This window comes from Cebidichthys violaceus, unplaced genomic scaffold (assembly GCF_023349555.1).
Source record: "Cebidichthys violaceus isolate CVI_PGR_0920_01 unplaced genomic scaffold, fCebVio1.0.p SCAF_34, whole genome shotgun sequence".
In the NCBI taxonomy this organism is placed as follows: Eukaryota; Metazoa; Chordata; class Actinopteri; order Perciformes; family Stichaeidae; genus Cebidichthys; species Cebidichthys violaceus.
The window spans coordinates 2,780,425-2,852,513 of NW_027176528.1; the positions used below are offsets into that span (position 1 = coordinate 2,780,425).

A 72,089-nucleotide genomic window follows, 5' to 3' on the forward strand; every position below is an offset into this window, starting at 1 on the left:
TATACTTCTCCCACACGCTGCATCCAACGTAGTCTGCCAAAGCCTCCCTCCACCGTTTGTTTGGGTGATTTGCTGGCATCAACGGTGTGTATTGCATTTAAGTGATACTTTAGACATGAAGTATACTCCGGTGATAATAAAAAAAAAAAATACAATATGCGAGATAAAATAATTGTCGGCGTTAATTAATTAATGCGTTAACGCAATACTAACGCGTTAACTTGCCCAGCCCTAATAAAAACATCACATTACAAAGGCGTAAGATGCTCTAGCTGGCCTTTAAAGGTAGCACTTATCTATTGCAAAGACTGAGGAGGAAGAGTAAGAGTTTGACACATGCATACCCAGGACACTGCTGTTCGTGTTCTGTGGGAAACTAAAAGTCAATGTTAACAGATTTTGTCACATCAGTCACACATCTAACATACTCTTTTCCTAACCATATGTGTTTATGTTGCCTAAATCTAACTTCCTGTGGACACAGGGTTATTTTGAAAATGCACTGGGTACTGCACATGGCACCTGTCTTCCAGATTGTAATCGTGTATTTTAAACACAAGTAAAAAAAACATGCACTTCTAAAGCTATTTGAATTAGTGTGTACACTTTTACATAAGAAACTGTAATATGGTTGGCATGGTGATGGTGAGGTATGGTATCCCCAATTAGCTCCTGCTAGCAGACAGCCCATCCCCCTGTCTCTGGTCCCATCCTCCTTGCTATCGTCCCTGGCTCGGCTTGCCTGGCTCTTCAGACCCAACAGCGTTCTTCCTTGGCCGCAATGCCGACGCGCTACATTAGCTCAACACCAAAGAGCAGGGACGCGCTAATGAGACACGGGCGTGGGCTCTGTAGCTCGTTCATCATCCTGCTCCCTCCAATCCCAGGGCCCTTTTATCAGGCCCCGGCAAGACCCTATGTCTTCTCCTACGACATTAATCAGCTGTCCAGCCAGGCAGGGGCCACATAATGCCCTATTAGCCGCAGAGCCCCAGAATCATTACAGGCCAATGAAAAGGCCAAGGATTACGCTCCCACCAACCCCTTTACCACCACCCCACCCCTCCAGAGAGAGAGAGAGAAGAGAGAGAGAGAGAGAGAGAGAGAGAGAGAGAGAGAGAGAGAGAGAGAGAGAGAGTCTCCTGGAATCAACAACGCCTGACCAGGAGGCGGAAATTAGCAAGCTGGCACAAAGGCTTAGCCTCAGGGGTTTGTTTGGCTTGTTTACACTCCCTTCTTCCACCTTTCTCTCAGTGCTGGATGAATACATTTTAGCTATTCTAGAGGCTTTTGTTTTCAGTCGGAAGGCTTATTGTCTCCAGAAGACGGCAGAGGAACTTCTGTATATGAGTTTCGGGCAGTTTAGCACAAATTAGCCCTGACCTCTGCAATGCATTTTCTGAGCCAGGTTTTCCCAGAACACTGAGATGGCATGCCTGTATCTCTTGGTTTACAGGGGGATTAAGATGATCTTTGGGGAAACCTGTGCTCCCACAACAACCACAGTTAAACCATATTTCTTTTAATTTCCATATCCAGTCAGACACATCCCATCTATCTTTCAACCCTTTGCCATAACTCATTTATTGTCACCACCAGGATCTCCACAGTGATCAATGATTATGAATGTCATCAGAGAACGAGTTGCAGAGTGCCAAAACCCCTCGGTAGTAATTTGTCGGTATGGATCATAATCGTAATGATGAGATATGCTTTCCTTTCCCTTTCTGCATGCACGAGCGAGCTGGCATTAGAGGTAGCAAAACATCCATCATGTGCAGACACAGGCAGATTAGTAGGGTTAGCCTGGTGATAGATAGCCACTGAAAGGGTGATGATTAGCTTCTTTAGTGTCCGTGGAGCCGGGCCTGCTGGTGTCACACACTGCCCTCCACCAGCCATGCAAAGTGGAGCAGATGAGGGTCCATTTGTATTCATTAGAGCATGGAGTTAGCTCGTAAAAAGGTACCCCTCTTAGTCTCCTCCGTGTCTGTTGTTATCTCTCTCTGTCTGTCTCACACACAAAATGTGCACAGCCTGAGCAAGAAAGAAATCAATTCCAAATCAAAACATTTGTACAAGGTGACACAGAACACGGAGTGACAAAAAATACCCAGGCGAGGTGCATGTGCTCTCTTTCTGCAGACTTGCCAACTGTGTTGAAATGCAGCCTGTAAGTCTCCACCTGGATGAGGCCGTATCACCGGCTCTGGCCATGAATCTTATGTCTGCTTGTCCTGCCAGCTGATAGCATCTTCCTGCCTGCTCACACCCTGAAGGGAGTGTGCCATTTGTTTTGTGGTCATGACCACAAAACAAATTGTCAGACACACATATCCAAAAAACCCAAACCAGAAGCAATTCAGATTCAGGACGTTAGTCGCACTGTGAACTGGCAGAAAAAGACAAAAACTGTTCACAGAGGAAAAAGATGAACATAGCATTTAAAGCACAGTAAAACAGGAATTAGGAAGCACAACATAATGCCTTATCACAACTTATGTGGTCTACTGTGACTGTGTTTACATGTACATGAATAACCCATTAATCAGGATTATCACAGTTATGATAATATTCAGGTTTGCATGTTCTCATTGTGGCAGCGTGGGTTCTCTCCAGGTTCTCTGGCTTCCACCGACAGTCCAAAGACATGCAGCTTAGGTTAACTGATGACTCTAAATTGCCCGTGGATGTGAGCGTGAATAGTCTCTAAGTGTCAGGCCTATGATAGTTTGGCAATCTGTCCAGGGTAAACCCTGCCTTCACCCACTGTCAGCTGGGATTGGCTCCAGCCCGATGGATGGATGGATGGATGGCTGTTTACATGAGCACAGAGGAATTGGGTTATTCATATCCCTATATGCATGATGAATACTAGTAACCCAATTACTGAATACTGTGTTCTATTTGTGCAGCTGCTGTGATGTTTACAAAAAAAAGCGCGAAATGGTAGCAACAGGAAATATTAAACTCTACACTGTACATTTACTACCACTTAACAACTTAACTTCTAGTTTCTTCTCCACTCCATTCTCCCAAAGAGTATACAATAGCATCTCATTGTCATTGTAACCTTTTTGGATTGCCACCAGCTGTCTGCTCTCAGCACATCAACCGTCTCCCTCTCTCTGTAGAAATAGTCATCAGCGCTCAATATCCGGGTTACGGTTTAGCTATGCAACAGTATTCCAGTTTCTTTCTGAGTACTCCAGCTGGCGTTTTTGCAATAATGATCAGAATCACTGGGATAAGGGCTTATCCCTGAAAACGTGATTCTCCAAAACCCAATCATAAACAGGTTATTCATGTGACACAGCCATCTTTGGGTTTTTATTACTGCTACTATTGCTGTGATTATCATTCTATTATATCCACTGCTGCTATTATTTTTAGTTATAGTCATATTTCTTTTTTTTTCATTTCTGCGATTATTATTTTATAATTTTTTTGTATCCACCACTGCTATTATTATTGCTATTAGTCATTTTTCTATTATTATAGCTCTTTTTTCTATTATTGTTGTTTCTGTACATCTCTGTCTCTCTCTAGCTCTCTCTTTTTCTCTCTCAACCCAAGGCAGATGGCCACCCACCTGGAGTTCAGTTGTTCCTAAGGTTTCTACCTGAGTTTTTTCTTGCCACTGTTGCCTCTGTGTTTTCTTATGAGGGAATGTTGGGTTTCTGTAAATTATAGAGGTCTAGAGTACCGTCTCGTCAAGAACCTGCTGTGTTCTTCTACCCTTTAAACGAATGAACAGTGTGGGTGCAACGTAACCAGTTAGAATCTAAATGGGAAACCTTGTTGCACGTCAGCCACTCTCTCCATGGCGGCTGATAACAGCACAGGCTATCAGAAGAGACACATTCATTTACAAGAAAAGCACTAAAAATGAACTGAGATCTAAGTCAGATTAAATGTCTTTAATCAAGGCAAATTATACTTCAATTGTTTCAAGCTCTTTTGCCTTTGATTATCATATTAAGATAGAATAACTTGCTACTGAGATTGAATTACTGGTTCTGAGATAATTAACCCTTGAAACTAGAATTACCAGTGTTATAAAGCTATTCGAGCAACACTGACAAGCAGAAAACTGCTTTGTCAAAGTAAGAATTTATTATTTCTAGCATCTTATCCTTTTCATCTCTTTTCATATTGAGAACGGATATTGACCAAATTCACTGTTGTATTGTCAATCTTACACCACAAAGAAACCATATACTCATATTGACAAAATTCAATACAACAAAGACAGTACACTTTTTATATCTGGGGACAAACTATGAGTCACTTGAACTGCTGTGCAATTCTATTACATACATATCATTTGCTACAAATATGACAAAAATACACTCATCAACATTGGAAAAGAAAGTAGAATGATTGGATTAAGTGCAGCAGATCTTGACACGATCACCGGTTACAAAACCAAATGCCATCGAAAGCAGTGTGACCGCTCCAAGAAGAGGTCAAAAGCTAAGCAGCTAGGACTTAAAGTAATTCCACTACCCAGCCTGCTCCTAGCTAATGTCCGGTCGCTGGAAATTAAGATGGATGAATAAGACTCAGGCTGACTCAGCAACGAGAAATCAGAGACTGTTGTGCACACATCTTTACAGAAACCTGGCTTCATCATAACATCACGCATCAAGCTATTGCACTTTACGGTGTACCAACTGAACATAATACTCCAATAGGAAGAGGGGAGCCAGACTGTGGCTTTTCATGTTTGATGCTTGGTGCTCAACTATAGTTAAAGCTGATGGACAATGTTTACCTGCTGTCAACATTTTAATGTTAAAATGTTGGCCATATTATCTCCCCAGAGAGTTTTTTTTTATGCTGTTTACATTCCTCCGTATACAAATTGAAAAAAATGCACTACAGGAATTATATGAGGTTATCAGAAGAGACATGACAAAATGATGCCATTTTATTTTATTTTAAGCAAAATAAAGCTCAGATCTGTTTTACCTATAGATTCCATCATATTCACTGATATTTTCAACATATCACTGTCACATGAGAGTTTTCCCACCTGCTTCAAGACAGACACAATCATTCCTGTACCTAACAACTATCCCCCTGTAGCACTCACCCACATTCTGATGAAGTGCTTTGAGAAACTGGTTCTCCAGCACATCAAAAACAACATCCCAGTGTAGAAGAAAATGTTATATCTTCAAGTTGTATTAACTGTATTCTTTCATATTGCCTGTGTATTCCGGCCAGTTCTGTCTTTCTCATCATCCTCTGTGTAGACAGAGACTATTTTACATTAATTAACAAACCTCTGTTAGTGAAACCTTTTGGTGTAGTGTGAAGAGAGCCCAGATCAGAGGTCACACCTCAATTTATCAAAGGCCTTTCCATTTCTAAAACAGACCTGTATTGAGCCAATGCAAATCCACTTCTACAGACTTGCGAGTTGAGTTCTCAGACCCAACTCGCTCCCTGCACTGAAAATGAATGCACATCTTGGGTACAGAAACTTTCAATCTCCTTGTCCTTCCTGAGAAGCTTAGCCCAACCCACACCTTTTGTTTAACTGTTATTTCCTGTTACCCTGTATATAATCATGGACAGATCTCTCTCTGGGCAGAGAGAATTCTACAGCTTTGTTGTGAACTTCTGTCTCCACTGTGCAGTGAATAAAACTCATCTGAACCAGCCACAGAATTGGACCTGAAAGAAACTTTTCTTCAACACCAGCCAGCCTGGACCTTCACCAGTTTGCATACAGAGAGAACAGATCCACAGAGATTGCCGTCTCCACTGCTCTCCACTCAGTCCTCACTCATCTGGAAAATAACAACACCTACATCACAATGTTGTTTGTTGATTTTAGCTCAGCCATGAAACTGACTTAAATTTAGCGCTCTGGCTGGGTTAGAAAAACGGCTGTATTTTCATAAGGATACAATTAAGAAGGCCAAAATTCCTGTGCCAAGTTCTACAAACTGGCATGGGATGTGCACATCAGAGGATTGGCAGTTCGATCTCCGGCTCCGCTGGTCCATGTTGATGTGTCCTTGGGCAAACACTTAACCCCAAATTGCTCTGCGCCGTATGAATGGTGTATGAATAGTATGAATGATTAAATTGTCCTGATGTGCAGGAGGCACCTTGCATGGTAGTGTGGTGAATGAATGGGTAAATGACGTTCGGAAGACTAGAAAAGTGCTAGACAAGTACAAGTCCATTTACCATTTACAGCGTGCAATTAAAACTGCCAAGAACATCATTGGTACCCCACAGCAATGTTGGTGAGAAGAGGAGCCTGCAAAGAGCCCAAATAATATTAAAAGACAAAACCCACCCAGCTAGTTCTAAGCCAGTTCTAAGTCCTGTTCACCTGCTGCTGTCTGGAAAGAGATACAGAAGTATCAGCTGCCGTACCACCAGACTTCAGAGCAGCTTCTTTCCTCTGGCTGTGGGACACCTTAACTCATCCTTCACCCTCCTTGTATATTATAGTTCTTATAATCCATGTTTTTTAAATTACATTTAGACTATAATGCATGCTACGTGTGACTTACTACAGTCAGTAATACATGAGATACAGTATACCTTGCATCTTACCTTACATAACTTTTTAATGAACAAGTAATGTTCAACACAAGATATTTATGTTACCCTGCAGTATGTTAATAAAAGATGTGTTCCTAATAACAGTCTGTGTGTGTTGTTCAGTCTACACACATTCATTTGACATTTTTCTGTTTCTCAGTGTACTGTACATGTTGTTGTTGAGATGAGATGAGACAACACATCGCCAATTAAAACCACTGTGTTGACGGGATGGAGGGTAGATGACTCATTTGATGTTCTAATTAATCCAGCGGGGTATTTTACAAGATGCTGGTTCCGTACAGTTACCTCTGATGGCATGCAACCAATACAAACAAGCTCCTGGTTTAAAGGAGTCCCTCAACGTTTTAATAAGCCTAATTGTAACACAGCACGGCCACTGTGAATGTGTTAGCAGACAATAAATACAGACTAGAGGAGTAGTTCATCGATTTAAGCAGCCAGATTGAGAATTAAATTCAAGGTTAAAGTGGAAGTGTTATTATTTATATTAGTTCATAAATATTGATACAAAGGTATTCCAAACAGTGTAAGCAATCAACTGTGACATTTTGATATAACTACTATCTATTTTATTGATTTTTCTCAGTGATATTTTTAACAAATTGTTTTACATTTTATCTTCTCTTTATTGGTCTAAAACACTTGGATGGATGCAGGACAGTGTATGTGTTTGTCATTTCCCCTGTTTTGAAAAACTGGGTAGGGGGCCATGAGCAATGATAGCAACAGTGGCTGCGCAGACAAAGATAAGAAAGAAAAACAAAAACGAAACAACAGTGTTACATACTTTCGATAACTTTGCTCCTCCACAAGGATGTGTGCTTTTCACCCTTATTATTTCTGTCCCGATAAATACTTCCTCACATTTTCTTTTAAATGTGTATTTATGTGTAATATTTATAACAAACGGCTTACATTATAGATTAAGGTGGTCTTCTCTATCACACAAACCCAGAATGATTCACATTAAAAATACTTTTGGTAAATTTGCTTGATTTTAAAATACCCCTAGTGTGTGTGTGTGTGTGTGTGTGTGTGTGTGTGTGTGTGTGTGTGTGCGCGCGCGCGTGTGTGTGATTGTATATGCACACACACATATATACACTGTATATATAGACATTCACTCATCTCTTTGCCTTTTTTTCATGTGTGATCATCATGTAAATGTCTTTATCACACATTTGATGTAGTTATATATGTTCTGTTTATGTGAAGAAGGTTAGCTAGCTAAATCTGGATCACTCACTGAGCTATGACTGTGAGGTCAATAGACCAATACAAAACAGTCCACCAATAAGGCTTATTGTTTGAGTGCCTTTTTCAAATGTTCTGAGGCTGAAATGTTGCTGCATAACAGGAATGATCCATTTCTCATCTTCATTATATCTTATTGTATTGTGCTTTTATTGAATGGATTTGATCCTTTTCTTTGGTGTCATAATTTGGAAACCTATCTTTAAAGATCAGAAACTCTCTGAATCTAATTGTTAAATGGTCTAGGCTGTCACAGCTAAATCCAGGGTCCCAGTACACCAGACAGTTACAGTGGATAACAGACTCAATTTGAAATCACGACTCCCACCCTTTGAACAGTGAATTTCAGCTGCTTCCTTCTGGACAGAGGTTTAAAAACAGCTTTGTTCCAGCAGCCAAGAACAACAACTGTCTTGCTCAAGGACACATTGACATGCAACTAGCAGAGCCGGGGATCGAACCGCTGACCCTTTAATTGAAGGACAGCCCTGCTCTCCACTTAGCTCACCACTTATTTACTTTATTTTAGTGGTTTGATGATTATTGGAGCCTTTAGTACTTTAGTACTTTGGTAGTCTGGTCATTGTCTGTGCTTTTTGTAAAATGTGTGTCAAGATGGATGCTTTATCTACTGCAAACCATATACATCCATGGGTACAAATAAAATATATGAACCTGAACCTGATTACAGCTGATCTCTGGGAAATGCCATACACCACAATAATTTAGAGTACAGCACCAACAATGGGTACACAAAATAGAAACTCATACACACAGATATTAGTAAAGAAACAACAGAAAATTAATATATCAGCACTTAAACATGCACAGTGTGGGGGTAAAATACTAGTAGTAGTATAGTGAAACAATGACCTGAAAGATGCTAAAACAATTAGTCAAGTGTTTTAGTCAAAACCTTCACTCGAGAGCTGAAGTAAAGCAAAGTTGGTGATCATTCTCTGTAGGCTCATCACTACTAGCAACTTCACATTTTATCAGTTGGTAATACAAATATATTGATAAGTGCAGCAAAACTAAATGAGAATCAACTGTTCTGTTTGCTTATTATAGTAATATTAATAATAATACTATTTACAATAGACTGATACCAGTATTTAAAGACAGGTTAAGTAATGTATTTTAGATTTTTTTTTGTTACATTTATTGTAATCCTCTATTACATACCAACAGCAATCAATGAATCAAATGCTCTGACAAAAAGAACAAGAAAGAAAATATCCTCAATCTGTGTCTGTTGCAGGCCTGCCTGTCTACCTGCATGTCTATCTACCTGTCTACCTGCTCACACTCTACCATTGCTTTCATTGTTTATCAGCGGAGTCTGATGTATATTGTTTGCGTTAATAATAATAATTTGAGGGGATTTGCTTTGGAGGGAGGCCCGAAGTGACGGACTGTCAGTGTTGCAATCTTGGCAACTTTCTCACTAGATTTATGCTGCTAGCTACTTTCATTGGAAAAGTTGGCAACATTGGGCTGTTTTTTGTTTTTTAAAATCTAGTTTATCCAATGTTTCTGACCCCAGTTTAAACTTGAAAGATGACAGATTAGTTGAAGGGATTGAACCTGTGACCTTTTTCTTTTTTTGCCACCAGTTAACCTTCTCGTGGCCTTTGTTTCTAATCTGATCATTTAGTGAAAGACATTGGTTTAAATTGGTCAAAGGCATAGACTTTGAATACTGCCATCTTCTATGCCTGTCATTAGTACAATGTTTTTGTCTTCTTTCAGATGACTGACACCATACAAATGTTGGTTGGGTTAACCTCAACATGAAGAAAACAAAAGCAGCCTGAAGTTATTGTTGCAGCCTGCCTGGCACTGTTGAGGCCCAGCATTGACATATGATGATAGTGTCATTGTAAATCAGCCTGGTTGCAGTGTATCAGATAAGTGGCGCACTGCAACATGAAGACAGGAGGCTGTAATGAATCAACAGAGGCAGAAAGGCCTCTTTAAATAAATACAGTTCACTGTGCAGATAAGAAAAGATCAGAGGAGTAACATACTGATGCAGCTGACTGGACAGCCGTCTGTTACATACATGTATTATATTGGCAGTGGCGTTATAATGCAATAAATTATGATGACAGTCACGGCTATTATTCCATTCGTCCCTGTCTCAGTGTTGAATGGGTGTGTCTAATTGTGAACTGCTGTCATAAACTGGGTTCATCATACGTACTTAGTGTCACGTCATCACCTGTACAGAAGTCGGCTCACTGATAGAATCAGTGTCCTGACACAGATGGTCTCTGCAGGGTGATTTATTGGAAACAGAGGATGTGGCGTCGCCTGCCTGCAGACAGCAACCGGCGTCTGCTGCTGTCTGGACAGAAAGAGGGGAGGACACAGAACCCCATTGTGACCATACTGTCCTTTTAATATCCCCCTGTCTGTCTGATAACAGGGTTGGGTGTGTCCCTCAGACCTGCTTAAAACAAAACCAAACCGCCCTAAGATCCGGGACACCGCATGCTTCTTGCAGTCTTCTTTGACTGTTGAAGACATGGAACACTGCCGAATGTTTTCTGCCAGTGTTGATTGACAGATTTATTGTCTGTCTTTGATTGTCTTTGGATGTATTAAGGTTTTTGCTGAACATTTCCAAGAAAAATAGACAAGCCCTAAAAAGGGCAATGGGAGAAATATTCCAAAACTGTCATTCAGTAATACCACATTATAATATATATATATCTATATATATATATATATATATATATATATATATATATATATATATATATATATATATATATATAGATATATATATATATATATCGATATAGATATATATAGATATATATATATATAGATATATATAGATAATGTCCAAGTATACTGCTTAAAACTACTACAGTAAACTCTTTCATTTTGTGTTGATGTTGTCCTACTGAAGATATAGATATATATATATATCTATATCTATATATATATATATATAGATATATATATATATATATAGATAATGTCCAAGTATACTGCTTAAAACTACTACAGTAAACTCTTTCATTTTGTGTTGATGTTGTCCTACTGAAGATGTAAATCTTTAAAAACAGCTCACAAATAAAAAAATGTTAAACTCTCAGTACAGCTGGTCATTGTAGTTTTTATTGAAGATAACTGAAAAAGGAGGATGTAAATGTAAATGAATCAGCCGCGGATTAATTTACATTTGTTGGCTGGTGGTTGGTCGTGGGCAGTAAACCAAGGTTCACTTCCCACAAATGAAAACGCTTCTTTCTCCGATGTTGATGAGAGTCATCGCTCATATGCCATTCGTGTGCCTTTATTAAAGACGAAAAGACAACAAATTAAGACAGAAATGCGATATTTGAGCATATCCAAAAATCTGTTGATAACCACATTTTCGTAATGTTTATAAGTAGGTATGTTTCTCCTTCTGATCATGTGGGTTTTTCTTTTGAGCATGCATCTCTGTAAACTGTCGGCTGGGTGAGAAGCAGAGAGCTGGCTGTAAATAGGAAAGATGACGTGTTTCGCAAACTGACGTAAAAACCCCAATTGAGAAACATATCCCACGTCTTAATTGGAAAATGCTACATGCAGAATATGGCCTAATTCAGATAATCCAAAAGGAATATGCTGTCTACGTGATAATATACAATTCAGAATCATTTCATATTCAAAATAATAGTGGAATATTAGTGTGCATTTAAACATTGTCACAGTCAGACTTTGAGCTTATAGAAATGATGCCTTGCTTAGACACTTCAGCACGGAGGTATTTGCCAACATGCTGGCTTGAGTTCTCTCGGCTTTCAGGATACAGACACATTTCAAGATATACATATTTTACCTGAGCACCCACATGTGTGGCATCAAGCCGGTTTGGAGGAAGCTGTTACTCCTGACCTTTGGAAAAGAGCACAGGAAAGTCTTTTGATATTTTGTAATTTTTTTTGGCTGCTGCTTTGCAAAAGTCTAATTTGAACCAATGTCCACCCCACAGCCAGTCCTCATAAAGTTTTGGAGTTTCATATTTCCCTGCTTTATGGCCTCTTTCTCCCTGCACAGTGTCAAAGTGGCTGATGGAGGGAATTAGTCATGACCTTTAAGGAGGAGGAGTGGAAGGCCTGTCATTAGCAAGATACCAGGAAGAAATTACCCCGCCTCTGTGACCTACAGAGACACTGTTCAGATAAGGGATGAAGAATCACCACTCTGTGCCTGGAAGCCTCAGTAGAAAAGAGAATGTCTTCTCTGACCTGCTGCATTTTTTTTCTCAGTTCAGGATATTCTCCTGGAATCAGACTTTTATTTCCTTATGAAGCAGTTTTAGGTGTGTTTGCTATATTCCTGAATGACCTACATATTGTCCATATGTCATACTTAATATTGTGTCCTTAACATCACAAGATGTTGTGTATATATCTTTGGTGTCTTGTCTCAACATGCAGTATTTTTAACAGAGGTTGTTGAGATTGCAAATAATTAAGTGGGACTTTTGTTGAAAAGGCTTTGTAATCATGATGTATTAAGTAGATTTTACAATTTCAATGTAAAAGCCCAAAACGTGCCATTATACCATGTTTTATACCATGTTTTTATACATGATGGGAGGTTTAGAGGAACAGATTATGGTATTTATGATATTATTCATCTTTATGCTTAATATATAAATATATGTAGTGGTTGTAACATGTAGTACAAGTAACCACTAAAAGTTATTTTCAAGTGGCAAAAGAAATGGGACAGATGTAAAGACACATGCATATCCACACAATTTTATTTTCTGGTCAGTGTTGAGTGTATTAACGGTTCTCCAGAAAGCAAGGCCAAACATTTAAATCAAGAATTTGTTTTCAGGAAGAATTGAACAGTAAACAAAGAGTACACTTAATAGATAAACTTAAGTTATATTTGTTGGGTGTTTTTGCCCCTAAGCGTCCGTACCTGACTAATGGTCCACTGTTTCTCAACTAGGGGAGAAAGCTGGAGCCTTGCATCAGTGGCTCAAACAGCAAGTGATTCACACTCAACAGCGACAGATGTATACGACGCATCAGGGAAGTGATGCAAGACAACCGGGCTAACATGGAGAATGGTATGCGCACGTGTGTGTGTGTGTGTGTGTGTGGGGGGGGGGGGGGGGGGGGGGGACGCACAGTAATCATACCATCCAGTGCCTCCTCTCTGGCTGGCTAGTGTGCTGTGAGCAGCCAGGCGGTGGTGCCTCATTCACGCCCTGGGAGGAGACAGACACCCACCGTCTGCCTCTTCTCTATGTCTGAATGCTCCGTCGACTGTGCTCACCCCACCTCAATCCTGATGAGGCTTCCTGAGGATAATTAGTCATTAGTCAGGTGAGAGAGAGACAGAGGGAGAGACACAAGTGAGTCTCTTGTCTCTGTACCTGAGGAGGTTTTATTACAGTGCCACCTCATCTTTATTTTGTTCACTGCTTATGATGCTTTGTACATTTCAGGAGTTGTTAGTATCTTCTTTCCTCGGGCTGTGAGACCCATCCTCCACGTATAGTTTTTTGTATAGTATTTTTGTATAGAATTTTTGTCTGTTTTTCTAATGTAGCAATATGGGACGTTTTGTTGCGCAACCCTGTTGTACAATAACAATAAATAACCTTGTAACCTTGTAATGAGATGTTGTTATTTACTTTTCTTTAACACAACTCTGATATAAGAGATCTACAAAAATCTGTCATCAGAATTCCTGATTCACTGGGAAATACAGGCAGCAACCTCCGGTTCTGCTGAGAAAAGCCGACGCTGAAGTGTGTTAAAACTGCATTCTCTCTAATGTCCATCAGGGGCGACTCCTCTGGTTGTATAGAAGTCTATGAGAAAATGATTCTACTTCTCTCTTGAACCAATGTCCACCCCACAGCCAGTCCTCATAAAGTTTTGGAGTTTCATATTTCCCTGCTTTATGGCCTCTTTCTCCCTGCACAGTGTCAAAGTAACCTCAGTAAACATTGTAAACATGAGTTCATGGTCTCAATCTCTAGTTTCAAGTCTTCTTCAATACAGCAGTCCACAAACCACAAAACGTCAAGATGCCTACATCCACTTCTGATACACAGTCGATGGTTAAATATATCCAAACATTATGAGTGTAGCTGTAGAAAGTGGGTGTAAAACATGATCTCTTTGCTCCTTTGATGGATTTCTTCTTGAATGACTGTAATTTCTGCATTACCTTGTCTCAAAGGTTTGACCAGAGTGAACCAGAAAAACAGAAGAGAAAAAAACTCTCAACAACCACGTTGAAAAAAAAAAGATGTACTTTTGCAAGGTCTCACGTAACTTTCATTTAGGCTCCCTATGACAGCGGCAGTACTTTGGAAGGTAACACTTTATTTTAAGGTACATCTATTCACCATTAATTAGTTGCTTATTAACATGCAAATTAGTAACATATTGGCTCTTAATTAGTCATTATTAAGTACTTATTAATGCCTTATTCTGCATGGCCTTATTATACAACCAGTAAGCCATTAACTAAGAGTCTTCCCTCAATAACCTCAGAATTATTGCTTATTAGTACTAAGTAAGGAAGTTGTTGTATATGAATTACGATCTCAATATGTTTTGCTTAGTATGGACTTTATAAGGTGGTAGTACCCCAAGAATAGTTATTCTCCCTTAATACCACTCAATGAATATGGTATGTTCTTACCTAACAAAACACAAAACTACAAATGTTAATAGTGTCCAAATAACTCTAAATTAAGTCTTTGTTACTTAGAATATGTTCCCCATACTAAAGTGACATCGTGATCATTACTAATTCACTAATAGTTGAACACTTATTAACCAACACATGTTCCCTTATCTAAAGTTGCCTCCTTTTCACAATTAGTTAATATATTATAGCCCATAACTACTGCAATAAACAAGTGATGGGTTACACCTTTGAAAAAATGGATCTATCTATAGGTTCCCTCTCATTCAGTGGTAGAATAACAAAGACAGCACAAGTACAAATACCTCATTTATTAAACCACTGGTTCAGGTTTTCCCAAGGCTGACAACAAATACTGCTCGAACAGGTAATGGGGTCTTCCTGAAATTTCAAACACTGACAACTGTATCAGTGTATGTAAATATGTCATACAATATGATATCAAATGTATAAGCAGGTCATACTGTATGATAATACAGGTACTCTATTGTTGAAAAACACTGCACAATATAAAGTACAACAATACAAAAAATTGAAATCTAAAAAAATATAAAACCTGCACAGCTCAACATGACTTGTCAAAGGTTAGAACAAATGTACTGAACTGTACAAACGTTGCACTTCCACAGCCTAAACTTGCTCTATAATTACTGCATCAGGTGATTTATTCCCCTGTGCACAAATATTTCACTTTTCTAATACAATATAACAGAATTTTAACTGAACAAAGAAGCTCACTTGAATTTTAATACTTTAACAAGGGAAGGAGTTGGCATTTGGCCTTCATGTCCATGATAATAGCCTTTTCTCAGAGGTAACAGTACATTTAGTGTGTCAAAACTTTTGAGTGGTAGTATAAATATCAACTTCATATCTTTATCTACATTTCAGACAGGTTTCATACTGGATATTTTTTCTTAATGTCATGCAAAAGCATTCCAAGTGTTCCGTTACTGTGATGGTTTCCACGCCAATAAGTCCACTCAATTACATCTAAGTGATCCCTCAACAGTTTTTGTGTGCGGTTCCCTCTTTGTCTCCAGATAGTTGACTTGCAAATACCCCAAAATCTCTCCAGGTTTTGTGTATGTGCACCTGTAACAGGGTCAACAAAAAAATCTTGATGGTTGACAGTCAGGTGATTGTAACCTTCATCCTGAAGACGGCGGTAAGATCTCCACCCATCTGAAATGACGGAGCTTCCACGACGAACGTGCTTCTTTATTAGAGGCAAGAGATGCCTGGCTGAACGGTGATGCACAATCTTAAGAATGGGTCTCCTCCTGTCATCCTTAATCCCTAGCATTCCGAACACCCAGGAACTCCTGTTGCTTGCCCGTCCTCTGTTGTACTGAAATTCACAAGACTTAAAATACTTAAAAATGAGGACAATGATTCTGCAATAATGGTGGGAAATGGGAGAGAATAAATCATAAGTCAAAAATTCAAAAGTTCTCTTTAGCTTTGGAGTAGTGGTGCATGTTTACAAATATTGAACTGTTCTGGGGTGTAGGAATAATGTAGTTTCTTAAAACTGACATTCCCCTCGATTGCATCAATGAACTACAATGTATCTTATTCCATAATGCCAAATTAGTTACTTCTCGAGATACAGGAGGTACACCTCCAAGCACCTCAGGCAAAAACAGGTTTATATTGTATATTGTCTCTACTGACAGTAGCTGAGTTTAGCACAGACTTAACCAACATCAAATACACGTTTTTAGACACAAAATCATGTATTTGGCATCAAAGTAATACTCATAAGTGTAACTTTCATACCTTTCTTTTATGGCCAAATTTGCTTTCATCTATCATAACAATCTCTGCTCTTTGTCCAACAGTCTGCTTGCCTCCTCTTCTCATTCTTTTCATTCCCGATTTGCAAACTCTCCGCAGCTTGTCTGCAAGTTTACTCAGAGTTGCAGAACTCCGAGTAATTCCTTCCTGCAGCAAGTCCACTTGCCTCAGTCGAAGGCCTTGGGCAAATCTGTAATAGATCAACCAGATAAATATTTCAATGACACAATTTAGAAGTGGGTGGTTAAAACCAATTTCTTAAGTTGTCATTAGTCTTTTTATAACCATAATTATAACCAGGGTGAGATTTGTGAAAAAACCAGAGGGGGGATAATTTTGAGAAACATTTTATTCAAAAAATTACCACACAACAGTGTGAAAACATGAAAACTGTTGATTCTTGTGTAGATAAACCTTACACTTAGGATACATAACGTAGGTGGTAGGCCTATTTTGAACGTGAACGTAACCACTGCATTTGCAGAAATATTTTCTCAATATATTGTTTTTAAATTTGCCAAATAAAAATAAAATTTTAATTCTTTCCCGATATCAGTTCAACAGAAAACATGAAATACCACAATGTGCTGTCAAGATGTTTTTTTTATTTTTATTTTTTAAATGGTTAATCGGGTAGACTATAGGTCAGACTATGAAAACAGTCTGCTCTGATGACTCACTTCACCCTCTCGCCATTTAGCGTAGCAACCCGGCTCAATGCAGCCCCCAACCATAGTTTCGGGGGGCGAGGGATTAGCAAGTGACCCCGCGGCCTGGGAGCTCTCCTCAGCCAGGGAGATGCTGCTGTCCACCATCCGATCAGCAATGTCAGATCTTGTTTCATCTTCTGTTATATTTTTTTCTTTGAATTTTTTGTTGTAGTCCTGTAAAATATGACGATATGCTGCTCTGGATTCTTTTAATTTTTTTCTCCATTTGATTTAAGCTTTTGTTTTGGCGCGGATGACGCAGACAGGAAGTTGGACTTGTGAAACGCAAGAAAATCCAGTTGGTTTTCAAAATAAAACTGCTTTCTGCGAGCGCGACGCCTCTGACTCGCCCCGGTAGATCAAAATCACAGCACAATCAAAATGAACACGGACCCTTTGTATTTTGGTTGTTAATAATTACGATGTAAAAAGTGAAATACTTTGGGTGGGGGGGGTAAATTTTGTCCCCACCGAGGATAAAAATAATTCAGCAGAGGGTAGGACGTGTAAACCAGAGGGGGGGAAAATCCCCACCATCCCCACCGGCAAATCGCACCCTGATTATAACCATAATTTCTCATTTGCAGTCCCATTTGCAGACACAGCAGATACTCATAGCCTGAATATAAGAGTGTATTTAACCTGAAACAACAAATTTCAAAAGCAAAGTAGGGTGAAGAACATTCCCTATATGAGGGGAGGAATGGAATAAAACCCCAAAACAAATTAAATCTGCTGTATCTTTGAAGAGTTTAAAGAAAAAAACAAAAAATGGATACTGAGTAAATTAGCACAGTGAAGTGTCTGTTTAAAAAAGTTAAGTTCTTTTGAGACAATTTCCAGGAACCACCTAAAATCTAAAAATCCACAAGACCTTTGTACTACATTGGAATCTTCGCAACCCAGCACTTATACAATTACACATACTTGATAAATTCGACTGATATTCAGAATTCTTCCCATATACTGTATAAACTCATGTCTCGTAAGCATTGGCTCTTATAGGACCCATCCCAACCAACAGTATAGTGAGAACATTGAAAGAAAACATTATGGTCCGAGTTAGAGTTTGTCTTTGATGGCTTTTGTTATTATACAATGTAAAACCACGCACCTGTAGATGTAATGCATCCACGTATGCAGTCGAAGGTGCGATTTCTCAAATATGGAGCCACTTCGGATGGACCTTGATACCGTTTTCCCTTTGTGACAGGAATCTCGGCAAATCCTGATGATTAAATCCAAAGGTTAATTTATAAAAATACAAACCATGATACTGTACTGATTTCACTAAATAAAAAATGTAACATAAATGAAGATGAAGAGGGGGACATAGATATTTACGTATAGGTGTTGAAACAGCTAAGATTGGGATTGGACAAGGTGCACTTGTACTCTTAGTAGCCCTTGTGATTCCCTCCCCCCATGCCATCTCAAAGCACAACAGAACAGTCCCATTTCTAGGCCTACATGACAAGTAATATCTACAACTGTTACACCTTAAATCGGGTTAGACATTTGAGTAAATTTAGCTGTGTCTACTCTACTCTACTTGTCACTGTGCCACAGCATGAAAAGGGTGATATCAATCAATTAATCCCTGTGCATGTACAAGTTTAAAGTCAAGCTGATTGAATAATAATAAATAGGTGAACAATATGACCAGGAACGTGATCTAAAACTGTTAAAAAAAAAGGCATTTTTCATTTCAGATGTTGTACACATGTAGAACTTTGTGGAAACATGAGCACCCCTATCTCTACCAAATAAACAGTAGCTTACTTAAAAATTTGCAGCTGTGTGTGATTTGTATTGTGACTTTGTAGATGTGACATATATTTTGTGTGTACACCACTCATAGCTCCTGTATTAAAAACATTGTCGTAAAATATAGGATTTGGCACTGAATTCTAGCAGATCTTGGATGGCTGCATGCTGCACACTCCCCTTTGCTTACACACAGAAAATTAATAAATAAGGCACACGTCTAGTTGTTCTACTCACCATGCTGCCTCCTTTTTGTCGTAGGTCCGTTTCAACTTCATAACATGAGAGCAAGAGGGGCATTTCATCCATTTTCGAAGTAGGCCTTCTCTCATTAACCATCTGGTGAATTTGTAGTTTTCTTTGGGGCACTGTCTAAAATGTATTCGACTCAAAAACTCGTAACCCAACATCTTCTTCTGATAATTTCATTTGTTTTATCTCATACCATGGCGATTTTTTTTTTCCTATTATATACGAATGGGTTTCAACCTCGCAGTCCTGCTTCAAAAAAGGCGCAAAGTGACCCACTTTGTAGAGTAATGACTGACATAAGAATCTACCAATCCATAGCCGTGCTCCTCCGATGTGTTGCTCTCATCCAATCATTGACTGTTACTCTACCGTCATGTGACATCCTCATCCAATCATCCAAAGGGAGCCACCAGTCAAGTCAGTCTCGGAGAAGGTGAGAGGTGGCTATTTGCCGTTTCGTTCATCGCTTGGAGAGTGAAGAGGGAAATTCGTGTAACAAAAATGGTAAGTTAAGCGCTAGCCTGTTAATTGAAAGTCCCCCTGAGTTTTGTAAGCACATCATAACACCCGTCCCCGGGCCGTTTACATAGTTAAAGAATAGTAAACCCTCCCGTTTATCTGCAGTGTCGAGACTAATTAGCTAATGTAATGTTAAGCTAGCTGAGTGCAGGTGCGTAATGCTTTAACTTAGTATGAACCAGAGATGGGGACTCGAGTCGCTATTTTGATGACTTTTGACTTGACTTGACAAAAAATAACGCCACCGGCCCACCGCTGAATTTCTCACCGGCAAGGCACCAGCTCAGTCGGTGTTTTTTTTTTTTTTTTTTCCCGGACTTTTTATGCATTTATTTTGAAAGGACCGCTGGAGAGAGAGAGGGAGTGGGAGAGAGAGGGAGAGGGGGGATTGAATATAAAATATAAAATTATTATCTAAAACTACTTGGTATGAGTACAGACTGAGAATGGTGTTGTCATGATAGAATAGATTTTCTCTTTTCTATTCTAATATATTGTCTACACTTTATTTAGATTAGATTCTGCGGGTGAATTTGCAATAATAAGGTGACTTGACTTGACCTATGCAGGACTTGACTTGGACTTGACTTGACTTGACGTGCCCAAAGAAAAATGACTTGGGACTTACTTGAGACTTGCACATTTGAGTTTGTCCCATCTCTGGTATGAACCACATTTTATAATGAAAAATAAATTATGCACTATGCAGTCATTGAACAAGAAGAGCTTTTGAATCTTGTGTAGATTATTATTAAGTTACATTAATTTATTTATATTTTTACAGCCTAAGGCAAAGAAGAAAATGTCCCTAAAAGTCCCTAAAGATGACTCGATGACAGAGGTGACCAAAAATGATCTGGATGGTAAATTTTTCTTTGTTAACTTTCAAGGAACTGTAATACTTAAATAATGATCTTGTCCAAATGTGTTTAAATGTTTAAAGTCATCTATTCATATGTTGTATGTATACATTTTGTTGTACCTATGCCATACTGTAGGTCCTGAAGATAAAGGAGATAAAGGCTCTGCTCCAAGTTGCAGCAGCATAAGCAGCATTGGATCAGGTAATGATTTCTCATTTTCTAGCAGTTTATCTTTGTTGTCTAAAATGAGTTTCATTTCTTGCGTGATTTTTCCGCCTGAGATTAAAGTTGTTGGCAGATTTTGTCAGTATACATGTGTGTGCTTACAAATCAAATTAAGGCACACACCATATCTGGTCCACTACCTTTGTTGCATGCATGTCATTCTCTCTCTGTCTCACTCATTTAATACTGTCAAATCATAATCTTTTTTGTATCCTGCTCTCTTGTTTTTAAGGATCAATTTCCAAAGTGGAGTTCCTGGAAGCCAGGATCCAATGGCAAGAAAAAATAATAAAGGATCTTGAGCAAGAGCGCAATTTGTTGCGTGAGCAAATCATGGGAAAGAAGAGATCATGTGAGTGATTTGAGAGCAACTTGTATCTGCAAAATATAATGTAATTGTAATGAACGGTGTGATATATTTTCATAACAATCTGATCTTTGTCTCATCTATCCTCTATTTGATCAAAGCTCAACCTAAAGTATTTACTTTGGAGGACGAGGATGATGATGGCAACATGGATGAAGATGACATCATTCCCCCATCTTCTCCAGACATCAGTGAGTCCTCGGACAGTGATGTTCCCATCCAAAGAAGGAAGAAACGTCGGACACAGACATCTGCATCTGCAACTGTGGCTGTGCCTGGAAAAGCTCATGTAAGAGGTAAGAATGGCATTACTTGAACCACCTGCCCTGTTAGCGGTTATGAAAAATAAGTATTAATAAAAGCGTTGGAAGAGCTGTTATAAATATGTCCTGAAGTAATTATGAGGCAAAAATACAGATCTTCAGTTCTAGATTCTGAATATACTAGGAATCTGATGATAAATAAAAATTAAATGTCTAAAGTCAAAAATTTGGCTTTCATCAAAAATAAAGCTCCATTTTATTTTGCAGCATTCACACTAATTATTATCCATCATTAAATGTATTGCTAGAAAGATTTGTCTCTCAGAATTAAACATAATTCGGAACCATAAGACTTACCAACTAAAAAGATCTTACAGAGTATCATTTTTGTATCGAATTCTGAACCACATATTGTGTGTGGAATCATATCAGGAGATGAGCAGATTCTTCAATTCCTAGAATATGCTTCATACTTTTATCAAAAGAGAAGTGACCAGTTTAAGCAATTTCAGCTGACCTTAAGCCGTGGTTTGTGCTCATTTTTCGTGTTCTTTGTTTTTGGTTTATATATTTTTCAGTGAAAGGGCCAGCTGAGGTTATCAGCAGATATAAAAAAGTCTTGAAAAGCTTAAGCAAAGTCCGCACCATGACTGAAGCCTTCAGAATAAATGGCGTGGACCGGGGAACCATCAAGATGACTGCTGCAATTGCAGAGCTCAACATTGTGGATCCTGTAACCTTCAACACCCTGAAGTATGATCCTGCAACTGAGACCCTGCAGTCCTTTGCTAAGAGGTGTGCAACGCACATAACCCCTGAGAAGAAGAGCATTATAGAGGACATGAAGGCCAAATGTCAACTCCTCCCCTTGTTGATGAAATATTAAGACTTAAGTGAGCTTCTTTGTTCAGTTAAAATTCTGTTATATTGTATTAGAAAAGTGAAATATTTGTGCACAGGGGAATAAATCACCTGATGCAGTAATTATAGAGCAAGTTTAGGCTGTGGAAGTGCAACGTTTGTACAGTTCAGTACATTTGTTCTAACCTTTGACAAGTCATGTTGAGCTGTGCAGGTTTTATATTTTTTTAGATTTCAATTTTTTGTATTGTTGTACTTTATATTGTGCAGTGTTTTTCAACAATAGAGTACCTGTATTATCATACAGTATGACCTGCTTATACATTTGATATCATATTGTATGACATATTTACATACACTGATACAGTTGTCAGTGTTTGAAATTTCAGGAAGACCCCATTACCTGTTCGAGCAGTATTTGTTGTCAGCCTTGGGAAAACCTGAACCAGTGGTTTAATAAATGAGGTATTTGTACTTGTGCTGTCTTTGTTATTCTACCACTGAATGAGAGGGAACCTATAGATAGATCCATTTTTTCAAAGGTGTAACCCATCACTTGTTTATTGCAGTAGTTATGGGCTATAATATATTAACTAATTGTGAAAAGGAGGCAACTTTAGATAAGGGAACATGTGTTGGTTAATAAGTGTTCAACTATTAGTGAATTAGTAATGATCACGATGTCACTTTAGTATGGGGAACATATTCTAAGTAACAAAGACTTAATTTAGAGTTATTTGGACACTATTAACATTTGTAGTTTTGTGTTTTGTTAGGTAAGAACATACCATATTCATTGAGTGGTATTAAGGGAGAATAACTATTCTTGGGGTACTACCACCTTATAAAGTCCATACTAAGCAAAACATATTGAGATCGTAATTCATATACAACAACTTCCTTACTTAGTACTAATAAGCAATAATTCTGAGGTTATTGAGGGAAGACTCTTAGTTAATGGCTTACTGGTTGTATAATAAGGCCATGCAGAATAAGGCATTAATAAGTACTTAATAATGACTAATTAAGAGCCAATATGTTACTAATTTGCATGTTAATAAGCAACTAATTAATGGTGAATAGATGTACCTTAAAATAAAGTGTTACCGACAGTAGTCAGGTTTCTATTCAAAGCGCCAATTTTAACCAAATTTCTAGATCAGCAAAAGAAAATTAAATTTTAATATTAAGATGTCAGCCATATTATTTGCACAGAGAATTGTTTTGGTGCTGCTATTTACATTCCTCCTGGTGCAAATTCCAAAAATACGCTGCAGAAATGCACTACTTCTTTTTGTTTTGTCATGTTTTTCTTGTGTTGAAAATGGGTTACAATGGCATTTCATTGTGAAGCATAATTACAATAAATTATGCTTGAATCCTTGAAATTATCCTTGAAAATATTAATTTTAGATGTGTTTCCATCTAATGAAGCTCTAAGTTCAGTCAGGAAGACTATACTCTTGTATGCCTAAGCCCGTAGTTTATTTCTCATACATCTGTCATTCACTTCGCACACATGCTCATTCATAATTTCTTTACTGTCATTGTTCAGGGCTGTCAATCATGATATCAGCTGTTTAGATCAGCTGGTCTCTTCGGTCCAATAGCACAACGATATAATGACATTGTTAGCCTATTATGTTGCTGCTGTCTCTCTTAAATATGATCGTCTCTACTTTCAGTACGTTCATGCTGCTGTTACACACCTATCCACCTCCCTACTTTCTTCACCGGACTTGTCTCTCCTGATTGAACTACTATTATGTGCATATTATAGCAGGAGTATGGTTGCATCATGTTAAATAGCTGGTGGGGCTAAATCTCCAGTCAATTAAAAGAAAACCAGTCAAACCTCAAACAATTGTTTTTTGTAAAAAAAAACATGATGAAAATCTGCTTTTGTTCTTGTTTTGTTTTGTCATCACAGATACACAGATCAGATGTTTTTCTCTGCCGCTCATCTCTTCAGTGGAGCGGACGCTTCAGGGACATTTAAGTCTATGCTTCATACACAACTTGTGTGTGCTATGAAAAATGCGCTCTAAATAAAATGTGTCATTATTATTACCATTAACCAGATTTATTCACTAAGTCTGTTTCCATTGAACTTTGGAGTATTGTTTCTATCAATTCACCAACTTTCCCAACTTAACCAAGCGTAGACACTTTATATATTAGATATTTTTACCCTATTTTCAAATTTTCACTTAGATTTTTTTAATGGTCACACTGAAAATGTTAATAAAAACAGGGGGATGGAAACACATTTAGAGACTTATGTTACATAATCATGATTAACATGATTAATTGGAAAAATGTAATCAAAACTCATTCTTTTTTAGTTATTGAGAAAGTAATTACACTACTTTGATATTTTCTTTATGGACAAAGTAATTGGTTAATGATGTTACTCATGACACTACTTTCTGTTATTTGGCCTGGCCTGCTTTAAACATCTCCAAAGCCAACACAACAATCTTCTCTATCTAACATGTAAAAAACAAGACAAACACCCAGCCCACAAGAATTGAGCAACCATCAACAGCTAACTCAGTCTGCAGTCAGCACTTCACAAATCCTTTGCTCGCAGGGCAGACACTGGGTCATACATCTTCCAACTCAAGCTCACATGATGCAACATAGAATTAAGAAGATAATTCAAATTGTGTGCTCAAACAATGGATTCTCTTGGGTTCATGTAATAGTGCTATTGGCCTACAGTTGTTTAATCTTGCTATAGGCCTATGTTATCGCCATCAGTTAGATTTATTTCCAGTAAATCATGTTTTTCTAACAGTTTAGTGGCTGCCTTTGAACACAGTAATACTGGTGAGCCTGGGCCGACATTGGAATGGAGAAGGAGCCAATCAGTGGCATAAATCAGAGAGCTCATGAATTCAAAAAGTTGCATTGTTTCAGTTGGGAGCAAAACATGTTGTCATAGCTATTGAATTCAGCCAAAACTGACCCATAATCCGAAAGCCACTAGATTTAAGCTGCAGCTTGGCAATTAGATGTTTACTACCATTTACTTCTTACCTTGCACTTTGATGTCCACAGCTTTTATCAAAGAGGAAGAGAGAACAGTTTAGGTACAAATTAGGATACAATTGTTTTTCAGACTTGTCTTGATAATGCTGTAACACAAAATGTTCACCTTTGTAATGCAAGAATCCAAAATCAATTGTAGTTGGGGGTTTTTCACCCATCATTCAACTTTTTGGATAAAATTACCCAGATCTTCTGCAGATGTTCTGCTTCCATGAGCCCACACAGCAAGTGAACAAGTGTTTCCTTGATCCCGCCTACCAGACCTCGGTCCAGCCTCGGTCCCAGGCTCATTCACATGAACGAAGTAAGGAAAATAATTCTGGATTCGGCAACTTTAAAGATCAGATGTAAATCATCAGAGGTCTATTGAAGTGTTCATCTGGGAAGCTGTGAAGTTGATATACCTAAATGAATATAACTACCTATATCTTTTTGGGCTCAGGGATTGACCCGGAAGTTGTAATTCCATGGTTTGGCCACTATGTTAAGTTTGCTTCAAAGCATGGCGCTCTTCCTGGGGACTTTGCATTAACTCCTTAACTATCTTTATCATTAAGGTTTGTGTGTTGCCTGAGAGACAATGCTCAGGGCTAAAATTCACACTCATCTCCTCTCTCTCCAAACTGTGCCTCACATAAGTGGGAAATTGGACATGACTACTTCGACCTCTGCATGTTCTACCTCTCACGCCTTCTTGCTGGGATTTTCGACCCACCACTGAATGCTAAATTCAATCAAAGGCAATGCCACTGTGATCAAGGGGCTGGTTTCACAGTTGCTTTTGGCTCATACTCCACACTCTTTGAACCGAAACCGCTGAAGGACATTGGGAGCTAGACTAAATACACACACAGAGTCCCAAAGGCTCACTGGCAAGCCTTTTTTTGTTTTTCATATATTTTCTCTCAGCATGAGCCAGGGGCACGGGAATCCTATGCCAAAGCGTTTATTGATCCTGAGCACGGTCCTGCAGAGCCCCTGCCTCTCTAAGCATTGAGTACATATGAACTAACACAGGAGCTGCAGTTTTTCATTAAGTGAAATCTAGATGTGATTGAGAAATCGTGCCCTGATTCAGGGGCTGAAGAAAGGGCCTGAAAACCACACTTTGAAAGCATTTATGAAGAACTCACAGAATGTAAAGCAAAAATGAAATTGCTGACAGACCCTCCACAGATTGAAGATAACACCACAATATTCTTGGCATTTGTGCACGCATAGACTTGTCATCACCTCCACACCCTATGGTGTTTTTCTTGGTCAGCTGAATGTCTCCTTTCCCTATGTATTTGTCACCATATAATTGATTTGTGGCTATCAGGTTACAGATCCCACCCATTCTGATTTTTGAGCTTGAGTCAGGTTCAAAAAAGTATTGCCCTCAAACTACTGGCACTACCCAGACCCCAAGATAGTCCTGTCTAAACTAAAATGCATGGAAGAGATTGTGAACATCAAGAAATTTGCAGAAAATTCCAAACAATACAGTGATAAAAAAAAAGTTCTAGATGTTCAAACCTTAAAGTTTGGCAGGTTGAAGAACAACCTGCCTTTTCTTTCCAACTGTCCTTAAAGTCTCAGTAAATGAAAATCTGAGATGTGTTTCGAAACACATAATGCATGTTATAAAATAATTGCTGAAAACGTGAGAGATTGTGACCTAAAGAGTGCTAAATTGTGGAGTTAGACCGTTAATTCAATATAAATAAACATAAAACAAATGATGTACAATACTTTGATGATTTCTTTCTTTCCCCGATAGCATTTGAAGTGGCACTATACCACTTTTACACTACAAAAATGATTACGTACTCCTCGGACTGTGACCAGTTTTTATATTATCCTCTGACTCTGGAGGAGCTTTGTCAAGTCTAAGAAAATAACCCTATATTCTTTTCATCACATTAGAAAATAATGTCATAGTGATGTCATTGGGGTTATTATCTTGGTTGGGGCTTGAAAATATTTTAAAGGACTGCATACACTGAAAAAAAAAGACTTTTTGGCCCTGTAATTACTACCTTAATTATTTTTTATAAATTTTACAAGAAATTACCATTTCAGTGCTTTTACTTTAAAATATCACCTTTTACTTAATATGTTACTTGGTGTTCGTTTGTAATTATGTATCCTCATTTTTATAAGTAAATGTTATCATTCACACCAAGTAATATCTACTAAACTACTGTATTGAATGTACAACATGACACAACAAAGTAAAATGTACTTGGGTAATACGAGTGAAACCTGGCAACCTATAGCGCGTACTCAGGGGGTGACGTCAGAGGAGATTTAGCGCTCTTTTCTTCAGCGAGACAACGGAACAGCAGAACATGGACAAGGACGGCTGAGTTTCACCTGAGGAGAGAAACTTCATGGACGGGAGCCATTAGGGTAGGTAATATGTTTAATTAATGTTCTACGTTGCTGTTGAGCCTTCGGTCAAGTCTGTGTTTGAGTTGTGAATACTGAAGAGTGACGTGAACTGGTCAGTTTAGCGTGCTAGCTAGTTAGGCTATCATGCTAGCTAACCTGGGACAGCATTACATACATGGTTCACCACTATGTTTTGTTACAGGGTTCTCCCTGGAAAAGTTGTTAGCCTGAGGACGCGGTGCTCGACCGGCTGCGCTCCGTCGACGTGGGGGGGCAAATTACTCCACTTATATAAATAAGCCCACTTCTGCCACACAGGTGCTGTGCTGTGCTGAGTCAAGCACACAGCGCGCTTTCCCTCGGACATCCTCAAGTGCAGCCGAGGTCCAATGAGGAAAATGTGACAAGACAGGGAGTCATAGCTGAGCAGCAATAAGCACACTCTGGTTATGAGCTAACAAATATCCCTTATGTGGTGGAATTAGTGACTTTAGAGCGAGTCAAATACACTTATTATTTAGTAATTTTGTCACTATCATATTCTGACATATTTTTACAGTAATTTATATTTCTTTCATCAGTTTTAATCTGGTCTCTTATGTCTCTATCTATCCAATGCGGTGTCCTTGATGATGAAGGCTATGGGCATGAAACAAGGTGCCAGTACTGTGTTGAGTTTGTGTCAGAGATCAACATGACCAGGTCTGCTGTGTAACTCAGTATTAACCTTATGTTGACTTGTTTATGTGATGTTTTTTTGTGTGGGGATAAAACATGCTAACCATATGAAGATTTAAGCCAAATTCAGATTTAATGTTGTGTTCATGTTTTAACATAATTTCTCTATATATTTCACAGAATATTAAAGGAAGTCAACTCTCAGCAAGTTGACCTCAACAGTTGACACAAGGTAAAATCAACTTAGTACTGTTATAGGTTGAACTTGACATTTGAAGTCTTAGAAAAACACCCTGATCCATTTTGAAGGCCGTAGTTTGTGCTGCTCAATAGTATATTATACCAGGGGACAATAGCTAACATTTTACTTCTATTTGTATATGCAATTACATTCTCTTTAATAAATTCACTTCTGTTTAACAGCAACATGTTGAGGGCAGAAGAGATGTCGTCATCTGCTGCTTGATGGAGTTCCTTGGATCAGTCTGGAGAGGAACTCATCAAAGACTACCAGGTAAATTCTGAAAATTTTGGGTTTTCTGATGATTTTTCTGACCCCTATAAACTTGTCTTTTCTCCAACCTAAATATCTAACTCTAATCTTGGTACATTGATATGTAGGTAAGTCATTAATGCCACTGTGTGTGGGGAAAACCTTTTTAATTTAACAAATAACAGGGACTTTAAGCTGGTACTGTATCTGTTTGAAAACCAAACATTTTACTTGATTCTATTTATTTAAGTTACTTCAGTTTTTATTCAGTTTAAAAAAAGTTTATGTTGAATCAAAAACTCAAAGTTTATCTCATGTGTTCCTCAACACTGAACGCAATTGTGTGTCATTCTTTTTTGTAAAACATAATCAACAGATTGTTTGAAAACTTTAAAGACACTTACTGTTCTGACATTATTTTCATAGTCCCCAAGACTACCCTAACCACCTGATCCAATGTCTTTCTATGAGCATCTTATTCTTTTGTATTATTGTATCTGTAGACTATTAATTGGCAACTTCAACCTAGTGAGCTACTCTTGCATAATAAGGAACTTTATAGAAAATATGTGTAGTCTGTTGACCTCTGATTAACATTTTTTTGACAGAATGTCACCAAAGATGTCTTTGAAGAGGACTCTGTTAAAAAAAAAAACATGTTTTAAACTCAGTAAACATTGTAAGCGTGAGTTTATGGTCTCAATCTCTAGTTTCAAATCTCCTTCAATACAGCATGATGGTTACATAGTAAATTATGGTCCATTTAGAGTCAAAAAGACCATAAAGCAGGGTATGCTGTAGGGCGGGGCTACCTTATGATTGACGGGTCTTTCTCACCCTGTTGTCGGGTCTAGGAGTTTCCCGTGTTTTGGTCTTAGAACTTTAACACAGTGTGTTTTCACTTCAAGAAAGTTAATTGTGACATTTTGGTGGCCTAGAATTGTCTTATTCAGCATCCAGTTGTACTGAGCTCCACCCTCTTGTGTCCCTTCTGGTTCCAAAAACCAAGGTATAAATATCATGCAAAACTGATTTTTTTTTTTGTTCCTTCCAGTCTGTGCAAACCAAATTGCACACTTGTTTCTAAGTGTGTGTTGGTGTTATGGTGCTTTCTATGGCATGTAGGACTATAGCAACATTTCTTGGGAGTAAAGCTCAAATTGAGAACCAGATTTACTTGTGACTTCCACAGGTTCGTTTTTAGTTATTTCACAACTTTAACAGCTTATGCTTAAGTCTTCCTTACGATATCTGTTGGGATCTGGCAGGAGAGTGTTTGGTTTTCAGCAAGTATAAAAACTAAATTATTGACGTCAATAAAATTCTTAATATCTATAAGATTATTAACAAATGTTAATAATAACGTTGCACCAACCTGAGATTAGGGACAAATAACCAAACTATAAATTAAGTCTCATAATTAGTGTTCACTCACAATGTCAATAGTCAAAGTACTATTACACATTTAGAGTGAAAAGTGAAGGTTTGAGTTTGAGCACAGACCACATATCCAGCTATTATCATAATACACATGCACAAAGTAATCATTGTATCATTACAAATACATTTCTAATCAACATATCTTTGCCATACTCTATTCTTTATTATTTTCCTGTGATCTGCCTCGCCTCTACCCCCGCCACCCACGAGTTGTTGCCCCGCGGCCTGTTCCGAGGGCTGACGGACCTGACGACGGAGTGCGTCGCGGCGGGGGCGGCTGGATGCTGCACGTCCGGCGCCAACGGGGGAACACCTGCCACTCAGAACCATAAAACCAAGTCCCAGACGTTCTGGAGGTATTGTGGCCGGGTGATGTGCCTCATTGCGGGGGATAAATGAGCCGAGAGTGGCGGGGTGTAGTGGAGGTATATTTTATTTATTTGTATCCATCTAGAGCCGGGGTGTCAAACTCATTTTCACTCTGGGCCACATCAGCATCATGGTTGCCCTCAAAGGGCCGGTTGTAACTGTAAGACTGTATAACTGTAACTACTCCCTAACATTGTGTTAAATAACTCTCTCTGCGTATAGATACGCAAATATACGTTTCTAGTCAAACTTAATTGAGAATGCATTTTAGTTTTGGGGGAACGTCATTTTTAGGTGACAGGGTTGATCAAATCTACACATTACAGTATGTTGTTTTAGCTTTATAGCAGAAATAAGAATACAGGAGTTCACAGTGGGAGCCGTGTAGTCCCACAGATCTTTCAGTCTTCATCAAGGCAGTGGATAAAGATGCAGTAACGCTTTGGATAGAGAGCAGAGACAACCTGAGCTGGATTCAGTCTTGTGCCAGTAAAGCTATAATCTTGTCCCAGAGTTTAAGATTTGTATGCAATGTGTTCCGCACATGTGAAAACCTTTGGAGAAGTCTCACAGTCTCAATAATTTCCAGTCGCTCCAATCAAATTCATCTCTGACGGGGCAAAACACTCAAATCTAGTGATGGATTAGTTTGTCAATGAGGTCTGAACATCAAAAAGGCTGTGCAACTTTGACACACCATTAAAAAGAGTGCCATATGTTGGTGCCTTAGCCTCTGTTTAGTACATGAAAAGCCATTACGGTGCCAAATAACTTAGAACGGACTCTATTAGAACCAGCCAGGCTGTGGAATTCAGGCCTCTGCTTCGCCTGTGGAGGGAAACATGCAGAATTTTTTCAAAGTCACTAATTCCGCAGAGCTAATATTGCAAAACATAGCCTCATCATCAGAATGACCATTAACACAGTTGTTCCCTGACCACGTAACTATTATCGAGGCCATGATGATGAAGGTATCCTACCTTTTGTTAGGTGGGTTAAAAATTTACCCAGGGTTAGTGTTATTGACATTACTGCTAGGATCAAAACAGACTTTCTGTAGGTTGGATTTATGGGTTCTTATTAACACCATAACACTGGCACTGGGTCATATTGGGTAAACCCACGATTTACCAGGTATGGGCGACTGTGACTCAGTAGTAGAGCAGGGTCGTCCTTCAATCAGAGGATCAGGGGTTCGATCCCCGGCTCCACTAGTCCATGTCAATGTGTCCTTGGGCAAGACACTTAACACTTGACACTTAACCCCAAATTACTCCCGCAGCTGTTCCTTTGGTGTATGAATGACTAGATAGTCCTCATTGGCAGGGGGCACCTTGCATGGTAGCCCCTGCCATCATGGGTGCCATCATTCATCACGGGTGTGAATGGGTGAACGATGACATGTAGTGGAAGACTAGAAAAGCGCTCTACAAGTACTGTCTATAATTCACCATTATTGACCAAAGAGTTGTTTAGTGTGTGCTGTTTTTGTCGATAGAGATGCCTAAATAGGTCAAGTTGCCAGTGCTGGAGGTGGGGACCTAATGACACAGAACTTTTTTTCTCAAAAAGATATTCCTTTGTTTTTAATCCATATAACCCCACTCTTTTTGTCTAAGTGACTATTAGAGAGATTCATTTTTAATTTTGAGTAAGAACACTGCACGTGGCAATATAATCCTTCAGGGCAACTCCATAGATCTGAAAATTTTTCTTTTGCTATTTGATGTGGAGTGACTTTACTGATTTTGGTTTGTATTATTTATTTGTTGGAAATACGTCACCTCACCTTGACTTCAATGTCTTCACCACTGTGAAAATAAATCTTGGACAACCACAAGTTGTGTTTGTTAAATGTGCTCCTCATAATATCAGATGATACCACATTTTGAACGTATCAACCCAGTTCAGCAGTGTCCTAGAACAGTGCCTTGTACAACCAACAGTTCAATGTAGAGTATTATGATATTCTTGTGGTCTTTTTTCTGTCCTTTGAAATGTTTCTGTTTGTATTTGATTCGGGAGAAAATGGAACACAGCTTCTGAGATTGAGCAATGTGGTGTGGTATGCTGAGCCACCTGGCAGACCACAGAAACACAAGAACTCAGATTTCTAGCTGTGAAATGTTGTGTTTAAAGATAATCTGGCAATGCACTGGAGATCTGCAGAGAGGAAATGAAAATGGCCCATGTAATGTATCCAACAAGCTTTATCTTTAATCTGTATCAATCCATAGCAGCAATGGAGAAGAGCATGCAGCAAATATGGCAGCATTAGTGAGGATGCAGCAATGAACTATGAGTTTGTTCCTCAATCCTTAAAAAAGTAATATGACACCTCATCCAATATTATCTGGCTAAGGCTTAGAGAGAATGCAAGCTGAAGACACTTCGGCATTGGCTTCTCTTTTCAGAACCGGAGGCTGCCGTCTGAATTTGAAGAACATGTGTATGGCTATAAGATACATTATCAATCTGTTTATTACATTTTAATCTCACACAACTGACAATCTTTAATATTTTTGGCAAGCTTTGGTGTGATATAATACCTGACTTAGCTGCCCCAGGGGAGAGCATTACAGAACGAACTGGAGCTTTGACCACATCTCTTATATTCTCTTATTATATTATTATTATCATTTCTATTAGATACAGCTACAGATTTCCCATGTTTTGAATCTGACTGAGTAATACGGAATTATCCATTATTGAGCCACAGTGCTGCAGATGGCAGCAGCTCACAGGCTGCAGTGTAATCCTATCAGGCAAGATAGCACCGCCATTTACGTCCACTTAAAGTGTTTGTCTTTACCACTGACAGGCTCAGATTGCAATTATAAGTGTCTGACATTATGGAAGGCATCTTGTTCAATCTCATTCTGAAATCTCTCAAGGTGACATGTTGCCGAAAGACTAGTGTGGAACGGAGAGTGCTGGCTGGGCAGAGTTTGTTGTGTTGGAGTACAGAAAGCGTGGGTTAGTGTTATTTAAAGATTGTAAATGTCATGGCTGAATATTTAGTTTATGAACTCTTTGAATTTGATGGCTGCACTTATTTCTTTGAGCCAGAGTATACGGATGAAGAACCCCTACAAATTGAAGAATGGACAAGGAGAGAGAGAAAGAGAGAGAGACAGACAGAGAGAGGGGGGGGGGGGGTTACAGGCAGAGGAGAGTGAACCAGCTGCAGCAAGGCTGTGAAGCTCTGGAGACTGGTGCTGTTCCTGTGGATGCTGTGACCCTCCGCACACAGAGGAAGAATGCTGTGAAGTGAGACCTGTTGCTGCCCCATATTCACATTTCACAACGAGCTTCTCCTTGAGTGGGACACAATAACAAATGGACCAGATCAAGTAAAAGGTAAAGAAACACATTTTATTTCTCTGTAGGGTTCTTTCCTAATTTGTGGCAAAAACTAGCAATTGAGCCTAAGGGACCCTCAAAAAACCTTGAGAAAGTTTGGCGTATAGAGTGAATAACAATGCACTTATCAAGAACGAATATAATGATGTTATACTTCAGATTAAACAGCAGAGCCTGGGCTACAATAATATGTAAGCCCTTTTTACATGCTCCAAACACAACTCAAAAGCTAACTAAAGTTATTACCAAATATCAAAATCCATATAGCGCCACCTAGGCAACCCACTTGCCACATTTCTGGCTCTACCGCTGTGGTATTTTATGCAATACGCACACACAGTATCTCAGAAGAAAGCAGACAGTCCACGGATTCTGGACCTGTGCATCAAATCCAGCTAGAACAAAGCATCAGCGAGATATGAGCCAACGAACACAGCAACACACATCGCTTCATCAAACGATTGTTGTAAAATTTCTCTTACCGTAGTCGTTTCTCCATGATAAAATCATTTTGCCAGTAATTGTTTCACCGGATACATTACAGCTACGTCCTGTGTTACATTTAAATGAGTCCGGGCATCCTTTGGTGATGCCCAGTCACGAATTGCAATGTTCGTGACTCACAGCCAGTACGCGTCACAGAACGGCACTCTGCTGATTCTGATTGGCTAACAGTGCTGTCGTTCATTTCCACGTGTGTATTGCTCAATTCGATTAGCTCTCACGCGCCGAAAGAGGTGTCAATCACTGAAATCGACCAATGGATAGCTGAGATAGGGCTCTGCGTAGAGAGGGAGGGCTGAAACCAGACAGGGTGCAGAGAGGATTCTGGCCTTCAATACAAAGCCAAAACTGCTGTATTTGGGATATACAAGTGAAATATATAGTTTGGTACATGAGAAAATTTAAATGGCACACATTATGCCAAAATGAACATTATGGAGACCTCGTCTGAACTCTCTGTACTAAAACCTATCTAATTTTGTTGTGCTTCACTTTATCAAAGTCAAACTTTGCAGAAAGACTGTTCACATATTGTGCTATAGTTTGGGAGAGGTTTAAACCTTCATCTACATCATTTCAAAGAAATAATAATCCTGAAAGTGCTTTTCTTTTTAGGCGAACCTGAAAATGTTCAATATATGCTGTGTGCCATCTTCATTTACTCTTTACCAGTAACATATATACTGATAGTTACACATCTGAACAAATTTTACAAGTGTTCCCTTTATTGTAACACCAACATTATTCAAATAGACCTTATGGTTGCAGAGATATAGTCTTTTTAGTATGGGTATGCAATTTTTGAGCAGGGGCCTAAAAATAGGGTTAGGGTTCAAGAGGTTTAGTGACTTAACATGAAGTTACATTGATGCTGCTCACTAGCATTCACAGCTCGTTCCATAGCTGCTGGTTACAGTGTTACTCAACATTGGACCAATTAAAAAAAAATGTTGTCCCCATTAGTCACATAGACACAAAAACATCAGAAAAAATGGTCGCTACAAACAGACTAAGCTATGGATGTCCAGGTTGAAAAATACCCAAGTTCCTTTTACAATTTTAGAGGTCTATAATAGACATTATAGCATCAAATTAAGTCTGACTGAACTTGTTAGCACAGAGTGCTGACACATTCCACTGCGAGTTTTCAAACATAAGTCCCATGATTTTGTGCCACGTGTCCACAGCCAAAGTTAAGAAATGTGACTCAGTGCAGTTTTTACGTGTTTAAAATAATAAGAATACATCACACCTGTTTTAAATGGGAGAACATATTAAAATTGGCATAGCTCCAGATGTGAACATCACCTAAGATAGACCCTACATACACTTATACTGACACACACGCACATACACACACACACACACACACACACACACACACTTACCCCTTCAGTCCCTGTCAAACCTGGCGTCTGGCCTCAGCAGACAGAAGGTTGGATGTGAGCAGCTCTTCATTTCTGCGCCACATTAGAGTGACACATGGAAACGAGGCTCCCTGGGTGTTTGTGGTGGCAGTAGCCGGGTGACCTCTGGCTGAACCTCAGCCTCTGATGGCCTCCAATGGGTCAGGCCTGATCTGAGCATAAAGACTCACAGAACACACACACTTTCCATTCATAGCAGTCTTTTCTATTACAGAGGAGAATGGAATAAGATTCATTCTCAAATAAAATATCCATCATTTAAAAGATATCAGCCTCCATTTTAAAACAGTCACCCGAGGGACAGGCAGCCCATGAAAGCTAATCACTTTAGACTGACATGAAATGAGAACTCATTTAGTGGTTCTGTGGTAGGCTTTTTTCTTACCAAATACTTATCAAAGACAAGATCACTCACCTTTAAAGTATTCCGTAAACATTAAAAATAATGTTTTATTCAACTGAATACTTGGCTTTTTGAAATAGAAATTTGATATGCAAATTCTAACTACATCTTTTACATCCATAGCTTAGTCTGTATACTGTAGCAGATATTTTTTCTGTGGATGTCATGAAATACACATTTTCAGGGTAACTGGTATTTTTCAACATGAACCCTTTTTTCCAATGTTTTTGTGTCTATGTGACGAATGGGGACAACAATTTTTGAAATTGGTCCAACGTTGAGTAACATTGTAACCAACAGCTATGGAACGAGCTGTGAAGGCTAGTGAGCAGCATCAATGTAACGTCATGTTAAGTCACTTAACTTTTTTCAAGTCAATTGCTTGTTTTTGCCACAACATTAGGAAAGGACCTAATTAGCGAACACTAACATAGTGTACGCTGAAGTGGAATGTCAGAGCCAAATCTCAGAAACCGTCGGCTATCGGTCTGATGACAATTTAACCTCTGGGGGCAAAGGCCAATATTTTTGGACTTCCGGTGTAGCCAGCGGATATCTGGGCCACTTCCTCTTCTGTGCACCGGTCAGTGTTTACAGTCCAATAAGCAACTTCAGACGTAAGAATCAAGTAGGAGCAAATTACAGCTAATAAAAGGCTGTTATCAGTCGCTATGTTCCCAGATTGCATTTTGGCCCATGCATCCTGCCTCTTTTGGTCTCCCCACTGACTTTCTATACCTGCATGCAACCAAAGCCTGCTTGAACGGAAACAAGAAGGCTTCCAATACCAAAATCTTATCCTGTTGTCTACAGATTCTGTTATCATATGCATGTATTGTTTATAGATACTACCAGAGGCCAGTTGTTTCTTTTTGATTAACAATATATATTGAAAAGTTATTGTTTATGGGTATTTGATCCACTACACATCTGGTGTGAACAGGCACAAACAGAGATATGTCATCAGATGTTATCTTTGTAAACAATTCTTACTCTGTTACTGCCTGGTCGTAGCCCCAAGAATCCACTTCTGAGTGATCAATTATCAGATGGTGAGGTTTGTGATACATTTCGTCGGCGCGGATTGAGACATACAGGTAGCTGAGGTCCTGACTGATGGCATAGGAATGTTCAATCTCTTCAGGTGAAGTCTGAGCTGAACCAGCGCAGGATCCTTTTACCAGCTGTAGATCAGCGGCTGCAGCATTGTTAGCTAGCATGTCGGTGCTTGCTGTGTGGATGTGTGTGGGGAAGTTGTTCAACCCACAGTTGGCCTAATTTGAATGCGTTTTTGTGTTGTTTGCATGTTGATGCATGTTGTGGATGTGCATGGGGAAAGCAATATCCATATCTGATATATCTGTATATGTATGGTTCTTATTAGTTAGTTATTTTGTACCGTTTTTTTTAAAGGAGGACGATTGGTTTAAAGCAAATTCTTACTTGAAATTCATGTTCCCAATAAAATACCACTACAGTTTAAAAAGGCAATAAAAAGGCAAGAGCAAAAATGCTGAGAAATGCAAATGAAAAAAAAAAAAGAAAACAGAAAAACAAAGATCTTGAGCTTACTTACTGACCAAACAAAATTCTTTGCACAAGGTTACTTAACGGAAACTTTCTGGAGCGTTCAGCTACATGTTATGGTCTCAACACATGGAGTTCATTTAGTGGACCTAATGTATGGATATACATTTGGAGGAAATAATGAGTCCTAAGTACATTACAGGTGATAAGTACATTTAAAGTTGCACCAAACAAATGTATGACCACTAAACTACCAAAACACAGTGGCTTAAACAGAACAGTTTATTCACTGATATTTTCTTATGTCCTCACACTCCTGAGAAAAATATCTTGGTCTTTATTTTCATCTACAAACAGGCCTGAGAGCTTATAAGTGGCGTGTGTGCAGCTGCCTGTCGTTATATAAGAGTAACTAGCATTGATTAGTTTTGTTGGGCTGGCAGCTTTAAATGTGTGAATTTAAATGTCTGAAAATGTTGAATATGCGCATGTGTGTTTACATGTCGGTATCTTGTCTGGGATTTTGAGTCAATATTTATACTTGTGTATATTCAATTTGAATGTGTAGTAATAATAAGCATATATGTGTGTAAGCTCTAGAATTTGTGTGTGCGTAAATACCTGTTTTATGTTTAATACATAAATGTCCTGAATGTGTATGTGCATATGTGTGTGCACAATGAGTGGCAGATGTGTATGTGAAAAAACAGATGTACACTGCGTTTACTTTTACACATACATGCGTGGAAGAGTAGGAGTGTGTTTTAATATAGAAGGTGAGAGAATATAAGACTATACTATAGAGTGTATATTTGTGTGTGTGTGTGTGTGTGTGTGTGTGTGTGTGTGTGTGTGTGTGTGTGTGTGTGTAAGTAAGGGCATTAAGAGTGTGTGGTGTCTGCTGGTGTTCAAGGTGAGGAAGAGAGCAGGAGGACGGCATCTCATCTTCTGTCTGTGCGCTGCAGTGCCGGCTGGGCAGACAGGTAAAGGCCATTACCCCTGGCTTGAACGGTATTAGACATGGTCCGACGTGCCCTGGTTCTAAAGCCTAAAACTCATTCCATCTCTGCGTGACCTTTGCCACTATCACAGCGCAGCAGAAGGTTAAGGTCGATTGTTAAGGTGTAAAGCACTGTGAAGCCTTGCTTTCTTTCTCTCTGCATCCACGCTGTAAATCCAACGCTCACCGCGCTGTTGGATAGCAAAAGGTAGGATGAATCGCATGCTGAAGCGGACAACATCCCTTTTATTTATGTGAAAAGAACAATAACCACACAAGAGTCCTACTCAGCAGAGACAAAGTATCATAGGTTTACCTCTGGGAATTGAGAGGTCTTAGCTGCAAGTTTCCACCAGGTTTTGTAACAGCAGCTCTGTTGCTAACAGCATGGCAGCACATATGGCCCTCTGCATTTTTGGCAGATACCATACGGCAAATATACCTTACAGCAACTGGCAGGGTAATAAACATTTGTCTTGAGAGAATTAACAGGACAGGTTTTTTTTTTACTCTTTTGAACGCTGGAGGCCAAAATGAAGTCAAACTAAATTCAACTGACTCTAACCTGGTTTATCGTTAGCTATTTTTTTTTTTTTCAAGCTTCTATCATCTCATCAATATGCATAAAAAGCTACTTCTGATTTCTAAACATTTTAAGGAAGGCTGTTGTATAGACTGTGGAACTCAATTGTCATGATTTTTTAAATTGTTCAAACATGCTTGGGCTCTCCAGTTGCCATGTTTGTGAAGATGGAAGAGAAGGTGATCGAGGTAACTTGAGGGCTACACAGACCAACAAGCATATCATTAGCAAGAATTCGCATGCAGCCACACACTCTGATGTTTCTAGTTTCACAAGGCAAGCCCTTGATTTGAAAGCAAGTATGTAATTGCAGAGGTTGGGGGTCTGCATCTTCTTGCCCCACCTTTCAGTGTGGTCACTAGGAACAATAATTACTTTTCCCTTCAGATGTGGCCAGTTCTTTTCAAGCACATCACTTTTAGTCTGAGAGATGGACTCTCAGATGTATCTCCCCTTATTTGTAGGTATGATACAGTAAATTCGGGAGGTGTGTATATGCAGTACACCAGTGATTGCGTACCTTAAACAGATATAGATAGCCTACAGAATGTAGGTTACTGTAATGTGCCACAAAGTAGTTGTAATATATGTTGAGGCCATGTGCTTGGCTTCACCATATGCTTTGAGACAAAGGAATCAGGCCTTCCTACTTTGCAGAGCAACCTGCAGCCTGATCTGAGGTTCAGATAAGAGCAAGCTCCAAGGAATGTTTAGATGCGAAAGCAAAAAAACATCAAAACTGCGATCTAATTGAACGAGGGCCACAGACACCCCGGGACCCCCGTGGCTCAGCCCCGGTTTCCATAAAACAGCCTTGATCCCCCATCTCTTCCATTTGATGTGATTCAATTCGCATGTAAGAAGACACGTAACATTGCTGCTTAAAAAGAAAATCCTAGGTTAAACAGTTTTATATTCACTGGACGAATCTACTGGACTGTTTGGTTGTTTTGTTTTGTTTTTGTTCACATCCTGGAAGAGGAAGCGTTACAATTTTTCTGCAGAAGGGAAGAAACAAACTTCTTCAGAGAAAGAAGACGACTTCTGTTTCCCATCCAAGTCGATCCATGCCGGTTACAAGGACGAGAAATGAACCATAGGAAAAATCTCTGACACACAGAGAATTTCGTCATCGCGCAGCACGGAGCTGCGTAGCCTGACTCAGCAGAGAAACTCAGAAGGGCCCCATCGACCGCCACGAAATCGACTCATAGTAAGGCAAATAGAGTCTGGGCAGATTTAGTCTATGGTGGTTCTTATTTTGTTTGTGTTGCTTAAGTTTTTTGGAGGATTTATTTTGTTTTGTTTGCTTTCTCTCTTCTTTTACTAACTCACACACACATATAGCGTTAAGCTACATGTAGCTCAGGTTGCGCTAACGGCTTCAGACACGTGTAGATAACGAGATCTCTATTGTCTACCGCCACCTTAGAGTCTCGCGCCATCTCGTGGTCTCGCGAGAGACGTCGCCACGTTTTAGATTACATCATACGTTGTCTGAGCTGTTCTCTCGCCCCTCCCGCCTACACACACACACTACATGCACACACACACACTGCATGCACACACTGCATATACACATACACACACACACGCACACACTTCCCCTCTTACCCTCGTTTGTTGATTTTAGATAGCGTGCTCATGAATGTATAGTTTTGTTGTTAGTTTTAGTTGTTAGTTGATTAGATCATTATTATTGGAATTTAATAAACTCTGTTATACTTTAAAGAGCAGCTGTCTGTGATTACTTTGTGCATGTGTATTGTGCTTATAGCTGGATATGTGGTCTGTTGCTCAAACTTAAACCTTCACTTTTCACTCTGAATGTGGAATAGTACTTTGACTATTGCCATTGTGAGTGAATGCTAATTATGTGACTTAGTTTATCGTTTGGTTATTGGTCCCTGTTCGCAGGGTGGTGCCCCGTTATTATTAATAATCATTAATATTCTTACTGACATTAATTCTATTGCTGTCACTAATTTTGTTTTCTTATATGCTGATAACTCAAACACGCTCCTTTGCGTTCCCAACATCTACAACCGGCAAAGATAGCTGAACTTCTAGTTTCATCTCTATGTGATATTAAAAAAATATATATTGCAAATTTGCTGATCATTACTTTAAAATGAAATAAAGTCAGATATTTTCTGTAAGTGGATGTTCTCAGAAGGAGCATGGGTGGTATCTTTAGTTTGTATTCTTGTGTGAGAAGAGTCTCATACGATCCAGATGTAAGGTGTTGGACCTTGACCTCTGCAGGGTCACTGCTTCCATTTACCAACGCCACACACCTCCTCCTTTGCAGACAGCACCCTGAAGCTTCGGGAATTGGTGTGCTCCACAAACCTCTTGCCATGCGGTTTCTCTGTTTACAAGAAAACGTGATTGACCTCTCCTTCCATTCTCTCTCGCCTCCACACCAAAAGGGGAGCTGAAAGCAAATCTGTTTCTTGCAACTGTGTAATGGTTTCCATATGGGAGTCCCCGGCTCCAAGTCTACCACTAAGAGAGTCTATAAACCTTTGAGGTGCACATGCAGTGGTTTCCAAAGTTCAACTCTGGGAACAATTGGGGCAATGATATAGTTTTCATGAGCTGGTTCTATACAGCTTCTTGAAAGATTATGATTTGGTGGGCAAGGAAGAGGACATGGGTGGCTGGAATTAGTGAGTGCTGTCAAATATTAACTTAAACACAGCACACACACAACCATGGAGCAGACAAGCTTCCTCACACAGAAAAAGGTGCACACAGAGATACAAAAAACACAATAATTATACAAGTCTGCACCAAACAGCTTTGATATTCCCACTTATCACATTCCACATGTATTACAGACAATGTGCTCCTGCATATATCAACATAAACTCATAAAAGACGCTCAAACACGCTGGTGATGAAGAGGAACTGCTGCTGAATCGGAGCTTGCGTGGGCTGGCAAATGCACCTGCAGTGAGTTAATCAGTCAGTGTCTCGGGCAGCTTATACACACCAGCTGTGCAGTTCTGCACTCTGGAGGGTCCCCTGGAAAAGCAGCAAATTTCCCCTCATGCTGGAGTCGGGCAGATGATAAATTGGGATCTAACAAAGGCGGCCATTCAGCCTCGCTAAAAAGCATATAACCAATGGATGAGCGATGAGTGAGAATTATGCCCCACAATTTTATGTATTCCTCACTCTCCACCCACAACTGAATCGCCCACATAGACGCCAGATTTGCTGCTGCTCTGCTCGATATGAACCTGACCTGAATTTAAGCTCACTGGGACCTGGATCTTCTCTAATAGATAGTTGTTTTAGCAGATTGCAACTCATACATGAAGGCTGTCCATCAATACTTCTCATAAATTGTGTCGTGTCCTGTAGGTAATGTGCGCCTTTGTGACCTGCTGCAACGGCAGCTATCGGTAATTTATTAGCCATTTATATGTCTCAACACCGCCCTCGGCTGATTACACACACTGCCCAGTTAATTAAGGCACTACTGCAATTACATAACAACAAGCGATAATCTACCTTCTCTTAAAGAACCTCAGCTGTGTTTTTCTCACACAGGGTCTGTGTGTGTGTAGAGTAGCCATATCAGAAGATATTTCACAAACATTTGAAACATGTGGCTCTTGTCTGTTGAAGGTGCAATGTGTAATATTTGGCCAGAATGTTCATTAAAAACATTAAGAAATTAACATATATCATCAACAGAATGTGAAGAGGTTACAGTCTTATGTCATAGACATCTATGTATTGTGCTGCAGAGATATCTACTTAAATGAACATACTAAGATAGCCCCAGCACATCCTGTCTTGTAATACCACTTGTACCTGGAAAGGCGACACTGCAGCATCGACTCTGTCCAACATGAGTGGACCAAGAACTGTCCTGAGGGCTTGTTAATCACATTGAAGGTACAAGGTCAGTGTTTGTTTATTGGATTAAATCCAATTTGGCAGAAATGAAAAAACGTTTTTCTTTCATCTTTTGCTGCCACCAGGAGACTACTTCTCTCCGAGAGACAGGCCTTCGGCTGTTAGCTTTAGCAATTAGCATTCTGCCAGCAACGGTTTGCTGATCCGGCCCTGGGAATCAGACCCCAGCGCTGGAGTTTGCACTGGCTGAATTTATGTTATTACAACACTGCCTCCCTCTCCGAAGTCTCCTGGCTGTGGGGTGGATGGGTCGTTTCTACCACTTTGGATTTCATCCAATAAACTAACTATCAAAATATACTCAGACTGTACAGCTGACTGTCACAGTAAACACAAAAACTGTATGGACCCAGTACTGCCCTTTTCTTTTGGAGCAGGTGGCCAGATCTCACACATTGCACTTTTTTACACATTTAGTTCAATTTCTACACATGGGGAGTACCTCTGAGTTGTATGATGTCTTCTGTAATTTTTAAGTCAGCCATATTGCCGTACTGAACATGGTTTAGGGAATCCTTTGCCAACCTCAGGGTCAGGACCTCACATAGTGTTGCCTGATATGCAACACTGGTTGCAAAAAATAATAGTTTTTGATAACCATTTTTGGGATTCTAGTTTATTTTGTAAAAGTTTTTCTAATTATAATGCAGACATGTATAAAGAGTAATCTGCTTAATTTATGTTTTATGACACTTGAACTTCGCAAGACTGCATGTTGATACAATCAGGAAAGATGTATATGTAGTAAGGGAAGGGTGCCTTAATGCATTGCGCGTTAAGCTATCAGGTTGGAAAAAGTTTGACTCTGTGATTGACCCTTTCAACTGTGATACGATCTCTTTGGATCTGCCAGCCATTGCCACCGAACAGCTGGTTGAGGTGCCATGAGATCAAATGCTGCAAGGACTGCATTCACAGGTTTTGTTGGAGGAGTGTCCCTTTACACAAAGTGTGAAGCTGGATTCAGTGCTCTCATTTGTATTGAATGAAAGTACTGGCCCAGGCAAGATAGATGAGATGCATGCAGTGTGACGTTTTGCCAACATCATCAAACATGTCTATCAGACCTGTGAGTACAAATCAACATCAGTGTCAACATTTTGTGCTTTAGGCCTGTAAGTAGCATAGAGTTGATTGTAGAATAAAATGTTCTTTCATATCTCTATTTAAATCATTTATCCAACAGCAAACACGCATCTTTATTTTAAATAGCTTGGGTTGTGGAAATTGTCTGTATCTAATAAGTATGACAAATACAAAATACCAGTGGTGGGCCGTCAGGGCCAGCAAAGCCTTCTCTGCTGGCCTAAACAGAATCCCAAAGTTATAGCTATTTTATGTTTTAGCGCCATAGTGTTGCTGGATTGATTTGTCATGCTTTGTTGTGATATAAATATATATGTGACTGATTCTTGTGAGTTTGTTCTTGTCATTGTGTTAATTACGTTGATTTTGACTATATGCATTGTCCGTTAATGATGAAGGATCCCGTCATGTGCGTATTTATGTATCTGTTTTCTTTTACAAAGCAAGAATTATGGTCTGGAGAAATGGAGATTGTGTGGCGATTGCTTTAGCCCTGTTTGAATCAGTAGGGAACAGCTGCTTAAACACTGCGGGGAGAGTTTGTAGCTTGTGTGCTGCTGTTGTTTTCCTGCTAAGCTAATTTAGCATAGTGTGCGTCTCAGAACACACGTGCCTCACCAGAGTACAATGTTTTTCTTCCGTGTTGGGCAGCATAGACAGCATGTTGCCAGGTTGAGCGTAGTCCACCAAAAACATTATACTTCCCACAATTTAAATTGTACTAGTATTATTCAAACATATTGTTTGGTTTGTAAGCCTTGTACCGAATGGTTTAATACCATTGTATTGTTACACCCCTAGAAACAAATAATAACTCGTAGCTGTGGCGTCATAATGAGGTTATTAGGAGATGGTTCAACTGTAGTAGGACAGCACAGAAGGCTCAGGTAAAAAATGCACGGCCCGCCACTGCAAAATACTAATAACAAGTTTGTGACAAGTTGGAAAATATGCCCTTTTACAAGTCAAAGAAATGGTAATTTCATAGTCCGTTATGTTAAAATCTGTGATTTGATTAAGAAGATCATTCATAAATAACATGACAATTTACTGAAACCATTAAGTTATGAAAGAGTTCAAATTCATCACACTAAGATGGTGTTTTTCTGACATTGTGTACTTTTCCTCATTGCAGTAAAGTTCTTGCTGAGGAAAAAGCATCACATCACTCTCGTGATTATTTATCCTCATTTTTCTGGGGCATAACAAAAGCATTCAAACTCTTATAAACACAAATCTAGTAAATCTTTGAAAAAGCAAACATGGCCTTTTTTCTGGTCTTTTTAAATTTCATATGAAAGTACAATAAGCAGGTGATATAATATGTTATCATCAATAGAACAGAGATCATTTTATTATCATTTTAATGAACAAAATTAAACATTGATGCTGGACGACTTTTCGTCTTATTTCTACTACACACACACACACACACACACACACACACACACTCTCTTCATAACTGCCACTATGCATTGGCGTCCAAACATATTGCCATTGACATAACATCCATATACACAGCAATGAAACATATGATCTACAATGCTGCTGTCAGCTCAGCACCTTTTAACAACACTGACAACCTCAGCAACTGTGTCGCTTTGGTTTTCACTGCATTTCATCTTATTACAGAAACTCTACACCTGTTAGCATCGGATGCCTAATATGGCTGTATTGGTCTGTATTGATGTTGATTTTAATTCTGTATACAAGCACTCAACATACACCGTTGACGTACCATAGCTGAAACTCCCTCAATTAAATACACAGGTACAGATCCAGACACATATGCAATCCATTTCTTTTACACACACACACACACACACACACACAGAATTCCATAGGGACCACACATGACGCTTGCTGGTGTTAAAGCTGTTAGGCACGGTCTGTGCTGAGCTCCATTCCCAAAATGCCTCCCAGTTGTAACTTGAACTCTTTGAGGAACACATGGAATGAGCACAGCCACTACTCTCCATCTCTCTCTGTCTGACTCTGTTTCTCTGCACTATACATACAATCACACTCATTTCAAACATTAACACCTTACCAGAAACCTTACCTAATCTATTGATTATTACTCATGCTCCACGTGGAGTTGTGAACATAATCCTAAAACAGGGGTGCACTGGTGCTCATTGGGTGGTTAGGCCAATAGAGACAGCTGGCCTTATCAACGTGATGAGAGATAAACAGGCTCTGTAATCAAAATTCACATTGGATCAATATTGGTTTTATTTACTGAAGCCATTGGGGATAACTATACTCTAAAATAGGCAAACCCATCTCTGTCAGCGATTGTATTTTATTTTATTTGCAAAATAGTCAGTATCGATTACAATGTGCTAATTCAACATAAACTATAACAAATATTTAAAAAAAAAATTGTTTTGTTATATACGGATATGAAATGATGATTGCTGGGTAATATGTATGTTGATATTGTCCAATGTCAAGTCTCTATTTGATCGTGTGACGCGACGATACAATGGTGTGTGTGTTTGTGCTTCTTAACCGGTAACTGGCGTGCACTAGAGCCTGTCATAATGGTGCACTGGGGCCAGTAACTACCATTGTCACTGTCCTGAAACCATCTGTCAGTGGCCTTGGGCCCCTCAGGCCCAGCACAGCCTTCCAGTATACTTTACCTGTCTATCGATCAACCCAGCAATGCGCAGCCTGTTCATTGCAAATGTTCGCTCCCAGTGCAGGAAGTATACTTCTGTATAATACTATAGGTGCCATGCACAGGCAGTGTGGAAATTAATATTTTTTACAAAGTTAGCAATAAACATAACGCAGAGTTTTGCAGAATCTTCCAATTTTGATTTGTTCTCCCCAGAAAAATGACCACAGACTTTCCCTAACCTAGTTGTGTTTGTGCCTGAACCTAAATACCATGGTGACAGATCATAATATGATCGTAGAAATCATTTAAATGATCATTTAGAAAACATTTGGAAATTATTTGATGGTTTTGGGGACAAGCTGCAAACCCAACATTGATAAACATGTATTATCACCTTTTAAAGTTGAAGTAGCATTTGGAGTAGTGTCCTTGTCCACCTGATGAATAGTACTCACTCTCCTTTTAGTTCTGTTGTGGTTTTATATCTGTCTCTAAATGATCTACTATGTTCACCAGCTAGTCTCTAACTGTGTCCGTCTGCAGTTTGGTGCTGAGCAGGTACAGTGGCTTTATTATCAGAGTGTGTTCACTGAAAACAGCTGCCTGCTGCTGCTGGAAACAAGGCTGACCAAGTAAAAACCAAAACTGTAAACAGAAAGAAGCTAAAAAGCTCCATCGAACTGAAACTGCGGAATTGGTGATAATTCATGATAATTCAACCCATTTGACATTTTTTTCAAATTTTCTATAGATAACATGATAATATTGCCATTGTGTATTCTTTTAGTGAGGCTAATCATGTATTAAAAACTGAAATTGTAACAGCCCTAACTGAGATGTGATACTACTGTACATTAGCTTATAATCCAATGTAAGCACTGGACATTAAATATCCATGTGTGTTCCACATATCCATCCAACAAAGCACTGAGCTAGATTCAAATGTGGATTTTATTTTCCAGTAATGATTTGAGAGTAGTGACACATTTTATTCTGTTATCTCTTATTTTTCGTTTAAGTGTGCATGTTCAGGATATTCAAATACAGTCGTAAAGAAGAAGAAAACACATTTGCAGACCTGTAATATTGATTGCTGTATTGTGATATATGCTATAGCCCATGCTATGTCCTCTTCCTTGGCTTCAATTAAATATATACATTTTATCACTGTGTGTTTCTTTGTAAAACACTGTCATTTACATGCTGCTGATAGCAATCCTGAATCCTACCTTCTGTTGCTCAGTAATTTTTGCAGTGGCAGTGCTACTGTCCATCTCTCCTCCACTGTAAACACTATGTAACCTTTTATCAGGCAAGAATATGATAAGATTCAATATCACAACACAGCGTGAGTCTATTATTACCCAGAGGAGGTGCACACAGGCTCCTGCAACGGTGTTTTCATTTCATGCGGAGAAGCCCTCGCCTTGATTATCTATCTCTGACACCTCTATAAATGTCGGCTCTGCTGCGGCGATGAGAAACCTCCTCCCAGTCACTCATACATATTTATGGGGCATTTGATACAGCAAAGCAGTACTTTCACACAAACAAAAAATTATCGATGAGAATGCAAATACAACCACAAATAATGAGGAAAGCAAAATACATTTTTGAACTCAAAATTAAGCTTGCTTCTGAAAATTTAAATGAATTCTATTTCCTTTATTACTCTAATTACCTGTATTTAGAACTGTGAATGCACATTTGCCTTTCATTTGTACAATACAATAAAACTTTTTCAGGCAGAAAAAAGTTCTAAATGGAAATATTTTCAAGATTTTATAATCCTAAACCATTATGATTATAAGATTGTTGCATGTGTGGCACCAGAGGATGATGAAGTGAAAAGAACCTAAAAAGGGTCACAGCTCTGTTGTGATTAACAGATTTTGATGACAGTACATTGTATTTTCATCTCTTTTATCATATTTAGATATAGTACCAGATTAATTCCAGCTGTAAATTCTAGCAAAGTGTACTTCTACTGGTGCAAAAACTGTTTGATTTCATGCACACACATAGTTAACCCTCCTGCCATTTGTTTCAACAATCTTTGGTAAAGGCGATTGCAAGCAGATAATTTGGGGAAATGCCAACGCTGTCACTTTCATTGCTTCTTTAACCTTTCATAGAGTAGAGGAGACAGTTTTATGATGCTGCTCTGAAATCAAATAAAATGCTGGTGTGTTTTGGTATTCTTCCTTATGTGTAACGTACTTGGCAATAAACGATTCTGATTTTGATTCTGATTCATGGATTTAAGTGGGAGTGTGTTTTGGGTGATAGGATGTGCTGAATTTGGAGCCTCTAATTAAAGACTGTAAAACTATCAGTGACACTATAGAGACAGACCAATATGTTTTAAGCTCACTGACACTGTCAATCCCAGCTACAATGTGGCTTTGTTTTGTGGCATTCAAGAAATAATTACAAATGCTGCACCTCTGTAGAATGTTTTCAAAAAACTATGCAGTTATTATTTTACTTATTTTGAGAAATTTAAAGGAAAACTTTGTCACTTTGCTGTGACATTGATCCACACTTACCAACGTGATATATTCAGTTTCAGCACCACCACAGACCCTGAAACAACTCACACATGTCACTTGATTCCAAAACTGAATCAGAAACACATCAGGCAGACCGAGGGTTTCGATCGACGCTCGCCTACCTTCTGGCTTGAATCAAAATGGCGACGCCTCAGCGGGAGATGCCATGCTCAGCCCTTTGAATTGCGGTCAGGTTGAGGAGCGGTGGAATCGGACCATGTAACCCTCTCATCTGAGGATGAGCTAATCCGGTTTGCATGGTTCATCTGGGAGGAGGCGGGACGGGGAGTGTTACGACCCTGAAACACCTGCATCGAGGTCCAACCAGTGTGGCGTTTTGGAGACTGATACAGTGAGCGATATGTGTAGCCTGAAGCAGATTTTATTATACACGTTATGGTGTACCTTTAACTTCAGCCATTTTTCTGCTATTCTGGGTTTCCTTCCGAGTTAAAGCCTCTGAGGAAGCTTTGACACTATCATGGGGCACTAAACCCTGCTACTAAAACCCAGACTAATTAAAATGATTTCATTGTTATAAGGCTGACTGACCCACCACTCAGCCATATGGGAAACTGGGGGAGACCTAACAGTCCTGAGCATTTAAATGAATAAATGTGAATGGATAACATTGGCTTTTTCTTTTATTGAAGAAGACTTATCATATCTGAGGTGGACTGGTCAAAACATCTGATATTTAATAAATGTATGCAATACCTTAAATGCACACCGTCTCGCAGACCGGCAGACAGATGGACATACATATAAAACCATCTAACCATGTATGATTTACACATACACACATACACAGTGTTTAGCAGCAGTGTGGGAGGCCTTGTACATCTCAATGCCACTTTTGTTACTCACCCATGATAAAACAACGGCGGCCATTTGTGCCACAACTGCTCTGCTGCCCCTCACAGCTCACTTTTTGACAGGCTGGTAGACAGAGGGAGACATGTGGAGTTTTAGTCTGTTTCCTCCTGCACCACCCACCACTGTGTGTGTGTGTGTGTGTGTGTGTGTGTGTGTGTGTGTGTGTGTGTGTGTGTGTGTGTGTGTGTGTGTGTGTGTGTGTGTATGCATATAGAACACTAGTATACAAGCCTGTATGCATGTAAAGCCTGTGTTTGTGTGTCTGTGTTCCCTATCGCCTCGTTGTGTAGTTTGTCTGCAAGTGTCCCACACTTCTTATAGATGTCTTCCTCGTGTAAATATTCCTCGTCAGTGACCAAGGTCTCTCTCTGAGAAGAATAACATTGTGTTGGGAATATTTTCAGTATAAAGTTGTTGAATGTTGGCACAACCATTGGCCATAGGTTGCTTTACTGTAAATCCTAAATGAGTCAAAGGTGAACAGCATGATTCTGTTGTTTGATCTTTTTGCAAACATAATGGTATTTTCAGAAACTGCTGTTCCATTTGTAGGGAAAACATGTTTCTTTTTTACCAAGAACCTTTAATTATACTTAAAGTTATTATTCGTGGCATCATTGTATATTTGAATATAAAACTTATATTTTATGACTTCATGAACTTTATAAAATGACTTGTTTCTTTAAAAATGGATATAGGAGTAATTTCAATAATCAACAATAAAGCATAACATTTAATCTCTTACCAAAAATTTTACAAAACAATTCTAGTGATCAGAGATGGAGTATTGAGCTGATGTGTATCTGTTGATTAGAAATTGTCATCCCTTATTTAAATTGCTGTTAGAATTCTATTTGTGGCACTTCAGATCAAAAATTGGGTTTGTTTTTCTGTCAAAAAATAAAGAACAGTTTTACTTAAATAATTTATTTTGATAGAACCGGAAAAAGTGATGAATGCAGCAAAAACTCACCGGTCCCGTTCAGATCCTGGGTCAGCCCTCCTGCTCTGTAAACGTAGAAATCATTGACCCACACAGGCAGAGCAAAGATATATCAGAGCTTTTGGTTTTCTTTCTCGTGAATGAGAAAGTGTTGGTTTTGATACAGTACATCCATATAATTCTTCATCGGCAGGGAAGACAGCAGCAGTGAGTCTGGTTATTACCTTCATTTGCATGTAAATTAAAGCTGCTTTGTAGCCGCAGGGCCAGTTGTGTGGCCACGTCTACTCTGCAGTCCCTCTGCTTCACATGCAAACACAGTCCACTACTACTACACACACACACACACACACAGTGTAGGGAAATGTTAATTTGTCTAATTGTTTTGAAATTGGCATCACACTCTAATTTCACACACATGTTCACACTTTTATAATGCAATTATACTGCACATGCATGGAATGAAAAAGCAGGACTGAAGCAAGTGAATAAATTATATTATCTGTTCCTATTGGATAATTACAGGGGCCATGTGTTTGCAAGCATATTCTTCCTCTCTTCCCAACAGATCTGAGACCAGCAGAGTGGAAGAAAACAGGTAGAGGCAAAGATCCAGTCAGCCTGTCACAACATTTACCTTTGAATTTGACAAATTGATCTCAGCCTACTGTTACCCTCTGTTTTCTTTCCTTTTTAAAGAGGGGGTTATACTTTCTTTGGCCTGGCTCCAGAGTGATTACAGAAGAGACAAACTCTTCCTATAAGGGAAGTATGAAGCTCTGGATGACAGATGACCCCCAGGCTGGAGGAAATAACTGGGTTTCATCAGGAAGATGCTCACTCGATAAGTAATTTGGTCCAAAATAATTACACAGTGGACTGCTGTCAGCAGCAGCAACACAGCTCTCAGTTTACCATCTGAGACACTCAGCAGCTTCACAAAGTTAGACATGTTTTTAAAAAGGGCTATCTATCTATCTATCTATCTATCTATCTATCTATCTATCTATCTATCTATCTATCTATCTATCTATCTATCTATCTATCTACACATTTCTAAAGTTTCCTTGTACAAAAATCTCCTCACAACTTTAGAAAGTATTCTAAGTTTCTTAGTGTGCATGACATAAACGTGATGATTCATTTACTTTACTAACCAGAGGGCATTTCTCTATTCCGCATATCTTTCCCTTATTGGCATTAAAATCACATGTGTTCATCTCTCTCTCTCTCTCTCTCTCTCTCTCTCTCTCTCTCTCTCTCTCTCTCTCTCTCTCTCTCTCTCAGAAAATAAAATAATGATCTGCTCAAAAGTAAAGATGCATACCAAAGCCTCCTCCTGTAATTTAGCCGAGTAAGAAGAAGACGAGAGCAATACATTAATTTAAACAGACCAGCAGATGAATGGAAAAGAAAAATGGCTGTTGCTTTGCATTCACTTTTGAGAATTATTAAACACGCACAGAAGTCAGTTTTTGCATAAGAAGTCTGACATTGACAGAAGCTCACAGCAATCTATCCTTTTTCAAAAAAACAATTTAATATGCCACTGTAAATATAATTTTAACTGGATAGCTTTTTATGTATATTTTGTGGGTATATCTTGGTAAAACATCAGGTCTTGCAAGCACTCAAAAATGAATTAATTAATGGGATTATTATTATTAGTGTATCTGAATCTGTTTTAAAAGGGTTTTGAATTCAAAAGAAGTCATCATTTAATGTAAGAAATGAAAAAAATATTTTGTTAGGACTGTTAGTAACAAATAGTCAAAACCATATATTGTGTAAGAAACGTAGGGAATGTGGAAATGAAAATAAATATATATATATATATATATGTATATATATATATATAACAAATAAGGATTGAGAGATTTTTGTGATAATATTTGTTTGTGGTGTAAACTTTCAAATATAAATCAGTTTTCAAAATGAAGGCCTAAGTTTAGGCTGCTTTGTTTATTTAATGCACGTCATTCTGGGTGAGGTGTGATTGTAGGCGTTGACCCCGCCGAGCCGCGGTTTGAATGTCTCACAAACACACACAAAGGAAGGTTCTCTCTCTATAGCTCCAACACCTCTATATTTTTGTTTCAGGCAACAGAGAGCTAGCTGATGAAATGAGAGAACACAGAGACGGAGAAGCAATTTCATGCTCTGCAACGCTTTGAACAGCGCTGATAGCGGCCCGTCTCGCAGTGTAAATTCACCTCCTTTCCAAAGACTTATGAATATGGATTCAGTTGTCCCACTCACTTGAACCAATGAGCTGCACCCCCCACATACACACACACACACACACACACACACCTCAATTTCTTAATTGAATATTCGTTGTCAGCCACCAGAAAAAAATGGGTCACTGTGTTTCCTGAGGATTTTTTTTGTCTTTTTCCCAATATAAAAGTGTTTATTTGGAAACATGGTTTAAATATACATCCTCCTGCTCTTCTAACATACTGTGTATTTCAGATGTTTGCAGGCCAGCAGGCCTTTGCAGCTTTACCTGTCAAAATAAAGGCAATACCAGGAAATTTACACAAAGGGGCAAAATACTCCATTTGTGATTTGGTGTATATACAGTACGCCTTCTGTATATATCCCCTCTGTATGAACTGTAGTAATCCTGTAGTGACTTTCAGAGGGATATTATACAAACCCCATGACGGCTACAAACAGAAGCATGAGAAGAGAATGCTAACGAAGCCATGAGGTTAGATAAAGTCACTGTAAAATCAAATATCAGGAATTTGCAGGAATATGATAGTTTCTTATTAGTGTGAATCATTTGAACGCTGCTATTTTTATGGATTTCGACAATCTTTTGTGTATTTTTTTTTGTTTTACGGCAATACTTTAGACTAAATAAAGTCAGACTGTACGCAGGATTATAGAGATACTGAGGTCAAATTGTATTTGCCCCGTTCATTATTAATTAATGTTTTCTGTGGTTGAAATCTTTAGTTTTTCAAGATTCTGGTGGTACAATACTGAATCATTTATGCATTTAATATTTAATTTGGCCTGAAAATTGTCAAATTGAAATAGTTTGCGTCTAAAATGGAATTAGCATACAATGTTAGAGCATAACATCTAAATTGTTAAAATCCCAAATTTAAAAAAGGCACAATAACCTCAGTGTTCAGACCCCGACTTTATAGCATTTCTCTATAATATCCCTTTAATAAACTGTGTTTCTCGTGCTCACAAGTGATTTTAAAGTATGTTTAGCCCCTGCCTTGTATTGTGTCTTTTCGATACTTCAAATGTGTGACATCTCTGTAAAGTGTACTGTGGGATTATTACAGTTCTTGGTCCAGCTGGTCCAGAAAAACAACAAAACAAAAGTGTAATGAAGCCAATGGCTGGTCTAGGTGTTCGGATGGTGTGTGTGGCTGGAGGGCCGTTGTGTGATGCAGCAGCAGCACCGTCCACAACCACAGCAACATGCTTCTTTTTTATTGTTTCTCGAAGTGTCCAGGCTCTGTTTTCCGATAAAATCTCTTTGGTTTTGCGGTGGCAGGTCAGTCTGAAGAGTCCGCAGTCTGTTCTGCTGTATAGTCACTTTTGAAGAGGAGGAAACGGAGATGAAGAAGAGGAGAACTTCTGACAAAACGCGCGAGATCCTCTCAGCTCTCCGTCCCCGTCCTCATCATTAAATTAGATATATAGCATTTATTTACATTGTACAGAGTGTGAGGAGAGCAGGGGAAAGCACGCAGTTCTGTCCCCTCGCGGTGCGGCCGGGCTCCTTAGTCGCTGTCCTCCTCCTCCTTGTCCTCCTGGATGGTGGTGGTGGAATGGTTGTACAGTCCCTGCGCCATCAGCTGCAGCGCCAGCCCATTCTTGAAGCCGCTGGCCTTTTTGATCTTGGCCCGCTTGTTCTGAAACCAGATTTTGATCTGGGACTCGTTGAGGCTAAGCTCCTGGGCCAGAGCCTGCCGCCGCTGCTCCGTGATGTAGCGGTTCACCTGGAACTCCGTCTTCAGTCTCTGCAGCTGCTCGGCCGTGAAGGCCGTGCGCGGCCGCTTGTCCTCTTTGCCGCTTTTTGACTTTTTCAGTTTCCGTGTCCTTGGGCCTGCAGTAGGGGCGAAAGGACAGGAGAGCGGGAATATAAATATTCAGCGCATAATGAACAATAATTCGCGAGAAACAAATAGATCGAAAAAACACATCACCAGTGAACATCAGCCTGTGTGCGATGGACTAAATATGATGTATATGACGATTGCTCTCACTTTCTAAACATATGGTGAAAGGTATAATAATAATAATAATAATAATAATAATAATAATAATAATAATATTAATAATAAATAGTAATAATAATACGTATTGTTATTATTATTATTGTTTTTATTTGTATTTGTCTTACTGGCAATAGTATGAATCATATCATAGCAACATTTTTATGAAATAAAAATAATAATATTATAATAACCCCATAGGAATTTGTGCGATTGTCTTTTCAATTCAATTTAATTTATTTTGTATAGCCCAAAATCACAAATCATAAGTTTGCCTCAGAGGGCTTTATAAGCTGTACACATTTTGAATTACACAATAGAGTTACAGCTCTCCGCAGCATATCTCGATATAAAGATCATGTTATACTTGTTGTGACTGCATGGATGTATACAGTAGCCCGAACCCTTGTTTGTCTGATACACAATACACACACAGCACACAGGAGTTCAGCACACAATGATACCCGCTACACAATTATTGCGTCATTTTTTAAGTGTCGACACGTAGTACTTTTAAAAAAATATTAAACACACACACTTTTACTGCTTACAGACTTACTTATAAGTGAAAAACACTAAAATAATAATAAATGTGCATTAGAAAAACGGAAAGTTAAAGATCAGCCAGATTGAACGAAGATAAATTCATAAGCACGCTAATATCTCACTAGTCAAATAATGCACAATACTTGTGCCCACAAAAAATAGTCCTTCTGATGTAACATAGATAAAACAAATAAAATATTTACAATTGACCTCTAAGTGTGTTATTATTACACACACACATTTATTTGTAGGCTTAATTGTTTGTTATTCCCGTACAGATTAACAAAGTACTTCAAATTATAGTACAACCGATTAATCATTTATTTTTGTAAAAGATAACTTGATATCATGAAATAAAAGAAAGCATTCAATACAGCCAGTATCATTGAAAAGTTACGTATGGAGCCAAGAAGGCTCCATACGTAGACCTTTTTCACACACACTGTTGTGTTTGTGGTTTTGGTGAAACTAGGAGTGATTTCGGCTGAAATCAGACCCAATCAAACAGGCGGTTAATGGATTCAAAATGTCTCCTGTAGCGGCGACAGGGAGGGCGGATAGCCACTATTAACGGCTAATTCCTTTGTGTTTTATTCCGCCATGCTTTACTGACAGTAGCTCATATCCCACAGCAGCCGGCTCGTATAGGACAACAGGTTACACACCGTGATCACACAGCGATCACTGGGCGAAATGACTTTATATCGATAGAAAAGGTCTGCTGTCGATCCCCTGAACCAAAACACGTGTCAGACATCGCCAAAAGCTGCGGGGCTTGTAGCTGTCATCTGTACAATCCTAATCCTACAGGAGCAATGCTGGTCAGCTGCATATGGAAACATAACAAGGCAGATTGTGTCTAAAAGACAGTGGAGTTATTCAATAAATCAGACAACTGAATGACACATAATCTGACTCCACCTGCAGGTTCATGTTCAAAATCTGACCTGCACGTGCTCTCTCATCTCTATTTGAAACCTATAAAACATAAACAAGATCTAGAGCTGGTCTAGTTATTGGTTTTGTTTTACTTTATTTTGCAAATTCTTGGATAAGTTTAAATAAATTAAAATAAAATTAAATAAAATTAAATAAAATTAAATACAATTAAATAAAATTAAATAAAATTAAATAAAATTAAATAAAATTAAATTAAATTAAATTAAATAAAATAAAATAATATTTAATAACATTTAATACAATTAAATAAACATTTAAATTTTTTAAATAAAACAAAATAGAAATTCACCAAGAAGGTGGAAAAACATAACCTTTATGTTTTCATTCTGTAAATGTATACACAGCACGCAAGCTAAAGTATCATCGTTGTTAATAAGAATTAAATGTTTCATTGGAACTTGTTAGTCTTGGTCTGGTCCAACAAGATAAAATATAAAATACAAACTATTTATTTTTGTTTAGTTTGAATCCTCGATAAAATAATATATTTAATCTAACTGATCTAATTGCCACCGATCTCATTTGGGATTGTAATAGTGAAATAAACTATTCTTAGAGATCAAGGAAGGTTAACTCTGACCTGACAACATAAATACGTTATTAAACAATTTCCAATTAAAACACCATATGTTAGTGGAGATATATCTACAATTTAAAAATAGGTTATAAAGATATATGATAGTAAAACACCTGTGAGTTTGCAATCTTAAAATTGTCTAAAATATTACTTTGAGTTTTATTTTCTTCAAAAAAAGTATCTTGATCGTCTGAAAGAAACTTGCTACATGTAGGGTAAATGTAAGTTGGTGTTTGTGTCAGAAAAAGAAGGATTACATTTTATGTGATAAAGATTGATACTATTCCTCCAATAAACAAAAACAATTGCATGCTTAGAGTTGTTTTTCTTCGTGAAACTATTGCCTTACCAGATGAGGGCCTGTCCGAGTACCGGGTGCAGTATACCCAGGCAGGCCAGAGCAAGGGCTGGCTCTCCGGTGTGGACGCCGTTCCGTTCAGCACCACCAGCGAGGAGGACGTGTTCTCCCCGGCCCCGCCGCCAGTTCTCTCCTCGGCTTTCACGCCGCTGCTCTCGGTGGAGGCGGCTGCAGTTCCTCCACAGCTGCCGTTACTCTTTTTGGGACTGGCCAAAGAGGCGGAAGAGGCGGAGGACGAAGTGCTGTCACTGCTGCAATTTGAGTCCTGGCACGGCGTCCCGGGAAGGCTCGGCCTGCTTACCGCCGGGTGTACGCGTTCCCGGCCTGAGGTCTGCGCCCTCTCCCGAGGGCCCAGGCCGTGCTCCTTCTTGCAGCCAAAGTCGGGCCTCAAAATGTTGTCGATGAAAAAGTTGGTGGTTCTGTGGGCCTGCTGGGCGACCTGCAGAGGTAGTATGGGCGGCGAAGGCAGGCTGGGAGACGGGGAGACGCTCTCTCCCTCGCTGCTATCTGTGCTGTTCAAATCCCGCTGCTCCTCCATCGCTGCTTTTGTGAAGAACGTGTCCTCTGTTCGCTCAATCCACTTCCACTTTGTTGGCCTGTTTGTATCCAAAATATGACAAAAGGAAGCACTAAAACATAGTTATTTTCTCTCCGAAATATTGCTGGTTTGTGTGATTATTCGCAAACTGTGGACATCCTGCTTGCGTAAAGGCGCTCCGGCGCGTCATGGTCGGTGCCTTACTATAAAACTGGCAATGGATGCTACTGCGCACTGCTCTCACACACCCATAGCTTCACCGCTGTATGACAGTCAGGTCTTCACAAAGTCCGTACATCACATCACCATGCGCATATACACACACTCATACAAACTCACACACACCAACCGGAGGTGCATGTAACATCCAAAGCGCAGCGGGCCAATCACCGACCGGAACACTTTAGGACAGGGGGTGACGACGTCCAATGATGTTAGGCGTCTCTGACTGAAGAGGGGAACTGTGGAGCAGAGTACAGACTTCACAGGCGATCCAAACAAGAGATTAGAACTGCTCCGTGCCTTCAGCCATGTTGCGGTGTATCTGTTACATCTTATACAGCTGAGGGATAGCAGGAGGAGAGTTACACACTCACACAGACACAGCCCCGTTGCTGTCTTCACAACTGCTCACCTCCAAGAAGTTTACTTTTAACTGGACGGACACGGTGGGACAGACGAATTCAGGCTATATTTTATTCCCGAATTTGGCATTTTTCGTGAAATGACACAAATGTAAGCGTCCTGCATGCAGACATCTTTCAGAATTATGCTTCTATGTGGCTTATAGTGCATAGTTGGTTTACAGGACATATTTAGCTTATCTCTCACACACAAGCACGCGGGCACAACACACACAAGTGAAGAATAGGCCTACAGCTGCGAACCGGTCTACAACACAAGGCATCTCCATATTTCCCACATATTATATCCAAATTAAATTGCCCGGCTTTTATATCTTCAAATGCGTCATTTAACGGGCACCTGCATGTTTGATGCACACACCCACCTCCTCTGTCTCTTCCTCTCTGAGGTACAAACCACCATTGTCAGCCGGTATTGTTTTCCAGTCCGAGCACCGGAGAAGCGCGCTCTTATCTCGCCCTGTGAGAAAGAAGCTGCCGGCGGATAATTTATAGGTTTTAATTACTCTGTATTCCGCCTGATCAGCCGGACCTTCATCACCTGGCTGTGGGAGAAAAGCGACTCAAAGCCTCTGTCACCATCACCGCGCCAAACACTTCATCAAAGTGCGCGCAAAGAGGGCCGATAGAATAATAAATGCAACGTAACAGACAGGCGCGCAGCAGAGGAGCGTTTTCAATGTGTTAATAGAAAAGTCGCTGTGCAGCCTGGAATAAAGAGAAGACTGAAGGGACAACTTCATTGGTGTAATTCGTAATTCATAATTCATATTAAGTCCTTGTGTTATTTGTTTTTTTTAAATGTGAAACTGGAGGCCTAGAGCGCCTCTTCCACCAAGAATGGACAAATACCTCTGTTGTCTATATTAGGAAATTCATCATCATTCTAAAAATAATAATCAATTCATATCAGGCCTTCACTGATTAAGTAGGTCTGCGTACCTTGTAATATGCTTTAATTACCTTTTCTGTCACTATCAAATTCATAATATTTATATAATAGTCCAACAGTTATTAAAAGTGTCTGTGATCGTGTTTACAGTAGAAGTCTTAACATCTGTGTTACAACGGGTCATAAGGAGGAATACATTGGGGAATTACATTGTTTCTGTGTTTTGTGTATAGTGGCTATTGCTAATTGTTTCTCAGTGTATGTGTTAATTAATTCTACAATATTTTTTTTGTAAATCACTCAGCTATTTATCAACATAATAATCAAGCTAAGAGGCGAAAACTCCTCCTATCAACAAACTGTCAGACAGTTCAAGAGGAAGTGTTTCTTCCTGCTGTTGCTGTAACTTCTAATACCGTTTTTCTATAGTGCTGCTGGGATTACGTGTAGGCCAAAACACACACACACACACACACACACACACACGCACACGCACACCACACACACACACACACACACACACACGGCTGATAAGAGCTGTTTCTGGATGAAGATTATGTCAGTCGGTCATCCCCTCACATGGAAGCAGGGCTGACATTTAGAGACTATTTCTGATTTCCACAGTTTTCATTTTATACTGCAGATTAAGATTTAATCTGAAATCATCTTTGGTGTCACTGTCTGCAGGGAGGATGCACATAAATGACACGGAATAGCAGCAGCAAAATATACGAACCAATGGATGAAAATGTAAAAATAATGATTCCGTTAAAATACAATACACAGACGGGCAAATCCAGGTTATTACTTTGTAGTATCATAATCTATATTAGAGTTAGGGCAGAGCAGAAATTATTATTATGAAATAAATGTTACACCTGTAAAATAAACTAATTTGAATTGACTAAACTATATATAAATACACATGTAAATATAAATATAAATGTAAATATATATATATATATATATATATATATATATATATATATATATATATATATATATATATATATATATATATATATATATATATATATATATATATATATATATATATATATATATAAATAAGACACATTTAGTTGATATTCAAACGCATTAAACTCACTTATACCCTCCGAGGAGCTGAGAGGCTTTACTGTGTCAAGCAGGTCGGAGAGGCTGTATCCTCCCTGAGGAAAGCTTTAGGAGCTGTTCGGTATGAACAAAGATCACAGCAGCAATAAGAGCCCTGTAGATGAAGGGGGTACATCTAAAGATGAACTAAACTAAGGACATATGCGGAGTAAACCGTGGATCTAAACCTGGCTTCCCTCCCCGTTTTAGCCTGATATACTGTCTTTGTTATGTAACCAAGTCTGCTGCTTCATGATTTACTTTGCTGGTATACCAATGACAAAACCGCTGGAAAAAAGAAGCATTAAATAAAACAGAATTAAAAATATCTTTTGGCAACATTTCTGATTCACAATTACGACATTAAAACGGCAAAATGTTCGGCGATGAGCTGGTGGCAAATGAAAAAAGTGTTCTGACTACAGCAGGAACTAGTGACAGCAATGCTGTCACTAGTTTGATGCGACATCTTCTGAAAATTAAACTCAACCGTTAACTCCTCCTCACCCAAATACTCCAAAGGGCACACAGTGAGAGAAAATGACATCAGAGCGACATCTAGTGGTCAATGAGAGTAACGCGTGTAAAAATAAACGAGCCTCCTATAACACTGTATCAGAATCAATTTACAGTAAATAGCCAAGCATGGTGACACAAGGAACTTGACTCAACTTCTCAGTAACTTTTAATAAACTTAGGCCTACATAGTGCGGATAACACATGTACAGAATGATATCGACACATCTGTTTACTGATAAACAGATGGAACAAGCTAAACAAACATCAGCACTCTTAAATATTACAGGCAAGACTCAAGAGTTGGCCCTGCAACGTTGTTCCTACATGGATGACTGACTTATCCAGATTAGAGTGTTGACGATTTGACATTAGTCTGGCTTTCTTTGATCCTCGAAGCATGGTTAAAGATTCATTTGGAACTGTTGTCAGAACACCAGATCCTCAAGATTAATGACAACTGGATCAGGATCCAGATGCCATACATTGTGTTTTGGCTCAGTATCTCAAACTATATTTTGTTGTATGCTTTATCATAGCATATGTAACTCTTCATTACGGTGGAAGTGGTGGGAGACAGGAGGATGATGGCTAAGCTATCATCCCTGATGGACAACACCTCCCACCCCATGCGGGACGCCCTGGTAGCTCTGTGGAGCTCCTTCAGCACCCCCGATGTGCAGAGACGTGCGGTCAGGGGAGGCAGGTGAGGCAGAGCGAAGAGCTCTGCCTCATCTCAGATTGTGATCCCTCACTAACTGGGTTGAGCGCGTGCCTTTTGCTTTCTCATTGTTTGTCACCACTGTAATATTTGTAGACACTTTTATTATATGTCCTTTCTTTACATAGAATAGGTACTGTATTTCACGTATGTGTAGAACCTATTTTGTGTTGCTGATCTGACATTAAACCGCAGTGAAAAAGCAGAGGGGAGGCAAACAGTACCTCTGCCTCAATGAAGGGGGCGTGCGAGAGCCCACGGGTCGGGTTTATGCTTGTTCTGTCGTTGCTCTTCTTCTACACTTCTCTTCTTCTTCTTATATTTTGCTTTGACCACAAAAATGTAAGATTCTATATCCAAGCCTAAAAATGTCTAAAAAAACAGGGAAATATGACTAAATCAACAGCAATTCAACGTCGGACAGGTAAAGTAACCTTTTATCTGTTTGTTGTTCTCTTTATACATCTGTGGTTGTTACACAGATTATCGCGGGATCTCACGATTTTCGCGAGCGCTCCGCTTCTGAAACGCTCCCGGTGGGGCAGATCGCGGCGCACACGCTCCCGGTGGAATCAAATATGTACCTTACCTATGTGTGTGTAAAGAATGCTGATGTGAAATATGAAAAACAACTAGTAGTCAATTGTAGTCAGTAGTCGTGAAATCTGCCAATTGAATGGTGATATAAGCTACTCTACTGGGTTCATATATTTGCAAAGTCAGTGCCTCACCAGCCACGAACCTCACCGCACTTCACTGACGGTGTGTGAAGGAGAGGTATCGCAGGTCCTTCCTCCCTGCCACTGTCAGGCTGCACAACAGACTCTGCTCCTAGTAGACCACACAATATTAAATATCTATGCAATATAAATGCACTGTGCAATACAAAAAATATTCTGCCTGTATATATAATATTTTAGTAATTGTGAATGTTTTAATATTTTACTTAGTTAATATTCGTACTGTTTTATTACTTATTTAATTATTTATAATAATTGTTTTGATCTTGTTTTTACTATGTCTCTTGTTTGCACTGTACTATATGCTGCTGTAATCCTGTAAATGTCCCCGTTTATAATAAGATAAAGGATTATTATTATTTTATCTTATTAATAAGGTGTATTTGTGATAATTACACTAACCGATCATAATAACATCATTATTCAAAATAACTTCATCCCGGAATAATACAACAAAAAACCTAAGCTGCATGAGAATAAACAACATTATTGAACGTTTTAAAGCCTGAATTACTTAATGTTACTATACGAGGAGCTTTCATTTTGTGTTGATTTTGGCGGTCCCTGTGGACGAAAGTCGTAGTGTTTCTGAGAACCAGATTCCCCTTAGAAAAGCACTCATTTTACTGCAGCAGTGTACAACAGTCTGCCACTCGCAGTCTTGGTTCTGGTTCTCCTGTCCCTTCTGAGGTGAAGTTCTGGCCGGAGGATGAGACGCTGTAGCTCTCCTCACACCGCCAGAGCGTCTGAATGCAGGTCCAAGGCTGCGGTGAAGCCAGATCTGGGTATGTCCACGGTGGACCGGTCTCTGCTGTAGCTGGAGTTTGAGCTGAAGGAGTTTCTGATGAACCTGCATGATTTCATCTGATTTCACCAGGATTCGATCCGGTGGCACCGATGACAAACATTAAGAATAACTTATAGAAATAGACCATCTTGTCTCTGATGGTCTCGTTTACTGATGAAGGTAGAGGATCAGGACTTAACTGAGACTGGTTCAGGACCAGTTAAAAGTTCCTCACAGTGACTTTAAGCCACAGTGCAGTTTATTGACAAATGATTATAATCTGTTGGTGTTATATATTTTTTCATAATGAAATCAAACTGCAGACTTGAGACCAGAACCCGCTTCAATGATTACTTATGGGGTAAGCGGTGTGAGTCATGATCCAGCTAACTATCAATGAGCCTGCACTTTTTATGCATGCTTGGCTCTAAGGACTTGTTCTGACAACAATAGTTCCAGATATAAATTAAGACAGCTTCAAAGAACCAAAACATCCAGACTCATGTCAAATTGTCAGCTTTCTAATATGGATATCTACATACAAAGAACAGTGCCCTGCACATCAAATAGTGGACTACAATTCAGATTTATACTAGTGCTGGGCAACTTAACGCGTTATTATTGCGTTAACTCATTAATTACTTTATAATTACTTTATCACACAATAACGCAGATTTTTTTTAAATGCAATACACACCGTTGATGCCAGCAAATCACCCAAACAAACAGTGGAGGGAGGCTTCGGCAGACTACGTTGGATGCAGCGTGTGGGAGAAGTATAGATAAACAAAACCAAGACAAGCTAACAAATGCCACAGCGAAGTGGATAGCTTCAAACTGCAGGCTGACTAGTATTGTGGAAAATGTCGGTCTGAGGAACGTTCTCAAGGTGCGTTCGCGTCGCGTTTGGTGTGAACGCACCTTTAGGATCGCCACGAATGACGGCATGTATGAGCCTCCCTCAAGACGCACCATCACAAGAAGAATACACAAGTTGTATGAAAAGGAGAGGACTACAAAAGCGACGGCGTTACAACATGTACCAACTGTTGCTCTCACTGGAGACTACTGGACATCGCTGGGTAACCATAATCACCTCGGTGTTACAGTGCATTATATTGATGAACAGTAGGAGCTGCCTTCACATGCTCTGACTGAATGAAAACAGAAGACAGACATTTTGCTGAAGCATGCGTGGAACATTTTATTGATGTTGCACAGCAGTGGAACGTTTCAAATAAAGTCAGCACACTTCGCACAGATAGTGCAAGAAATATAACTGCTACTGTGTAAAGGGAATACTGCTGTTCAAAAGACCCTTATTTGTTTTAAGTGTTTGCAAACCAAATGTTATTGCACTTTTGTTCATATAGCAGTACTTTTAAAATAAAAGTGCGCAATACACTACTTTTGAATTCATTATTGAACTTTGCATATAACAATGTGATTAATCACAGAAAATCCTGTGATTAATCGCGATTAAAAATTGTAATCGTTGCCCAGCAATTATTTATACATTTGCTTGTTTATGTAAGAGACAAAACAGATGAATAATTTGTAAAATAAGTCATTATGCAAGAGAGGTATAAAGGCCATTCCTGTTTGTTTGAATGCAGCTAATTTGGTTCTTTGAAAGCAGTTTGAGGATTGATTTTTCATCGTGGTGAAGTTATCTTGGGTATTAGTGCACTCTTCTTTTGAAATAAAGGCAAAATTAGTGGAGAGTTGAATGTTTGGAAAACTGATTTGTCTGGGCTACATTTAAAAGCGTAATTGCTTGACATCAGTCCATGAAATAATATAACATATTGTGTGAAAATCAGACAGTGTGAGAAGTAGTGTGAGCCAGGCATCTTTATAGACCTTTGTACATTCCACAGGGAACAAAGTATGTAAGTAAAGCTTCATTTATTGATATTATTGGCCACTTGGGGGCAGCAGGGTTTCTAAGTGAGTGAAAGCTGTTCCCTTCCTGTTCTTGAGTCCACTGAATTATCTTCAACTTTCACACCATTTCTACACTTTGATTTTTCCACCATCCAAGTTTCAATCCAAACACACCTTACCCTCAGCAATAACTTAAAGTACACTGGAATACATTTCAATTCCCAATGTTCAGGGGTCAGGTAAGAGCATGACAAGAAAACTAAATAAAGGAAGATGATTCAAATGAAATTCTGAGACAAGTGGAAATTTAAAGTCATAAAAGCTTACATGAGGAAAGAGGAGGGAGACGTGATGTAACTTTACTTCTTCTTTTCATTTTCCTCCTCCTCTTCTGCATACAAACAAAACACACTGTCACATGCCCAGAACCTTTGATCAATTCATCTGTATGAATATACATTTTGTTATCTAATTACATATATGTATACATACCTGTTATATTGATGTTTCATAGAGAAAAAAGTTTACAAATGTATTATTTACATGTGAAATTATTTTGGACTCTAAAGACGATAAATTAAATGATAAGAAATAACATTTAGTCGATGTCCCCACAGTGTTACATCCCAGAAACCATTGATACCCTTTGATTTTGAATTTGTTTTCCAGTCTATAAAAGCATGAATGACCCTAATTGAACCACAACGGTATTTGCATTTTGGCTCTAAATATTTTGGGTTGCTGTTCTTCCTTTAGGCCCTCTGCAGTCAATGGTTGCATTGAAGAGGTTAAAAAAATATACTGCTAATATCCAATAGGGCTAACCCTATTTCTATTGTAAAGTTTCAAAAAGAGCTTAGTTTAAGTAACACTCCTGTAAATATTCCAGCTAATCATTGGCAGCATTATCATGAACAACTTTACCCTGAAACAGGCATTTGTTCCTGTTTAAATCTGCACACATTTCGATGGTAAGCTTCCTGTTTCTTTTACCAATGACTGCTGTTTTCTTCTATTCTTACCCAACTGTTGCTCAGAGGGATCTTTGTTAAGAAGAAAAGTTAAAAGCATCAAAGACCATTCAGACATAAAGAGCAGTCCCCTCAGCCATTTGACTGTAACAAATCAAGCCTGTGTGGCAGGGAATCCCTGTTTTTGAAATTTAATTTCCTCCGTCTATATTCAACAAATAAATCTTAAAGTATTATTCTTTTTTATTATTGTCAAAAACTCCTATGATAAGACAAAAATTAACAATGTGTTAGCCAGTCTTTCCATACTTTCTGATTTCCCAACCCTGTCTCTGACTCTCAGCCCGAAGCCAATTGGTTCCTGCTGAAGACATAATCAAGTCACACATATACAGTTTTAAAAAGGCTCAGCAATTTCCCAAAAGAGCTGGTCTCTAGGTGTATTTTTTTTTTTTTTAAGATTTGCAGGAACTCAAGTGCAATCTCAAGTTCAGGTCAGACTCTGTGTATTGTCATTTCCCCCCGGTGACACCCAAGTGGAGACACGCATCGCTGCGTGCTTGGCTGACATCTCAAAGTGGATGACGACACACCACCTCAAGCTCAACCTAGACAAAACCGAGCTACTGTTCCTTCCAGGGAAGGGTTGCCCGCACCGGGACCTGTCCATCACCATTAATGATACCGTGGTGACGCCCACTCGGACTGCGAGGAACCTGGGTGTGACCCTGGACGACCAACTGTCATTCTCAGCAAACATTTCATCCGTTACACGCTCCTGCAGATTCCTGCTCTACAACATCAGGAGGATTCGTCCCTTCCTCACTGACGAGACAGCGCAGGTTCTCATCCAGGCTCTTGTCAGAGCCCCGGCGACGGCCATCAGACCTTTGGAGCTTGTCCAGAAAGCCACAGCTCGCCTGGTGTTCAATCGCCCCAAGTTCTCCCACACAACTTCCTTTCTCCGTTCTCTACACTGGCTACCTGTAAGAGCTTGCATCCAGTTTAAGACTCTGGTGCTAGCCTACAGGGTAGTGAAAGGAACAGCTCCTTCCTATCTCCAGGCCATGGTCAAGCCCTACACCCCCGCCCGACCACTTCGCTCTGCTGCCTCGGGGCGATTGGTTGCCCCGTCGCTCAGAGGTCCTGGCGGCCGATCGACCCGGTCACGGCTGTTTTCTGTCCTGGCCCCACAGTGGTGGAATGAACTTCCCACTGACGTCAGGACAGCAGAGTCGCTGCCCATCTTTCGGCGCAGGCTGAAAACCCACCTCTTCAGCAAGTGCTACCCTGAGCCTTCCACTTAGCACTTATTGTATTCATACTAGCTTGTTGCACTTATTGTATTTGTATTACTTTTTGCACTATCTGTTTTTCTTTGTTTTTGCACTGTACTTTGGCTCTGAGTTATGCTCTGCTTCATGCTCTTAGATGCTTGTTTGGAAAAGGAAATGTACTTATGACTTCTGGTGACTAGTAGTTCTTTTGATTACCAATGTTGAATGCACTTATTGTAAGTCGCTTTGGATAAAAGCGTCTGCTAAATGACTGTAATGTAATGTAATGTATTGCTCTGCTTTGTGTGTGTACACACAATTATTTATATAACAATTAATTTTGTATGTGACTGACTCAACTTGCCGTGTTCTACTCTATTCTAGATTGTTACAGTATGAGATGTCGATAAACTAGTGGACATGATGATGAAGCAAACAAAGTAACACAATAAGTAATGTGGTGGAAAAAATTCCATACCCGCTTTGCATGAGTCTTTTAATGCTGAAATAAGGAATACCAAAAACCAGAGGTTGTCTTTTAAGTATTTATTCTCTGCGCAGGGAAGGTTCAATCATCACAACAGAATGCATACAGTCTCAGTGAGGAAGAACCAAGAAAAAAGGGAACGCGCTTTCTTTATACAGAATGAGCAAAGGTGGGGGCCGATGGTCAATGTTACAGACATTTGGTCTCAGACTGATAGAAACAACAATGAAAAGCAAACGGCCAGCAACCAAAACAAGTGGCCCAATGGCCTTGGCATGAACATTCTCATACAACACAGTTAGTTATCTTTGTGAACAGGCAAGGGAGAATTTTTCTTTTGCACAACAGAGACACAGTGAAGCTCAACAGACTTCAGAGCAGAAGTACTTATGCATGAATACAATATACTGAGTAGAAATATATACGATATAGACATTTGCTATTACAGTAACACAATAAAGCACCAGTCATTTTAAAATTGATGAAAAATAGTGAAGTTTATTTCATTTACTGTTTTGCAAGGCCGTCTTGCGTCTGTGGTTTGAGTAACAACTTCCTCATTCTACTCTTCTGCATGTGAGCTGCTGCATTTTGGCTACCTCAGCTACAAATCAGATATAGTTACTTCCTCTCCTTCAATCCATGTGAGTTCTTTTACAGGTTCTGTTGCAATCTGGGGTGAGTTGTGTTTTCCCGACATCATGCACTGTGTGATATAAGAGTTCCTGAAGTAGGAAGTAAAGGTGATTCTGGACTCTAGAGAACATGGAGACATCAGTGGATCAGACAAGGGATGGAGTCTCATTCACCCAGAGTAACCCGCTGTTTGACATGTCACACAGCACTGATCTCTACAGTTTCCAGCCTGATGGTGAGTATCTCAAAACAAATAGATTGAGTTGCTATTTGCACTTGGAAAACATGTTAACCTGATTCATAGGATTTTATTTCTAGGAACATGCAGTTAACAGACTTTAATTTACTACATGGATACTCAACTCATTTGCTGCAACGTCTAGTTAGAACCTGAACCTAACTTGTGAATCATCTGCAGACGAGTATAACTCAACAGGAGTATAATGAATTACAGTATGGTGATGACACACTTTCACTTTGTATGTACTTACACTTTCAAATTGGTCGAATTCTAGAAATGTTTAATTACCTTTTTTAAACTGGGTCTAATAATAAAAACCTCTGGGTCTTATTCTATTTACATTTCTATATATACACAGTTACATGGTATGCACCTTAACCACTTGTCCACCAAATTAAGAAATTTTGGGACATTTAGCCTCTCATACAAGTCAGGCATAAATTAACTTAGTATATTTTTGAATGGGATTTCTCCTCCTTCTCAATATAACTGTTTAGTTTCGTCCACATAAACGTGGAAAGAGATCTTAAAAGAAAGAATATTAAGCATATAAATAGAAAATAAGATGCACTGAACTGATCCTTGAGGCACTCCATAGCCAATCAAAACAAAATAATTTGTTTCCTGTAAAGCAGTTTCAGTGTTTCCTTTTTTAGCTTTTTGATGCCACCTAAAATATAATTAAAACTCAACCTACTAAACAGCACCTGTCTCTGTTTGGCTAGCTGCTTAATGCTGGCAGGGCTCTGGCTTTTAACACTGCTTTTTAGTATTTTGATAGTGACAAACAGTGTTTATTTGTATTTATAAAACCTCAGTGTATGATAGTTATGGCAGCAATTTACTTGCTTAAAGCTTCCAAACACAAGGCCTATGTTATCAGGGGACTCACTGTTTTGGTATAAACCACAAGTCACACAGAACAATTTTGTAGATATTTTACTGTAAAGTAAGAAAAGATTTCTAAATGTTTTCAACATCAAACAATATGTTAATTAAAAGCATCTCCCTCCATACAAAGTAAGTAATGACTTACCAAGTGAGTTTAAATTCTCCTCCCACCTTCACAGCTTTTGGTATTTATTTTTTTCGAAAAGATACTTTGACAAACCAACCTTACAGCAAGTACAGCAGTGCAGCACTCAACAAACCTCTGTCACAGCAGATGTTTTTGTAGGTGGAACTAAGAAGATTAAACCTGCATTAACTGATTTGTTTGGCTACATGGAGGTAGCGTAGCAATAGACTTAAAGCTGACATATCAGCTCATAAAGTTATATAGCTAATTAGCAAACAGTTACCTATCCAGCAGACACAGACAAACATAAACATTTATTTGCAGTCCATTTGTGTCCTCTTGATGAATCCAATATTGATGTTTTAGCTCCACCAACTCCTGAGAAAAACCCACATTTAGCTCTTTTAATTGCTATGCTATATGTTCACCAGCTACACTAACCTTGCATGGCATTAGGTGCTGGGCAGGCAGTGCGCAGTGGGTTTATTAGAGCTTAACAAATGGAACAGAGCAATAGTTAATATTATAATTAGTCAAGCCTGTGCTATTACTGTTTTGATAGGTCAACATGTCTGCTACATAGAGGTCTGTTTTAGACCCAAATCTTTCCTTAAATGAACAGTGTGTAACATTTAGAGGGCTTAATTGGCAGACATGGGATATATTTTCATAATAATGTTTTCATTAATGTATAATGACCTGAAACTAAGAATGTTTTGTTAGCTTAGATAAAGCCATTTATATCTACATAGGGAGCGGGTCTCTTTCACGGAGTCCATCATGTTGCACCTCCAAGTTTCTACAGTAGCACAGAATGGACAAACTGAACACTAGCTGTAGTCAGAGCCTTTCACGTGTTGAAGTTATCTGCAGGTAGGGATAAGTACCAAAACCGGGTATTAAAAGGGACTCAGTGCAAAATATTTAAAGACCGGAGTATTGATAAGCCGCAACCTTACTGGTGCCTTTTATTGATACTTTTTAATATTTTGGTGTCATTTATTATCACGTTGCAGCGTGCATCTCCTCTGCTGTCTCTGTCACACACACACACACACACACACACACACACACACACACACACACACACACACACACACACACTATAGACGCTAAAACACGCACACGGAAGTGAGCGTGTGGAGATACTGTGTGTGTGTGTGTGTGTGTGTGTGTGTGTGTGTGTGTGTGTGTGTGTGTGTGTGTGTGTGTGTGTGTGTGACAGAGAGAGCAGAGGAGATGCACGCTGCAACGTGATAATAAATGACACAGTGGAGATACTAAAGTGAACCAGGTGAAGTGAAGATTATTCAAGTTGAAGACAATTATATGCACTTTTCAACAAGCATAAACATGTTTACAAAAGTGAACGCTTGGAAAGGGAAAGGTGAGCGGATGGATGTGTTGTTGCTTGCTATCTGCACCCTCACCACTAGATGGCACTAAGTCTCACACAATACATGTTCATTTCTACATTCATTTCATGAAATTTCTGCCAACAAAAATAATTCTCCCTATGTTTTCATTGT

At 39.2% G+C, this 72,089-nt stretch overlaps 3 protein-coding genes and 1 long non-coding RNA gene across 5 annotated transcripts in view; 3 read left to right on the top strand and 1 right to left on the bottom strand.

Annotated features, from left to right (window-relative positions):
• The first annotated feature begins 19,517 nt into the window (after nucleotides 1-19,517).
• Nucleotides 19,518-22,636, top strand: LOC137883643 (coiled-coil domain-containing protein 106-like). The gene is made up of 6 exons (XM_068725206.1): nucleotides 19,518-19,568; nucleotides 20,368-20,446; nucleotides 20,582-20,647; nucleotides 20,904-21,023; nucleotides 21,140-21,334; nucleotides 21,880-22,636. Exons 1-6 carry the CDS (start codon nucleotides 19,566-19,568, stop codon nucleotides 22,185-22,187), a joined length of 771 nt encoding a protein of 256 aa, XP_068581307.1. The 5' UTR covers nucleotides 19,518-19,565; the 3' UTR covers nucleotides 22,188-22,636.
• Nucleotides 22,637-27,534: 4,898 nt separating this feature from the next.
• On the top strand, nucleotides 27,535-29,426 carry LOC137883644 (uncharacterized). Of its 2 annotated transcripts, XR_011104592.1 has the most exons (4): nucleotides 27,535-27,610; nucleotides 28,451-28,502; nucleotides 28,694-28,784; nucleotides 29,372-29,426. It is a non-coding gene; the product is annotated as an uncharacterized lncRNA (long non-coding RNA). The 2 variants fall into 2 exon arrangements; XR_011104591.1 differs by lacking the exon at nucleotides 27,535-27,610 and having other exon boundaries at nucleotides 28,337-28,502.
• Nucleotides 29,427-54,189: 24,763 nt separating this feature from the next.
• Nucleotides 54,190-58,853, bottom strand: LOC137883639 (homeobox protein engrailed-1-B-like). Its single transcript, XM_068725202.1, has 3 exons — nucleotides 58,081-58,853; nucleotides 56,113-56,115; nucleotides 54,190-55,479 (listed from the first exon to the last, which is right to left on the bottom strand). The coding sequence occupies exons 1-3, from the start codon at nucleotides 58,625-58,627 to the stop codon at nucleotides 55,154-55,156; spliced, it is 876 nt and encodes a 291-aa protein (XP_068581303.1). The 5' UTR covers nucleotides 58,628-58,853; the 3' UTR covers nucleotides 54,190-55,153.
• A 10,472-nt stretch (nucleotides 58,854-69,325) lies between these two features.
• marco (macrophage receptor with collagenous structure) overlaps nucleotides 69,326-72,089 on the top strand; it is a 16,110-nt gene continuing 13,346 nt past the window's right edge. The window contains exon 1 of the mRNA XM_068725219.1: nucleotides 69,326-69,536. Within this exon, the coding sequence (XP_068581320.1) occupies nucleotides 69,431-69,536 (106 nt within the window). The 5' untranslated portion in view covers nucleotides 69,326-69,430. The remainder of the gene's footprint in view (nucleotides 69,537-72,089) is intronic.

Coding starts and splice junctions, on each gene's coding strand:
- LOC137883643 (XM_068725206.1), top strand. Junction 20,648..20,903: donor CATAAGCAGCATTGGATCAG/GTAATGATTTCT, acceptor CTTGTTTTTAAG/GATCAATTTCCAAAGTGGAG. Junction 21,024..21,139: donor CATGGGAAAGAAGAGATCAT/GTGAGTGATTTG, acceptor ATTTGATCAAAG/CTCAACCTAAAGTATTTACT.
- LOC137883639 (XM_068725202.1), bottom strand. CDS start 58,627: ATGGAGGAGCAGCGGGATTTGAACAGCACAGATAGCAGCGAGGGAGAG.